Consider the following 72,089-nt stretch of genomic DNA (forward strand, 5'->3'; position numbering starts at 1 on the left):
CGAAAATTTCATTATTTTTGGACTTGTATTTTGAAAGATATGCATGTTTGAAAATCATGAGTCGATCCATGAGTCAACTCATGGCACATGAGCTGTTTGACACGCAGATTTTTTGGCTTGGCACAACCTGTGAGTCGACCCATGAGTCGACCCCCAAGGCATGAGTCGACCCATGAGTCGACCCCTGCAATTTTTAGGCCAAAAATTACAGAACCTTATTTTCTGATATTCTTCCACAGAGGTCGACCCATGAGTCGACCCCCAGGCATGAGTCGACCCATGAGTCGACCCCTGTGATGGGATTTCTCCGCAACGGCTAGTTTTTAACCCATTTTAAGTGCTTTTAATGCTCATTTAATGTGGTCTAATGGCTCTTTTTCAGTCTAGAATATTTTTCTCTATTTCTTAAAGCTATAAAAGGATCCAAAAGGTGGGAAACAAAAAGAAAATTTTGGAAGAGTTAAGAAGAGCATTCAAGAGAGCATTCAAGAGCATTCAAAAGAGAGATTTTGAAAAAGGGTTTTTCAAGCCAACTTTTCAGCCCTAATCAAGAGTTCATTCAAAGCTTTGAAGAAGCCCTTAAACCAAGCTCACCAACTCCTCAAGTGCACATTCAAGTCTCCAACCACTTTGAGAAAATTCAAAAAGGGTCTTCTTCTCTTGAGTAAAGTGTATTTAAAGTTATATTCGCTCATTAAAGGAGCTTTCTCTGTACTTGTTTGTGCTATAAATTATTTTACTCAGTTTGAGTGATTGTTTTTATTTTGGAAGGGTTCCAAAACAAGGGAAGGTTGATCCGAACCTAGAATCGGAGTGTATTGGGTTGGCTTGTACCCGGGAAACAAGTGGTCTAGCTTGGGATAGCTAGAGTCGGAGTTTTCGATGTTTGTATTCGGGTTGAATACAAGATGAGTGGATGTAGGTGCAAGGTTGGCACCGAACCACTATAAATCTTTTTGTTTGTGGTGTGCATATTTGCTTCCCTTTAACTCTTCATTATTTTCTTGCATTCTTGCTTTTAGCCATTAGTCCTGAATTAATTTAACTCTTTATATTCATTTAGCTATTGCCAAATATTTTTCATAAGTCATAAGTTAAGCTTAAAATTTTTAGAAACCCAATTCACCCCCCTCCCTCTTGGGTTGCATAGCTGGGCAACACTATTATTATCGCAGTAAAGAGGGATGGCATCTGATGACATCACTCCAAGCTCTGTGGTAAACTATTTGTACCAGAATACCTCCTTCACAGCTTTCGATGCAACAATATACTCTGCCTCCATGGTGGAATCAGTAATTACTGTCTGCTTGGAACTCTTCCAGCTGACTGCACCATCATTGCAAATGAACAGACTCCCAGATGTTGACTTTCGATCATCTATATCAGATATAAAGTCTGAGTCTGTAAATCTCTGAATCTGGAGTTCTCCATTCTCAAAGACTAGAAACATATCCTTAGTCCTTCTCAAGTACTTAAGGATACATTTCACAAAAGTCCAGTGCTCTTCACCTGGATTCGACTGATATCTGCTTGTGACACTCACAGCATGGGCTATATCAGGTCATGTACATAGCATGACATACATGAGGCTTCCTATTGCCGAAGCATAAGGGATCTTGCTCATGCGTTCAATCTCCTCAGGTGTGCTAGGGCACATTCTTGGAGAGATGAATACCATGTCTAAAAGGTACTAAACCTCTTTTGAAGTTTTTCATGCTAAACCTTTTTGGCACCTCCTCTATGTACATCTTCTGTGAAAGTCCTAGCATCCTATTTGGTCTATCTCTATAGACCTTAATACCCAGTATAAAGGATGCTTCTCCTAGATCTTTCATAGAGAACTCCTTAGACAACCATATTTTGACTGAGGTCAACATAAAAATATCATTTCCAATTAGGAGGATGTCATCAAGGTACAGTACGAGGAAGACAACTGCGCTCCCACTGACCTTCTTGAATACACATGGTTCCCTCATTTTTGATGAAACCAAATATTTTGATCACATCATTGAAACGAGTATTTCAGCTCCGAGATGCTTGCTTAAGTCCATAAATGGACCTTTACAGCTTGTAGACCTTGTGATCATCATCACTGGATGTGAAATCAAATGACTGTTCCATATAGATATCTTCCTCAAGATATCCATTTAAGAACGCCATTTTCACGTCCATCTGCCATAATTCATAATCGAAATAGGCTGCAACAGCAAGCAATATGTGGATGGATTTTAGCATGGCTACGGACAAGAAGGTATCCTGATAGTCAATGCCTTCACACTGACTATAACCTTTCGCTACGAGCCTAGCCTTGAATGTCTCCACATTCCCATTTGCACCTATCTTTCTCTTGAAGATCCATTTACACCGAATAGGTACAATACCTTCAGGTGGATCTACCAAGGTCCAGACTTGGTTTGAGTGTATCGAGTCAATTTCTGATCTCATTGCCTCTAACCATTTCTCAGAGTTGATATCTAATATCGCCTCGTCATAGGTCATGGGGTCATCACCATGAGCCCCATTTCCCGTGAGGAACATTTCCTCTATATCCTCTTGTATGGTACCTAAATACCTTTCAGGAGGACGAAAAACCCTAGTCGATCTACGAGGTGGAAAAGGTTTTGTTAGGACTGGTTCTAATTGAATGGGTTCCTCAGGTTCTTTAGCTCGTTGCTCTTGAGAGACATTCTCCTTGAGCTTAATTATTCTTCCGATGCCACTATCTTGAATAAACTATTTTTCAAGAAAAATAGCATATCGATTCACCATCACATTGTGATCTTCCAGAATATAGAAATAGTATCCTAATGACTCTTTAGGATATCCTATGAACCGAGCTCTAAAAGACTTGAACTCTAACTTGTCCACCTGCTGTCTCTTGACATGAGCCAGATAACTTCAAATTCTGAGATGACTCAGACTTGGCTTCTTACCATGCCATATCTCATACGATGTGGTAGGAATGGTTTTAGAGAGAATCCTATTCAATACATAAATTACTGTCATGAGACAATATCCCCAAAGAAATTCGGAGAGGTCCGTGAAGCTCATCATGGAACGGACCATATCTAATAGGGTCCGGTTTATCCATTCTGAAACCTCGTTGAGTTATGGCATTTCAGGTGGAGTCCATTGAGAGACTATGCCATTATCCTTAAGATAGTCTAGGAACTCCCGACTAAGATATTCACCTCCTCGATCTGATCGAAGAACCTTAATGGGTTTTTCTGTTTGTTTTTCTACCTTATGCCTGAATTCTTTGAACTTTTCAAAGGCTTCAGACTTGTGTTTCATTAAAAACACATATCCGTACCTAGACATATCATCGGTAAAGGTAATGAAGTAGACATAGTTGCCTCTAGCCGGCACATCAAATGGGCCGCACACATCCATATGTACTAGGGTAAGTAGGTCTGTGGCCCTTTTCTTATGTCCCACAAAAGAAAGTTTGGTCATTTTTCCTTGAAGGCATGATTCACAAACTGGATATGACTCAGAAGTCAACGGACTTAATAGTCTGGATTTCTCCAATTTGTTAACCCTGTCTTTCACTATATGACCTAGCCTTAGGTGCCACAAATACCTATCATTTAGACTATCTCTAGGCCTTTTAATTCCTATGGCATTTACATTTTGCTCGATATTAAATACAGATATATCAATATATAGCTGATAGAGACCATGAATAAGAAAATCATTTGCAACTTTATTATTTTCATAAAATATATTACAATGGTCCTTATGAAAGCTAATCACATAGCCTTCTTGTGCTAAACATGAAACAGAAATCAAATTCCTGCTTACTGCAGGCACATAATAACAGTCTCTAAGAACTAAATCTAATCCTAACAGTAATCACAGAGGGTAGGTTCCCACGGCCACAGCAGCAACTCTTGCTCCATTTTCGATGTATAGGATCATATCTCCATCCCTCAGCCTCCTGCTCTCCTCAAGACCCTGCATAGAAGTGCACAAATGAGCACTAGAACCAGAGTCAAGTACCCAACTGAATGCAGAGGAAACCGTAAGATTAGATTCTATAATGAGCATACCTCCAGAAGGACCATCCTTCTTGTTCTTCAGGGTGGCCAGGTACTGAGGACAGTTTCGTTTCTTATGGCCGTCTGAATTACAGTGGAAATATTTTTTCTTTTCAGCAGCCTTCTTCTTCGATTCCGTCTTCTTCTTCTTCCCATCCACCTTCTGCTTCTTCGCAGACTTTTTTTTCTTTTTAAAAGATTTTCTCTTAGAAGAAGTCCACTCTACAGTAAGGACTGAGCCTTTTGAACTCTTCAAAGAAAGCTCAACCATAACCAACAAGTTTATTAACTCAGCCAAGGTACACTGCATCTTATGCATATGAAAGTTCATGATGAACTGACCATATGCATCGGACAAGGACTGAAGGATCACATCAATCTGAAAATTCTTGTCTAAGATGATACCAAGCTTCTCAAGCTCCTCAAGGTCCTTGATCATTGTTAAACAATGATCTTGGACTGACTGCCCATCACGTATTTTAGCCTTAAAAAGTCTTTGGCAGACTTGATACTTGGCTGTGCGATTTTGTTCACCAAACAACTCCTGTAGGTGAGCCAACATTTGGCAGGTAGTCATAATGTTCTCATGCTGGTGCTGCAAGTCATCAGACATGGCACCCAACATATAGTACCTGGCTTTGTTATCGTCATCCATCCAATTTTCCAAAGATGCTCTCTGTTCAGCAGTCGGATGTGCTGGCATGGCAGGTGGGTCCTGGTCCAAGACATGAGTCAGTTTTTTAAAATTCAGAATAATTTTGTAGTTCCTCAACCAGTCCTTAAAATTAGGTCCAATCAATCTGTGGGTGTCTAGTATTTTGGTCAGGGGATTGGACACAGACATATTTCCTGTAGAGAGTTAAAAGTTTCTAATTAGATTTTGTAATCAGACTTAACCAATTTGTTTAAGGATTTTATTTTTAAACAAATTAGGCTCCTACAATTTTCTCAGATCCCTACACTCCCTAGGTAGAGATGTGAAAATTTTCATGATTAGTAATTTTTAGTGGGTGGTGCAATCTCACCGACTGGCTTACCACCTCACCAAACAGTTATTGATGATGGATCAACCGATGAGTGGATAACTCTTGTCCAATGATTCTCTAATCATGGTGCATCCAAAACTTGGTCTCTAATTCATGAAGCTCACCATGTCTAAAATATTGTTCCAATTCTTAGTTAAGTCAGACCCACCATTTGCACGAACTAGATTCCTGATTGAGTCCCTCACCGTATCCAGAATATTGAGCACAACCCATCCTCTAATCTGTAGCATCCAATGCCTAATGGACATGGTTATGTCTTTTTGATGCAACTCAACCACTGTAACCAGCCAAGAACAATCAACCTCGGGAAGGACCTGCACATCCACAATGGTGGAAGACCTTAGACTTAATATTTTTTTAGGAAGATTTAATTTAGGTCTCATTAAACTTGACTTGATATAGTCATAACAATTATGACTAACCTAGTGACATGGGTTAGCTCGAATTGTTAGCCACCTCAAATTAGAATTGGATCAACATATATGGCCAGATAAGTGAGACCGATGGAAAGGATATGCCATTAACTCAACAAGAATGTATTCGAGTTGAGTAGCTTCCAATTAAAAATCATTCGATCGCATCTGTCTAACTTATCTTAGACACCAAATTGTCGAACCAGAATCAATTGGGTTAGCCTACAATCCAGGCTCTAACCACTGAGCCAAATTAGGTCTTAACTTGATCGAGTCACATATGAATGTGATTCGACCTTGATCTAGACTTAATCCTATTAGGCTGGTCAATTATTAGCTTTCATGATCCCACATAACCAACTTTTGATTCAGTTTGATCAACCGCTAGACCTAATTGAGCTATCCAAGCCCGAACCCAATTTTATGAAAATGACTTAGATCTGAAATTCTCAATTTTAGACCTAATTGAATTTCATAAGCTTAATTTATTAATTAAGTCTTGGGTTCATAAATAAAATATGTAAAATAAATCATAGGGTTTCAGGATCTAGGGTTTTGCAGAAAAATAAGTTTGATTTTTGATTAAGGATGAACGCGCAGCACCCCTACATGCGATAAGAACACCCCATTGAATGGGAGAAGTAGGTCTTAAACCCTATTTTGTTCTTATGACCGGACGGCCATGAGGAACACCTTAATCAGAAATATTAATTTAAACTACAAAACTAGTTAGATCTAAGTTACATATCACATATATAATTTCAGATCTAACTTATACATGCTTTACATACATCTCATGTATTAAAATCTGATCTAATTAGCATACTTTCAGATCTGATATATCACATATAATATCTAAAAATAAGATTTAAATTAAACTATTCAATATAAAATCTATTCTAGACAGTTACTAGAACAATTCTACAACTAGTCTAGGCATGCAACAGATCAATCTTATGAATTAATTAAATTTTATTTTTTATTTTTTGATCTGAATATAATATTTATAACATCAAAAAATTAAAAAATAAATTAAATCTAATTTATATTTTAATCACATTAAAACATAAAACTTCAAGACTATTCATAGTTTAAACTATTCCTAGTCTAGTCATGCATCTCATACATGTTAGATCTACTTAGATTTAATTTTAAATTTTTTGATTTTAGATCCAATATATCTGATGTGACATCTAAAATCCATTAATATCAAATAAATAAAAATAAAAATTAGATCTAAATTATATCTGAAATAGAGCCATCAACCTGGCTCTGATACCAGTTGAAGGAAAAACTGCCTTTTTCCTTGTAGGATCTTCCAGATCTAATGAGATCTGGGATGGAATATTTTTTTTTAAAATTATTTTATTTTATTTTAAATCTAAGGTCTATTAGATCTAATTCTTATTATCTAATATTTAATCTAAAATTAAATCTAAAACTTGAGGATTAGAGGAATACCTTTAGGGTAACTAGATTATCCTGTAGATGATCGCAGCAATGCCCGAGGTTCAAAAATAGCCACGCAGTCGTCTGGCCTCTATCAATATCCACTCAAGTAAGATTTGGATCATCTTCTCCTTGTGAATCTCTACTCCAAAAATCAGATCTAGATCTGATCTGGAAGATCTTCAAAAGATCTTCTGAAACTGGAGCAACAGCTTCTTGACAAATCCCTGCAGCCTTCTGTTCAGAGAGCCACCATGCCTTGAACAAGCACCAGATGGATGTCCAACTTTTTGGACATGAAGAGGGGAGAGAGAGGAGTAGAGGGGATATAGAGAAGTGGAGGGAAATCTCATTTTTACTGGGTATTGAGTAGAATCTATAAACCCTAGGCGCAGACAGGGTTTAAATAGACCCTGCTGCGCCATACAGTCCACATCATTCGACCAATCAAAAAATTTTAATTAATTTTAAAAAAATTTTGATTGATGGAGTGATATCATCTGATCATATCAGATAATAACCCCACTAAACCCTCCTATTGTTGGCACCAACACTGGATAAACACAGTGAGATTGGTGCCCAACAGTTTGAGTCGATCAAGGCATAGAGTTCTCATCTCATGGGACTCTATCCTTATCCACTTGGGGTGCACGCCCAATCTGATCTTGGTGCCTACTTTGAGGCCTAATTTAGTAGGTGGACACTCCACAAAAACTCTCCAATGACCTCTTGCCAAGTGGCCTTCAGTTTAAGATCTATAAGTCAACGTCTGATCGATGTCCTAAAATAAAAATGGTAGGTGACAGAAATTGGTAGGTGTTGTCTTAAATTCATCTCATGAATTAAGATAAGACTTTTTTGAGCTGGACTGACTCTAGTCAGACTGAGAAAAACCTTCTCAAGGTTCTCTGGGGGAGTCAAATCATATTTGGCTCAGTCAAGATGAAAAAGATTGCACGAGGAGAAAGTTAGGCTCAATCGTGTGCTAGCACGATTTCCTTGAATCTAATTGGATCTAATCCAAATCAATCGAACTGGACTAGCTTGATTGATGACATCAGACCCTAACTCTTATTTGTGTGACCCAGTTAGGTTCATTTCCTTATGGTAATGAGATATGTCGTGATCTCATCATCGACATCATCAAAACTTCTTTCGATGGACCAGAACTCTTCTGATTCAGATAATTTAGAATGATCGATCATCAATATCATTCTAATTGCTCTCAAAATCCACCAGTGACACCTAGCAGTATATGGTGTTAACCCATCAGAAATAAAGATGAACCTCTCGGTGCAGCTACCTGTGTGATTGAGTTCTTCTATCATGAGTCCCGACTGAATTAGGGTTAAGGTGAACTCGTCAAACCCAACATCAGTCATATGAATCAATTGATTGATCCAAGTCCGATGTGAAACCTTAATAAAAAAACTCTTTTTCATTATTTCACTCTACCATGGCCATAGGCTTAAGGACTCGATCTTTCGATCATCATAGGACTACTCCTCTCATCTACCGAGGTTGATAGATCCCATCTTGGTGCAATCTGGTTCCTACAATGAATATGCTACAGCCAACATACACCTCAGAATTCTGAATGGCTAGGAGATCGAGTTATGATGTAGTCAAACTATAACACACTCAAGGTGAACTGTCGATGTACCTCAGGTCAAAGAACTAGACACACAGCTGCAGCATCGAGCTAGTTATCGACGAGAAGGTAGACTTCCTTATGACTGCTCAAGGTGATCACCCTCAGTACTCTCATTCTTAATGAATACCTGTGCTCTCACTCCGATGTCTCCACACCGTAGACTCAAGAGTCATCTATCCTAAGGAAGCGATCGTACACCAACCTTCCAGATCGATCACCATCCTCGTGATGATCCTATGGTCAGGAGCTGTTTATGAGTTAGTTATGTAAATTCATGCCTTAAATTTTCAACTCTTGAAAATATGAATTAACATTCCTACTAACTCAAAGGATATATCACAGACATAATGTACACAATATGATAGTAGAATAACCCTTTTATTCATTTATAGTCAAAATTATAAATTTGCCCTTACATTTGTACAGAAATGTGTCAGCCAATCTGGCATCTAGGGCACACATCTAACAAACTCCCACTTGACCTAATGCCAATTGGCTACTTATCTAAGTTCCATCTTCTCAAGGTGGGCTTCGATCTTCTACTAGCCCAATGGCTTTGTTAGTGGGTCTGCCACATTGTCTGTGGAGTCGACTCTCTTAACCTCGACATAATCTTTTTTGAGGTAATTACGGATTAGATGGAATCACCACTCGATATGCTTGGACTTCTGGTGAGACCTTGGCTCCTTAGCTAGGGCTATGGCGTCATTATTATCGTAGTAAAGAGGGATGGCATCCGATGATATCACTCCAAGCTCTGCGACAAACTTCTTATACCATAATGCCTCCTTCGCAGCTTCCGATGCAGCAATATACTCTGCCTCCATGGTGGAATCAGCAATTACCGTCTGCTTGAAATTCTTCCAGCTGACTGCACCACCATTGCAAATGATCTAGGTTTAGCAGTGAAATGGTGGTGCAGTCATCCTTACCTGATTAGCAGTGAAATCAGAGATCAAATCTTCAAAAATCTAAAACAAATCTTCACGAAGTTTTGAAAGTACAGACCCTCTACTTTACATGCACGTCAGACAATATAGGAAAGCAGGATGAACTCTGATCAAATCACCTTCACAATCCAACCAAACAAGGAAGGAGAGGTGTTGGTGTGATGCCTCACACCAGCAAGAAAGATGCCCAAGATGGGTCCCACAGCAAGAGAGGAGGGGCGGCGAGGATGGGGAGAAGCTAAGGAAGGAGGGAAAGAGCTCCCCTTCTCACGGCTCTCTCTCTCTCTTTCTCTCTTCTCTCAATCTGATTTATTTCTTATACATCCATAAGTAGAGACCCTCTCTATTCATAGATGATTCTTATGACCCAATAAGTATAGGACTCCTAATTTAAGTATATTTTGAATCAATCTAAAACTCATGAAAGAAGGACTCCTACATGAGATAGAATTGGAACCATATAAGGTGCCCACAATGCACCCATTCCCACACCTATATGGGATGCCCACAACTAGCACATCCCAGGTGCTGGTCGGCCCAAGTGAGAGGAGAATTTTAGTGCAAGTGGGCTTCCTAATTGAAGGAACCAGATCTAGGGTTTCAGGGTTAGATCTTGAAAAAGAGGGTTAGATCTTGAAACTTTTTCAAGATCATACAGCGGAAGACTAAAATAAATCAAAATTTATTTTTTAAGATCAAAAAATCCCTAGATCTAAGATCCTATTACATGATTATTACATGGTATTAAATCAAAAATTAAAATATATAAATATAGCATGAACTACATGTTGATCATATCAACATGTTTCTATACTACATCTAATGTATGTATTAAACAATAGATCAGATCTATTACCTTGAAAGTTAGATGTTCTAACCTTGTTGATCTGGGCTTGAGGATGATGTTGCAAGCCGCACACGCATCCGACCTCTAGGAGTCGTCCACACGAGCCCACGAATCTCGATCAGAAGTCCTGCTTCAGAAAATCAGCACAGTATGCTAGTACTGCGCTGATCCTTCTTTGATGGTTGATCAGGTGCCTCCTTCTTCTTGATTTGGACTCTTCCAAAGATGGAAAGTAAAAGGTGGAGTTTTATATCTGAGACACTCTCAGAAAACTCAAGATGGAGGGAGGAAAGATATGAAAACAAAAACCCAAGAAGAAGACCCTCTTCTTCTTCACATTTTTCTCTCTAGACACCCAAACTTGCATCTTTTATATCTCCACGACCCAAAGGTATTTCTCTCTGATTTTTAGATGGCACAAAGGTCTCTCAAATATCTAATTTGTTCTAAAAGTTTATAAAGAAACTCATCTTATATAGAGAGATATGATAGAGTCCTTGTCTAGGTCAAACACCTAGTCAAGGCTTATCCAAACATGGCAAGTTAAGGGACGCCCAACTCTTGAGCACCTCCTTCATATTTTCGTGTATGGATCTACAGAAAAGGGTGCACAATGTATACCCTAAAATCCACAAAAATTTCAAAAAAAAATTTGGATAAATTCGATGCAAAATTGAAAGAGTTTTGGATTTCTAAAACTCTATCTCATAGAATTCAAAATCCAAACTTGTTCCTTTTAGATTTGATCCAAACCACCTTCCATGTAAGAAAGAAGAGAGGAGACCTTTTGTGAATATGGGAGAGATCTGGGAGAAAGCTTTTGTCACACAAAATAAGTGGAGATTGGCGTTGAATAAGAGAGAGGGCATGGAGAAGGCTTATGTGGCGCAAGGTGGAATCCTAGTCTTACTAGGATTCTGTCTTATGACTTGTTTTAATTTGGTTTTCCAAACCAAATCAAATCAAAATTAGATTAACTAAATTAAAATAGGTCTTAACCCAATTAAGAACTTAATTTAATCAGATTAAATTAGATTTAAATCTGATTTAATTTTCTAATCAAATTAGAAATTAGATTGACCCAAGTCCTAGTTGAACTAGGACTAGTTTTTTCTTGCACTTGGCTTATCCAATAAACCAATTGAACTTGATCCAATCAAGCCCAAAATAAATCTAATTAAATCATATTTAATTAGACTTAATCTTAGCCCATTGGCTTAATCAAATTAAGTCAATTAGCAATCGAATTGCTAATCGATCCTCCTGCAACACTTGCACTGGGTTAAATGTCAATCGTATTGATCATTTAACCCTAGAATGATTCTTAATCGTTGATCAACCATCTGATCGGATCATGAACTCAAATGTGTGTGACCTCATAGGTCCGAACCTAAGCCGGTAGCATAGGAACAAATTCCTATACCAATCGAAGTGACCATCTAGCAATGATACCCGACGACCGGATAGGTCGAATGTGTAGAACAACATCCTTAGAACCCATGCGGATATAGTTTTCATATAATTCATCCCCTTGACCAAAATGATCATAGGACACCCCAGAGTTCTACTGTCAACTCTGATCAGGTTGTCCACATTGTATTTCAAAATATCAAATCCATCTGATGGATTACCCTGGCCAAGGTTTTGCTAAATTGAAATACAGTGACTCATTCTTCTCCAACTCTTGGAGTGGTCAATCCCATCTCGATCACACTCTGACTTCGCAAGTACTTGACTGTGCCCAGAAGCCTTCCGTCCCTGAATTAGAAATTCAGTTAGTCCAGTACCAAAGCACAGTGAGTTGCTTGCAAGTCACTGAGGCGATCTCAGGTCTAAGGGATACTTATACCTATATCCCATCAGAGATATTCTCGACAGTAGAATACTCTGGAGTTGGTCACGTTCAATGATGATGTACCCTTACATCTCACCTGTATGCCATACCAGTGTCTCCACACTCCTTGGTTAAGAGGACAACCAACCCATATGGCCTACAGCGACCTATGCTCGATAGAAGCTGTCGTCCTTATTAACAGCCTATCATTTGGTCGTGAACAGTTTTAAGGACTAATCGATAAATCCTCTCTTTATCGAACTTAAATAGTCCTAAGGACTTCATCATAACAACGGAGTTCATTAGAAGATGAAAGCTTATGATGAAAATACCAAATATATTTTATTTATTAACAAATCAATTACAATACTTGGTTGCTCAATCGTCAACAGCTTGACGATTGGCTTTTTGGGACACATTTCCCAACAACTCCCACTTGTCCTAAAGCCACTCGGCACAGTATCTAATACCCATCTTCGACTTGTGGTTGTCGAACTCCTTTATTGCCAGGGCTTTAGTGAAGGGGTCGGCTAGGTTCTCTTTTCCGTCGATCTTCTGAAGATCGATGTCACCTCAATCCATGATCTCTCGGACCAGGTGGAAGCGGCGTAAGATGTGCTTCGTCCGTTGATGTGCTTTGGGTTCCTTCACCTGAGCTATGGCACCAGTGCTGTCGCAGTAGAGCAGAACTGGACCATCGAGGGAGGGTGCTACTTCGAGCTCAGTGATGGATTTCCTCAGCCACACAGCTTCCTTTGCAGCATCCGATACTGTGATGTACTCTGCTTCACAAACAGAGTCCGCCACAGTATGCTGCTTGGAACTCTTCCAGCAGATAGCTCCATCATTCAGAGTAAAGATATAACCCGACACGCTCCTGCTGTCATCATGGTCAGATTGAAAGCTAGAGTCTGTGAACCCCACAAGTTTCAGATCTGACTTGCCATAAACCAACCATTGGTTCTTAGTATTTCTCAAATACTTAAGGATGGCTTTAAACACTTTTCAGTGATTCTCTCCAGGATCAGATTGGTATCTACTCACTACTCCTAGTGAGTATGCCACATCTGGTCTTGTACATGTCATGGCGTACATGATTGATCCCACGGCTGAAGCATATGGGACTCTACTCATACGCTCTCTCTCTTCGGGAGTTGTCGGACAATCCTTCTTAGAGAGAGAAATTTCTTGGCCTATCCGTAGATAGCCCTTCTTGGAATTCTCCATGCTGAACCTCTTCAGCACAGTGTCTATGTACATGGACTGGGATAACCCAAGCATCCTTTTAGATCTATCCCTATAGATCTTCATCCCTAGGATGTAAGATGCTTCACCCAAGTCCTTCATGGAGAACTGTGATGACAACCAAACTTTTATTCCCTGTAGTGCGGGGATGTCATTCCCGATTAAGAGAATGTCATCCACGTACAAGACAAGGAATACCACAACTGGACCATTTGCCCATTTATAGATGCAGGGCTCTTCTCCATTCTTAATGAAGCCATACGTTTTGATCACCTTATCAAAACGCATGTTCCAACTCCGAGAAGCTTGCTTCAGTCCATAAATGGATCTCTGAAGCTTGCACACCTTGGACTCATCTGTGGATATAAACCCTTCAGGTTGTATCATATACACCTCTTCAGTCAGCTCTCCATTCAGAAAAGCTGTCTTTACATCCATCTGTCAGATCTCATAATCCAGATGGGCAGCTATTGCAAGCAATATCCGAATAGATTTGACCATTGCCACAGGGAAAAACATCTCGTCATAGTCAATACCATAACGTTGACGATACCCCTTGGCAACCAAACGGGCTTTATAGGTCTCCACCTTTCCGTCTGCGCCCCTCTTCCTTTTGAAGACCCATTTACACCCAATGGGTTTAACCCCTTCAGGTGGGTCAACCAATGTCCATACATCGTTGACCTTCATGGACTCCATTTCGAATTTCATGACTTCAAGCCATTTCTCGGAATCAGGTCTCTGCATTGCATCCATATAGGTGATCGGATCCTCATTATTCTCATCAAGTTCGATGGGATCACCGTCCCGGACCAAGAAACCATAGTATCTATCTGGCTGACGCGGTACTCTACCGGATCGCCTTAATGGTGTAGGTATATTGGGCTCCGTATGTGATCTAATCATATCCGACTCAGGTTCAGCTATTGGTGTCGGTCCTTCTACCTGTTGAACTTCATCAAGTTCAACCTTAGGGGCAACGGTTCCTTCACCAAGGAACTCCTTTTCTAAAAAGATTGCCTTAAGGCTGACGAATACCTTTTGTTCATTAGCATGGTAGAAAAAATATTCTTTTGTCTCTTTGGGGTACCCTATGAATGAGCATTTGTCAGACCTAGGTCCAAGTTTGTCTGTGACTAATTGTTTGACATAGGCCGGGCACCCCCAGACCCTAAGGTGTGAAAGTACTGGCTTATGCCCTGTCCATATCTCATATGGAGTCTTAATTACAGACTTACTTGGAATCCTATTTAACAGATAACAGGCCGATTCGAGTGCATATCCCCAGAAGGATATCAGCAAGCTAGCAAAAACCCATCATGGATCGGACCATGTCTAACAAAGTCCGATTCCTCCTTTCAAACACACCATTATGCTGTGGTGTTCCTGGAGGAGTCCATTGGGAGAGAATCCCATTCTCTCCTAGATATGTGAGAAACTCACTAGAAAGGTATTCTCCTCCTCGATCAGATCGAAGAGTTTTAATACTCTTCCCAGTTTATTTTTCTACTTCACTTCAGAATCGTTTGAACATTTCAAATGAATCCGACTTATGTTTCATCAGATAGACATATCCATATCGGGATAGGTCATCCGTGAAAGTTATGAAGTAGAAATATCCACTTCTAGCACTGGTGCTCATGGGCCCACATACATCAGTATGTACTAGGCTCAAGAGCTCAGTAGCTCTCTCACCTTTTTCAGTAAAAGGTGACTTGGTCATTTTACCAAGAAGACAGGACTCACAGGTTGGAAGTGATTCACAATCACTAACTTCGAAGATTTTCTCTTGAGTCAACCTGTTTATTCTGTTCTTGTTTATATGACCTAGCCTACAGTGCCATAAGTAGATTTCTGACACACTATCTAATCTAGGGTGCTTGCCAGTAGAATAGACTCTTATCAGGCTTGACCTTTTTGGTCTGGCTCTGCACTGATGTCCTAGCCTGAACTTGCACCTTCTTTACTTTCTTCTTCTTGTTCTTCTTTCCTTTCTTAAAAGGTCGAGAACCAGAAGACGAACCTCCCACTAAATTCACCGACTCCTTGTGAAGTTGGTGATCCTTCTCAAAGTTCTGAAGCAACCCCAGTAACCCGTGGTAGTTCTCTTCAGGCTTTGTCATTCTATAATGAGTGAGGAATGGGATATAAGACTTGGGCAGTGAGTTCAGTATTGCATCTTTCCCAAGCTGCTCATGCAAAGAGAAGTCGAGCTTGCTCAATCATTCCATCAGCTCGATCATGTACAATACATGATCAGTGACAGAGGCACCATCCCGTATTTTGGCGTTGAAGATGGCACAACTAGTCTTGTGCCTCTCCACGTCATCGGGTGTGCCAAAGGCATCCTCCAACACTTGAAGCTTGTCCTTTGGCTGAGCCGTCTCGAATCTGTGACTGAACTCGTCGCTCATGATAGCCAGCATGATACAGCGCATCGTGGTCCGATCACTGAGCCACTTCTGGTAAGTGTCTCTGATTGTTCCACGTGCATTGATAGCTGGCTCCTCAGGTGCAGGATCTATTATCACATATAGGATCCGTTCATGCTCCAGGACTATCTTCAACTTTCGGTACCAGCTACCGAAGTTGGGTCCCACCAACTTATCATTGTCCAACAATGATCGGAGTGATAGGGAAGTGGCCATATTTGCACAAAGGAGAACCATAACCTAATTAGTAATTAATTCATTAAACCTAAAGATTTGAACTTTAATCAAAAGGTTTCTCCCACTATTTTATTCGAATTGGTAGCCTCTACCTCCAACTCGAGGAATTACCCTAATTCCTTAGCAGGTACTAGAATCCACTTAGACTGCACACAAGCCCAACTTTGGTTGGTCAACCCATGTACATCTAAGGGTAGGTTCATAACCAATTGTTTCTCTAAATAATTTCTAGTAATTTTAATTTTGCCCCAGGAACCTAATCAGTAGGCTTTGGCCTCCACTGTAAGGATCCGGTTAGGTCCAACCATTAACATGATCATACTTGGTGTATCTAACCAACAAATGATTAAGCCCAACTTTGGTTGGCTCACCTAACCACCATTAGAGAGACACTTCCAAGTCATCATATGATGAGTGATAATTCCATTAGTCAACAAGCACCAGGCCTTTGGGTCTGCAATGATTATTGAGTTAATGGACTCATTATCAAACACCTTAATGGGAGGCTATGACTCAGTTATCTCCATAACTTTGTCATTTTAAGGACCTAATAATTTTAGAAGATTTAAATAATTTAGAGGATGAGGTCAGATGAACCAGCTTATCATGATCCTCCCACTGGCTTCACTAAGTCAGCTTAAGGGAGACCAGGGCTGGTCTAGGAGCACCTAAATCAGTCACACTGATTTACCTAGCTGACATGGGTCAGCTCGAATAGTCAAGTGATCCGATCAAAACATAATTTCACCAAGAGGCCAGGTAAGTTCGATCAGTGGGAGGGTCTGCCAAAGCTTGCCTTAGACACCATCAGAAATGGCCAGGTAAGCGGGCTCCCAATTAAAAACCACCGGTCTGGTTTACCTTAGACACCAACTGGTTTAATTAGTTTCGATTAGATCAACCTAACAGTTTGTGCTAGACCGCTTAGCCAAGAATCAAGTCCATTTGGTTCTCGTTAAAGACATGGACTTGACCAACTACAACTATTGTAATTGATCTAGAGAATCCTTGACCTAATCTAAGACAACAATTGATTAGATTTAGTCAATTCTCTAATTAAGTCCATCTTTAATCTAACCATAGGTCTAACCCAATTAATGGACCTAATTCCTACTAACCCATTAACCCAATGTGTTATGATTTGTGTCTTAGGTTCTTCAATTCACAATCCTAGAACCTAATCAAACAACTTCTTAATTCTTAATTAAGTTTTGGGCTGAGGGTTGGGTTCGGCTTTTCAAAAAATAATTTTCATATTTGTAAAATAATTTTATAATATGATTCTACCAACCATATTGCATGTTTGATTCATAATCAAGATGCAAGTAAAATAAATATGAAACTACTTTAGATCTAATCTAAACAAGTTCATGTAATTGAAATAATTTCAACTTTTAACAATTTCTTTGCACAAAAATTATTAACAAAGAGATTTTATTTCAGATTTAAACATCTTTTAAATCTAATAAATCATAAATTTAATCTAGATCATATCTAATAAATTTATGATTAAAGATAGATCTACACAAACTAGGACAACCTTTGCACTGTAAGGGGTAAACCTTACAGCAGGACAACCTTGCAGTTTGTGATTGATCTAAAATTTTAATTTCAGATTTAATAATCAGATTATAAATTAGATCTAATCTAAAAAATAATCTAAGCATGTATAAATAATCATGTAATAAAGAACCTGTGCTCTGATACCAATTGTAGGAACCAGATCTAGGGTTTCAGGGTTAGATCTTGAAAAAGAGGGTTAGATCTTGAAACTTTTTCAAGATCATACAGCGGAAGACTAAAATAAATTAAAATTTATTTTTTAAGATCAAAAAATCCCTAGATATAAGATCCTATTACATGATTATTACATGGTATTAAATCAGAAATTAAAATATATAAATATAGCATGAACTACATGTTGATCATATCAACATGTTTCTATACTATATCTAATGTATGTATTAAACAATAGATCAGATCTATTATCTTGCAAGTTAGACGTTCTAACCTTATTGATCTAGGCTTGAGGATGATGTTGCAAGCTGCACACGCGTCCGACCTCTAGGAGTCGTCCACACGAGCCCACGAATCTCGATCAGAAGTCCTACTTCAGGAAATCAGCACAGTATGCTAGTACTGCGCTGATCCTTCTTTGATGGTTGATCAGGTGCCTCCTTCTTCTTGATTTGGACTCTTCCAAAGATGAAAAGTAAAAAGAGGAGTTTTAGATCTAAGACACTCTCAGGAAACTCAAGATGGAGGGAGGAAAGATATGAAAATAAAAACCCAAGAAGAAGACCCTCTTCTTCTTCACGTTTTTCTCTCTAGACACCCAAACTTACATCTTTTATATCTCCATGACCTAAAGGTATTTCTCTCTGATTTTTAGATGGCACAAAGGTCTCTCAAATCTCTAATTTCTTCTAAAATTTTATGAAGAAACTCATCTTATATAGAGAGATATGATAGAGTCTTTGTCTAGGTCAAACACCTAGTCAAGGCTTATCCAAACATGGCAAGTTAAGGGATGCCCAACTCTTGAGCACCTCCTTCATATTTTCATATATGGATCAATAGAAAAGGGTGCATAATGTATACCCTAAAAGCTATGAAAATTTCAAAAAAAAATTTGGATAAATTCGATGCAAAATTGAAAGAGTTTTGGATTTCTAAAACTCTATCTCATAGAATTCGAAATCCAAACTTATTCCTTTTAGATTTGATCCAAACCACCTTCCATGTAAGAAAGAAGAGAGGAGACCTTTTTTGAACATGGGAGAGATCTGGGAGAGGGCTTTTGTCATACAAAATAAGTGGAGATTGACGTTGAATAAGAGAGAGGGCGTGAAGAAGGCTTATGTGGCGCAAGGTGGAATCCTAGTCTTACTAGGATTCTGTCTTATGACTTGTTTTAATTTGGTTTTCCAAATCAAATCAAATCAAAATTAGATCAACCCAATTAAAATAGGTATTAACCCAATTAAAAACCTAATTTAATCAAATTAAATTAGATTTAAATCTGATTTAATTTTCTAATCAAATTAGAAATTAGATTGACCCAAGTCCTAGTTGAACTAGGACTAGTTTTTCCTTGCACTTGGCTTATCCAATAAACCAATTGGACTTGATCCAATCAAGCCCAAAATAAATCTAATTAAATTATATTTAATTAAACTTAATCTCAGCCTATTGGCTTAATCAAATTAAGCCAATTAGCAATCAAATTGCTAATCGATCCTCTTGTAACACTTGCACTGGGTTAAATGTCAATCGTATTGATCATTTAACCCTAGAATGATTCTTAATCGTTGATCAACCATCTGATTGGATCATGAACTCTAATGTGTATGACCTCATAGGTCTGAATCTAAGCCGGTAGCATAGGAACAAATTCTTATATCAATCGAAGTGACCATCTAGCAATGGTACCCGACGACCGGATAGGTCGAATGTGTAGAACAACATTCTTAGAACCCTTGCGGATATAGTTTTCATATAATTCATCTCCTTGACCAAAATGATCATAGGACACCCCAGAGTTCAACTGTCAACTCTGATCAGGTTGTCCACATTGTATTTCAAAATATCAAATCCATCTGATGGATTACCCTGGCCAAGGTTTTGCTAAATTGAAATACAGCGACTCATTCTTCTCCAACTCTTGGAGTGGTCAATCTCATCTCGATCACACTCTGACTTCGCAAGTACTTGACTGTGCCCAGAAGCCTTCCATCCCTGAATTAGAAATTCAGTTAGTCTAGTACCAAAGCACAGTGAGTTGATTGCAAGTCACTGAGGCGATCTCAGGTCTAAGGGACACTTATACCTATATCCCATCAGAGATATTCTCGACAGTAGAATACTCTGGAGTTGGTCACGTTCAATGATGATGTACCCTTATATCTCACCTGTATGCCATACCAGTGTCTCTACACTCCTTGGTTAAGAGGACAACCAACCCATATGGCCTACAGCGACCTATGCTCGATAGAAGCTGTCGTCCTTATTAACAGCCTATCATTTGGTCGTGAACAGTTTTAAGGACTAATTGATAAATCCTCTCTTTATCGAACTTAAATAGTCCTAAGGACTTCATCATAACAACGGAGTTCATTAGAAGATGAAAGCTTATGATGAAAATGCCAAATATATTTTATTTATTAACAAATCAATTACAATACTTGATTGCTCAATCGTCAACAGCTTGACGATTGGCTTTTTGGGACACATTTTCCAACACTAATATCTCAACAAAATAGGTCTGATTCAAATCCAATTTGAAGCTGGTTCAAAATAATTTTGAAAGGCTGTCAATCTCAAACTCTTTAGGACTTTTGTATCAAATCTAACTTAAAATTTTAAACTCAATTAAGTCTAATTAACTCAGATCTAATCTAAAATTAATTAGCACTTAAATCTAATATCTCATATGCTTTATGGATCATTGATCAAAAACTGTTCATCCTCGGAATCAAATCTAAACCTCATGTGTAGCGCTAGCTAGACATTGTCAACTTTTTAGTCCTGTTTGACCCATAATTTAATTCTTAATCAAATTAATTTATATGTTCAATCAAGTCAAGTACTTCTAAATTAGATATATAAACATACGTCAATACTTTTCTATTGTGTCTGACTTGTATATGTGACTCCATAGGTTCAAGAACTAAGTCGGTAGCATAGGAATCGATTTCTGTACTAATTGAGATACCATCTAGTAATGATTTTTGACATCCAGATAGATCGAATTATCATAAAAAAATATTTTAGAACCTTTGCACATGGTTACTGCATAATTCATCCTTTTGACTCTGAATGCTCTAGGATGGTCTCAGGTTAACTGTCAACCAAGATTGCTTTATCCACATTGTATTTCAACTTTTCAAATCCATCTCATGGATTATCCTGGCCAAGGTTTTACTAAATTAAAATACAGCAATGCATCAACTCCAATAACCTGGAGGGGTCAATTCCATCTTGTCCACATACAGACTTCGTAAGTACTTAACTGTACCCAGTAATCTTCCGTCACCGCATTAGAAATCCAAATAGTCTGGCATCAAAGCATAGTGAGTTGCTTGCAAGTCACTATGGTGATCTTAGATCTGAAGGATACTAATACCCATATGCTTCACGAGCAGCTTTTGATAGCAGAACGCTCAGCAGGTGAATCACTTGTTCAGTGATGATGTACTCCTATATCTCACCTATATGTCATACCAGTATCACCACACTCTTTGGTTAAGAGGACAACCAATCCACATGATACACAATGACCTCCACTCGATAAACGTCATCATTCTATAATGACGTATCATTTGATCACGAATATGTTTAAGAACTATACGATAAATTCTCTCTTTATCATACACTAACATAGTTCTAAGGACTTCATCATAATACAAGAGTTCAAGAAAGATGTAACTTTGTGATGAAAAATGCTAGATTATTTTTTATTCATTTATCAATAATTCATATACAAAGAGAAACTCAATCATCACATAATTAATTTTAGGACATAATTTTCAATAACTCCCACTTGGACTAAAGCCAATCGGGGCAGTATTTTATACCCATCTTTCATTTGTAATCATCGAACTCTTTGATCCTGAGAGCTTTAGTGAAGGGTTCGGCTAGATTTTTCTTTTCATCAATCTTCTGAAGCTCGACATCACCTCAGTTCACGATCTCTTATACCAGATGATAGCAGCACAGAATATTTTGCAGCATCCGATGCAGCATTGTATTCCATTTCGCATACAGAATCAATCACAGTATGTTACTTGAAACTCTTCCAGCAAACTGCTCCTCCATTCATAGTAAATACATAGTCTGACATGCTTCTGCTGTCATCACAATCTGACTGAAAACTAGAGTTAGTATATTTCACATGTTTCAAATTAGTATCTCCATAGATAAACCATTGGTTTTTAGTATTTCTCAAATACTTAAGAATCGCTTTCATAATCTTTCAATGCTTCTCATCCGGATCAGACTGATACCTACTCACTACCCCTAGTGAATAGGCCACATTCGACCTCGTATATGCCATAGCATACATGATAGATCTCACTGTCGAAGGATATGTTATCCTACTCATACGCTCTCTCTCTTTAGGAGTTGTCAGACAATCTTTTTTAGAAAAAGTAATCCCATGATCTATCAGAAGATAGCCTTTCTTGTAATTATCCATGTTGAACCACTTCAACAAGGTATCGATGTATGTGGATTGGGATAATCCAAGTAACCTTCTAGATCTATCCCTATAAATCTTTATCCCTAGGATGTAGGATGCTTCTTCCAAGTCTTTCATGGATAATTATGATGGTAACCACAGCTTCACACTCTGCAAAGCCAGGATGTCATTTTTTAGTAACAATATGTCATCTACATACAGTACAAGGAAGATGACTACAAAATTAGTAGCTCACTTATAGATGCAAGGCTCTTCTCTGTTTCTAACGAAGCCATACATTTTGATCACCTTATCAAAATGCATGTTCCAACTCCTAGACGCCTGCTTAAGTCCATAAATAAACCTATTTAGCTAGCACACTTTCGACTCATTTGTGGATGTGAACCCTTTAGATTGTATCATATACATCTTTTTTCTAGCTCTCTGTTAAGAAAAATAGTTTTGACATCCATTTGCCAGATCTCATAATCTAAGTGTGCAGTGATAGCAAGCATAATCTGGATAGACTTGAGTATTACCACGGGAGGGAACGTCTCATCATAGTCAATATCATAATGCTGATGGTAATCCTTGGCAACTAGATGGACTTTATAGGTCTCTACCTTTCCATTCGCTCCTCTTTTTCTCTTAAAAATCCATTTACATCCTATGGATTTTATCCTTTCTAATGGATCAACTAGTGTCCATACACTATTGATCTTCATGGACTCCATCTCGGACTTCATGGTCTCAAGCCATTTCTGAGAGTCGAGCCTTTGCATGGCCTCCATATAGGTGATCGGATCCTCATCGTTCTCATCAAGTTCGATGAGGTCACCATTCTAGACTAAGAAATCATAGTATCTGTCCAGCTGATGTGGTACTCTACCTGATCTTTTTAATGGTACATCTACTGGCACCGGATTCAATTCTCTAATCAAATCCAATTCTATGTGTGTCGATCCTTCCACCTCTTAAACTTCATCAAGTTAAATTTTACAGGTATTAGCTCCTTCACCAAGAAATTTCTTTTTCAAAAAGACTGCCCTGCTGTTGACAAACACCTTTTATTCTGCAGCGAGGTAGAAGTAGTACCCTTTAGTTTTCTTTAGGTATCCTACGAACAAGTATTTATCGGATTTAGCTCCAAGCTTATCTATCTTTAAATGCTTAATATAAGCTGGATACCTCCAGACCCTAAGGTGTGAGAGCACCAGCTTACGTCCAGTCCATATCTCATATGGAGTTTTATTGAAAGACTTGCTCAGCACCTTATTCAAAATGCAGCAGGTAGTTTTTAGAGCATATCCTCAAAAAGAGATTGGCAGACTCACAAAGCCCATCATGGATCAGACCATGTCTAACAAAATTCGATTTCTCCTTTTAAACACTCTGTTATATTGTGGTGTTTCAGGAAGGGTCTATTGTGAGAGAATTTCATTTTCTTCTAGATATGTCAGAAAGTCACTGGTGAGGTATTCACCTCTTCGGTCTGATTGAAGGATCTTAATACTCTTCTTAGTCTGTTTCTCTACTTTAGCATAGAATCATTTGAATATTTCAAATGATTCTGACTTATGCTTTATAAGATAAACATACCCATACCTCGATAGATCGTCTGTAAATGTAATGAAGTAGTAGTATCCTCCTTTGGCACTTATGTTCATAGGTCTGCATACATCAGTATGTATTAAACTTAGGACATCGCTGGTGTCTTATGTAGGAACCAGATCTAGGGTTTCAGGGTTAGATCTTGAAACTTTTTCAAGATCATACAGCGGAAGACTAAAATAAATCAAAATTTATTTTCTAAAACTAGAGAATCTCTAGATCTAAGATCCTATTACATGATTATTACATAGTATTAAATCAAAAATTAAAATATATAAATATAGCATGAACTACATATTGATCATATCAACATGTTTCTATACCATATCTAATGTATGTATTAAACAATAGATCAGATCTATTACCTTGCAAGTTAGACGCTCTAACCTCGCTGATCCGGGCTTAAGGATGATGTTGCAAGCCACACATGCATCCGAACTCTAGGAGTCATCCACACGAGCCCACGAATCTCGATCAGAAGTCCTGCTTCAGGAAATCAGCACAGTATGCTAGTACTGCGCTGATCCATCTTTGATGGTTGATCAGGTACCTCCTTCTTCTTGATTTGGACTCTTCCAAAGATGGAAAGTAAAAGGAGGAGTTTCAGATCTGAGACGCTCTCAGGAAACTCAAGATGGAGGGAGGAAAGATATGAAAATAAAAAACCCTAGAAGAAGACCCTCTTCTTCTTCACGTTTTTCTCTCTAGACACCCTAACTTGCATCTTTTATATCTCCATGACCCAAATATCTTTCTCTTTGATTTTGGATGGCACAAAGGTCTCTCAAATCTCTATCTTCTTCAAAATTTTTATGAAGAAACTCATTTTATACAGAGAGATATGATAGAGTCCTTGTTTAGGTCAAATACCTAGTCAAGGCTTATCCAAACATGGCAAGTTAAGGGGCGCCCAACTCTTGAGCACCTCCTCCATATTTTCATACATGGATCACTAGCAAAGGGTGCACAATATGTACCCTAAAAGCCATAAAAATTTCAAAAAAAATTTGGATAAATTCGGTGCAAAATTGAAAGAGTTTTGGATTTCTAAAACTCTATCTCATAGAATTCGAAATCCAAACTTATTCCTTTTTTATTTTATCCAAATCACCTTCCATGTAAGAAAAAAGAGAGGAAACCTTTTGTAAATGTGGGAGAAACCTGGGAGAGGGCTTTTGTCGCACAAAATAAGTGAAGATTAGTGTTGAATAAGAGAGAGGGCATGGGGAAGGCTTATGTGGCGCAAGGTGGAATCCTAGTCTTACTAGGATTCTATCTTATGACTTGTTTTAATTTGGTTTCCCAAACCAAATCAAACCAAAATTAGATCAACCTAATTAAAATAGGTCTTAATCCAATTAAAAACTTAATTTAATCAGATTAAATTAAATTTAAATCTGATTTAATTTTTTAATCAAATTAGAAATTAGATTGATCCAAGTCCTAGTTGAACTAGGACTAGTTTTTTCTTGCACTTGGCTTATCCAATAAACCAATTAGACTTGATCCAATCAAGTCCAAAATAAATCTAATTAAATTATATTTAATTAGACTTAATCTCAGCCCATTGGCTTAATCAAATTAAGCCAATTAGCAATCAAATTGCTAATCGATCCTCCTGTAATACTTGCACTGGGTTAAATGTCAATCGTATTGATCATTTAACCCTAGAACGATTCTTAATCATTGATCAACCATCCGATCGGATCATAAACTCTAATGTGTGTGACCTCATAGGTCTGAACCTAAGTCAGTAGCACAGAAATAAATTTCTGTACCAATCGAAGTGACCATCTAGCAATGGTACCCGACGATCGGATAGGTCGAATGTGTAGAACAACATCCTTAGAACCCATGCGGATATAGTTTTCATATAATTCATCCCCTTGACCAAAATGATCATAGGACACCCCAGAGTTCAACTGTCAACTCTGATCAGGTTGTCCACATTGTATTTCAAAATATCAAATCCATCTGATGGATTACCCTGGCCAAGGTTTTGCTAAATTGAAATACAGCGACTCATTCTTCTCTAACTCTTGGAGTGGTCAATCCCATCTCGATCACACTCTGACTTCGTAAGTACTTGACTATGCCCAAAAGCCTTCTGTCTCTGAATTAGAAATTCAGTTAGTCCAGTACCAAAGCACAGTGAGTTGCTTGCAAGTCACTGAGGCGATCTCAAGTCTAAGGGACACTTATACCTATATCCCATCAGAGACATTCTCGACAGCAAAATGCTCTGGAGTTGGTCACATTCAATGATGATGTACCCTTACATCTCGCCTGTATGCCATACCAGTGTCTCCACACTCCTTGGTTAAGAGGACAATCAACCCATATGGCCTACAGCGACTTATGCTCGATAGAAGCTGTCATCCTTATTAACAGTCTATCATTTGGTCGTGAACAGTTTTAAGGACTAATCGATAAATCCTCTCTTTATCGAACTTAAATAGTCCTAAGGACTTCATCATAACAACGGAGTTCATTAGAAGATGAAAGCTTATGATGAAGATGCCAAATATATTTTATTTATTAACAAATCAATTACAATACTTGGTTGCTCAACCGTCAACAGCTTGACGATTGACTTTTTGGGACATATTTTCCAACAACTCTCACTTGTCCTAAGGCCACTCGGCACAGTATCTAATACCCAGCTTCGACTTATGGTTGTCGAACTCCTTTATCGCCAGGGCTTTAGGGAAGGGGTCGGCTAGGTTCTTCTTTCCGTCGATTTTTTGAAGGTCGACGTCACCTCGATCTATGATCTCCCGGACCAGGTGGAAGCGGTGCAAGATGTGCTTCATCCACTGATGTGCTTTGGGTTCCTTCGCCTGAGCTATGGCACCAGTGCTGTCGTAGTAGAGCAGGATCGGACCATCGAGGGAGGGTGCTACTCCAAGCTCATTGATGAATTTCCTCAGCCACACAGCTTCCTTCGTGGCATCCGATGCTGTGATGTACTCCGCTTCACAAACAGAGTCTGCCACAGTATGCTGCTTGAAACTCTTCCAGCAGATGGCTCCATCATTCAGAGTAAAGATATAACCCGACACGCTCCTGTTGTCATCATGGTCAGATTAGAAGCTGGAGTCTGTGAACCCCACAAGTTTCAGATCTGACTCACCATAAACTAACCATTGGTCCTTAGTATTTCTCAAATACTTAAGGATGGCTTTAACCACTTTCCAGTGATTTTTTTTAGGATCATATTGGTATCTACTCACTACTCCTAGTGAGTATGCCACATCTGGTTTTGTACATATCATGGCGTACATGATAGATCCCACGGCTGAAGCATATGGGACTCTACTCATACGCTCTCTCTCTTCAGGAGTTGTCAGACAATTCTTCTTAGAGAGAGAAATTCCATGGCCTATCGGTAGATAGCCCTTCTTGGAATTCTCCATGCTGAACCTCTTCAGCACAGTATCTATGTACATGGACTGGGATAACCCAAGCATCCTTTTAGATTTATCCTTATAGATCTTCATCCCTAGGATGTAGGATGCTTCACCCAAGTCCTTCATGGAGAACTTTGATGACAACCAAACTTTTATTCCCTATAGTGTGGGGATGTCATTTCCGATTAAGAGAATGTCATCCACATACAAGACAAAGAATACCACAACTGGACCATTTGCCCATTTATAGATGCAGGGCTCTTCTCCATTCTTAATAAAGCCATACGTTTTGATCACCTTATCAAAATGCATGTTCCAACTCCGAGAAGCTTGCTTCAATCCATAAATGGATCTCTGAAACTTGCACACCTTAGACTCATCTGTGGATGTAAACCCCTCAAGTTGTATCATATACACCTCTTCGGTCAGCTCTCCATTCAGGAAAGCTGTCTTTACATCCATCTGCCAGATCTCATAATCCAGATGGGCAACTATTGCAAGCATTATCCGAATGAATTTGAGCATTGCCACCGGAGAAAACGTCTCGTCATAGTCAATACCATAACGTTGACGATACCCCTTGGCAACCAGACGGGCTTTATAGGTCTCCACCTTTCCGTCTATGCCCCTCTTCCTTTTGAAGACCCATTTACACCTAATGGGTTTAACCCCTTCAGGTGGGTCAACCAATATCCATACATCATTGACCTTCATGGACTCCATTTCGTATTTCATGGCTTCAAGCCATTTCTCGGAATCAGGTCTCTGCATTGCATCCATATAGGTGATCGGATCCTCATTATTCTCATCAAGTTCGATGGGATCACCATCTCGGACCAAGAAATCGTAGTATCTATCCGACTGACGCGGTACTCTACCGGATCGCCTTAATGGTGTAGGTATATTGGGCTCCGGATTTGATCTAATCATATCCGACTTAGGTTCAGCTATTGGTGTCAGTCCTTCTACCTGTTGAACTTCATCAAGTTCAACCTTAGAGGCAACGGTTCCTTCACCAAGGAACTCCTTTTTTAAAAAGATTGCCTTAAGGCTGACGAACACCTTTTGTTCATCAGCATGGTAGAAAAAATATCCTTTTGTCTCTTTGGGGTACCCTATGAATGAGCATTTGTCAGACCTAGGTCCAAGTTTGTCTGTGACTAATCGTTTGACATAGGTCGGGCACCCCCAGACCCTAAGGTGTGAAAGTACTGGCTTACGCCCTGTCTATATCTCATATGGAGTCTTAATTACAGACTTACTTGGAACCCTATTTAACAGATAACAGGCCGATTCGAGTGCATATCCCCAGAAGGATATCGGCAAGCTAGCAAAACCCATCATGGATCGGACCATGTCTAACAGAGTCCGATTCCTCCTTTCAGACACACCATTATGCTGTGATATTTTTGGAGGAGTCCATTGGGAGGAAATCCTATTCTCTCCTAGATATGTGAGAAAATCACTAGAAAGGTATTCTCCTCCTCGATCAGATCGAAGAGTTTTAATACTCTTCTCAGTTTATTTTTCTACTTCACTTCAGAATCGTTTGAACATTTCAAATGAATCGACTTATGTTTCATCAGATAGACATATCCATATCGGGATAGGTCATCCGTGAAGTTATGAAGTAGAAATATCCACCTCTAGCACTGGTGCTCATGGGCCCACATACATCAGTATGTATTAGGCCCAAGAGCTCAGTAGCTCTCTCACCTTTTCCAGTAAAAGATGACTTGGTCATTTTACCAAGAAGACAGGACTCACAGGTTGGAAGTGGTTCACAATCACTGACTTCGAAGATTTCCTCTTGAGTCAACCTGTTTATTCTGTTCTTGTTTATATGACCTAGCATACAGTGCCATAAGTAGATATCTGACACACTATCTAATCTAGGGTGCTTGCCAGTTGAATAGACTCTTATCGGGCTTGATCTTTTTGGTCTGGCTCTGCACTAATGTCCCAGCCTGAACTTGCACCTTCTTCACTTTCTTCTTCTTGTTCTTCTTCCCTTTCTTAAAAGGTCGAGAACCAGAAGACGAACCTCCCACTAAGTTCACCGACTCCTTGTAAAGTTGGTGATCCTTCTCAAAGTTCTGAAGCAACCCCAGTAACCCGTGGTAGTTCTCTTCAGGCTTTGTCATTCTATAATGAGTGAGGAATGGGAGATAAGACTTGGGCAGCGAGTTCAGTATTGCATCTTTCCCAAGCTGCTCATGCAAGGGAAAGCCGAGCTTGCTCAATCTTTCTATCAGCTCGATCATGTACAATACATGATCAGTGACAGAGGCACCATCCCGTATTTTGGCGTTGAAGATGGCACAACTAGTCTTGTGCCTCTTTACGTCATCGGATGTGCCAAAGGTATCCTCCAACACTTGAAGCATGTCCTTTGGCTGAGCTGTCTCGAATTTGTGACTGAACTCATCGCTCATGATAGTCAGCATGATACAGCGCACCGTGGTCCGATCACTGAGCCACTTCTGGTAAGTGTCTCTGACTGTTCCATGTGCATTGGCAGTTGGCTCCTCAGGTGCAGGATCCATTATCACATATAGGATCCGTTCATGCTCCAGGACTATCTTCAACTTTTGGTAGCAGCTACAGAAGTTGGATCCCACCAACTTATCATTGTCCAACAATGATCGGAGCGATAGGGAAGTGGCCATATTTGCACAAAGGAGAACCATAACCTAATTAGTATTTGATTCATTAAACCTAAAGATTTGGACTTTAATCAAAAGGTTTCTTCCACTATTTTATTCAAATTGGTAGCCTCTACCTCCAATTCGAGAAATTACCCTAATTCCTTAGTGGGTACTAGAATCCACTTAGACTGCACACAAGCCCAACTTTGGTTGGCCAACCCATGTACATCTAAAGGTCGGTTCATAACCAATTATTTCTCTAAACAATTTTTAGTAATTTTAATTTTGCCCCAGAAACCTAATCAGTAGGCTTTGGCCTCCACTGTAAGGATCCGATTAGGTCCAACCATTAACATGATCATACTTGGTGTATCTAACCAACGAATGATTAAGCCCAACTTTGGTTGGCTCACCTAACCACCATTAGAGAGACACTTCCAAGTCGTCATATGATGAGTGATAATTCTATTAGTCAACAAGCACCAGGCCTTTGGGTCTGCAATGATTATTGAGTTAATGGACTCATTATCAAACACCTTAATGGGAGGCTATGACTCAGTTATCTTCATAACTTTATCATTTTAAGGACCTAATAATTTTAGAAGATTTAAATAATTTAGAGGATGAGGTCAGATGAACCAGCTTATCATGATCCTCCCACTGGCTTCACCAAGTCAGCTTAAGGGAGACCATTAAAAGGGCTGGTCTAGGAGCACCTAAATCAGTCACACTAATTTACCTAGCTGACATGGGTCAGCTCGAATAGTCAAGTGATCCGATCAAAACATAATTTCACCAAGAGGCCAGGTAAGTTCGATCAGTGGGAGGATCTGCCAAAGCTTGCCTTAGACACCATCAGAAATGGCCAGGTAAGCGGGCTCCCAATTAAAAACCACCGGTCTGGTTTACCTTAGACACCAACTGGTTTAATTAGTTTCGATTAGATCAACCTAACAGTTCATGCTAGACCGCTTAGCTAAGAATCAAGTCCATTTGGTTCTCGTTAAAGACATGGACTTGACCAACTATAACTATTGTAATTGATCTAGAGAATCCTTGACCTAATCTAAGACAATAATTGATTAGATTTAGTCAATTCTCTAATTAAGTGCATCTTTAATCTAACCATAGGTCTAACCCAATTAATGGACCTAATTCTCACTAACCCATTAACACAATGTGTTATGATTTGTGTCTTAGGTTCTTCAATTCACAATCCTAGAACCTAATCAAACAACTTCTTAATTCTTAATTAAATTTTGGGCTGAGGGTTGGGTTCGGCTTTTCAAAAAATAATTTTTATATTTATAAAATAATTTTACAATATGATTCTACCAACCATATTGCATGTTTGATTCATAATCAAGATACAAGTGAAATAAACATGAAACTACTTTAGATCTAATCTAAACAGGTTCATGTAATTGAAACAACTTCAACTTTAAACAATTTCTTTGCACAAAAAATATTAACAAAGAGATTTTATTTCAGATTTAAATATATTTTAAATCTAATAAATCATAAATTTAATCTAGATCATATCTAACAAATTTATGATTAAAGATAGATCTACACAAACTAGGACAACCTTTGCACTGTAAGGGGTAAACCTTACAGCAGGACAACCTTGCAGTTTGTGATTGATCTAAAATTTTAATTTCAGATTTAATAATCAGATTATAAATTAGATCTAATTTAAAAAATAATCTAATCATGTATAAATAATCATGTAATAAAGAACCTAGGCTCTGATACCAATTATAGGAACCAGATCTAGGGTTTCAGGGTTAGATCTTGAAACTTTTTCAAGATCATACAGCGGAAGACTAAAATAAATCAAAATTTATTTTTTAAAACTAGAGAATCCTTAGATCTAAGATCCTATTACATGATTATTACATAAAATTAAATCAAAAATTAAAATATATAAATATAGCATGAACTACATGTTGATCATATCAACATGTTTCTATACCACATCTAATGTATGTATTAAACAATAGATCAGATCTATTACCTTGCAAGTTAGATGCTCTAACCTCGCTGATCCGGGATTAAGGATGATGTTGCAAGTCGCACACGCATCCAGTCTCTAGGAGTCATCTACACGAGCCCACGAATCTCGATCAGAAGTCCTGCTTCAGGAAATCAGCACAGTATGCTAGTACTGCGCTGATCCTTCTTTGATGGTTGATCAGGTGCCTCCTTCTTCTTGATTTGGACTATTCCAAAAATAAAAAGTAAAAGGAGGAGTTTCAAATCTGAGACGTTCTTAGAAAACTCAAGATGGAGGGAGGAAAGATATGAAAACAAAAAACCCTAGAAGAAGACCCTCTTCTTTTTCACATTTTTCTCTCTAGACACCCTAACTTGCATCTTTTATATCTCCACGACCTAAAGGTCTTTCTCTTTGATTTTTGGATGGCATAAAGGACCCTCAAATATCTATCTTTTCCTAAAATTTCATGAAGAAACTCATTTTATACATAGAGATATAATAGAGTCCTTGTCTAGGTCAAATACCTAGTCAAGGCTTATCCAAACATGGCAAGTTAAGGGGCGCCCAACTCTTGAGCACCTCCTCCATATTTTCATGCATAGATTACCAGCAAAAGGTACACAATGTGTATCCTAAAAGCCACAAAAATTCCAAAAAAAAATTGAATAAATTCGGTGCAAAATTGAAAGAGTTTTGGATTTCTAAAACTCTATCTCATAGAATTCGAAATCCAAACTTATTCCTTTTTGATTTGATCCAAATCACCTTTCATGTAAGAAAGAAGAGAGAAAACCTTTTGTGAATGTGGGAGAGACCTGGGAGAGGGCTTTTGTCACACAAAATAAGTGGAGATTGGCGTTGAATAAGAGAGAGGGCGTGGGGAAGGCTTATGTGGCGCAAGGTGGAATCCTAGTCTTACTAGGATTCTATCTTATGACTTGTTTTAATTTGATTTTCCAAATCAAATCAAATCAAAATTAGATCAACCTAATTAAAATAGGTCTTAATCTAATTAAGAACCTAATTTAATCAGATTAAATTAGATTTAAATCTGATTTAATTTTTTAATCAAATTAGAAATTAGATTAATCCAAGTCCTAGTTGAACTAGGACTAGTTTTTTCTTGCACTTGGCTTATCCAATAAACCAATTGGACTTGATCCAATCAAGCCCAAAATAAATCTAATTAAATCATATTTAATTAGACTTAATCTCAGCCCATTGGCTTAATCAAATTAAGCCAATTAGCAATCAAATTGCTAATCGATCCTCCTGCAATACTTGCACTGGGTTAAATGTCAATTGTATTGATCATTTAACACTAGAACGATTCTTAATCGTTGATCAACCATCCGATCGGATCATGAACTCTAATGTGTGTGACCTCATAGGTCCGAACCTAAGCCGATAGCACAGGAACAAATTCCTGTACCAATCAAAATGACCATCTAGCAATGGTACCTGATGATCGGATAGATCGAATGTGTAGAACAACATCCTTAGAACCCATGCAGATATAGTTTTCATATAATTCATCCCCTTGACCAAAATGATCATAGGACACTCCAGAGTCCAACTGTCAACTCTGATCAGGTTGTCCACATTGTATTTCAAAATATCAAATCCATCTGATGGATTATCCTGGCTAAGGTTTTGCTAAATTGAAATACAGTGACTCATTCTTCTCCAACTCTTGGAGTGGTCAATCCCATCTCGATCACACTCTGACTTCGCAAGTACTTGACTATGCCCAGAAGCCTTCCATCTCTGAATTAAAAATTCAGTTAGTCCAGTACCAAAGCACAGTGAGTTGCTTGCAAGTCACTGAGGCGATCTCAAGTCTAAGGGACACTTATACCTATATCCCATCAGAGACATTCTCGACAGCAAAATACTCTGGAGTTGGTCACGTTCAATGATGATGTACCCTTACATCTTACCTGTATGCCATACCAGTGTCTCCACACTCCTTGATTAAGAGGACAACCAACCCATATGGCCTACAGCGACCTATGCTCGATAGAAGCTGTCGTCCTTATTAACAGCCTATCATTTGGTCGTGAACAGTTTTAAGGACTAATCGATAAATCCTCTCTTTATCAAACTTAAATAGTCCTAAGGACTTCATCATAACAACGGAGTTCATTAGAAGATGAAAGCTTATGATGAAGATGCCAAATATATTTTATTTATTAACAAATCAATTACAATACTTGAAGTAGTAGTATCCTCCTCTGGCACTTATGTTCATAGGTCTGCATACATCAGTATGTATTAAACTTAGGACATCGCTGGTGTCTTAGTCATCTTACCAAATAGATAGGATTCGCAAGTGGGTAATGATTCACAATCATCCATTTCAAGGACACGTTCTTTGATCAACCTATCAATCCTACTCTTTTTCATATGACCAAGCCTACAATGTCAAAGGTAGGATTCACTGACATTATCTAACTTAGGACATTTACTGACAGTATACATTACACTAACAGACCGTGATATTATGTATATACCATATTTTAACTGTCGATGCAAAATTACAGTATCATTCATAATGATATCACAAAAATCATCTTTTATTATAAACTTGAAACAAAATTTGGCCAAAAGACCTACAGAGATGGCATTCATCAAAAAGGAGGGACAATAATAACAATCATCTAACATGACACTACTAGATTCGAAGACAAACTGCAAAGTTTCCATGGTCAAAACTGGAACAAGACTTCCATCTCCAACGTTTAGAAATCGCTCACCCTCTCAAAACTTTCTACTTATCTACAGTCTCTACAATGAATTGCATATATTAATCAAAATTTTGATATCCAATACCCAGATAGTAGTATCACAAACAGAGAAATTACAAAGAGTTATCATATAAGTATCTTGTGAAGCAATCGTTTACTTCTTTCTCTTGTTCTTGGGCTTATTTGGATCAAGGGTGGCTATGTAAGTAGGATAATTTCTCTTTCAATAATTCAACTTCTTACAGAAGAAATATTCTGCCTAGCTCTTGTCAACTATTGACGATTTGCCCTGCTTAGGATCAGCGACACAAGATTTCTGCATCTTTTTCTTCTTTCCTCTCCTAGAGGATCGATGTCCTGTAGATGAACCTCCCATTAAATTCATCGGCTCTTTCTGGAGCTGGTGGTCCTTGTCAAAAGTCTGCAGTAACTCTAGCAAATCATGATAGTTCACTGTAGGCTTCATCATTTTGTAATGGCTGAAAAAGGATAGGTAAGATTTTGGTAGCGAATTGGGGATAGCATCCTTGCCTAACTGTTCATGCAATAGAAAGCCAAGTTTGCTAAGGTATTTAATCTGCTCAATCATGTACAATATATGATCGATGACTGAAGCCCCCTCTCGCATATGAGCATTGAATACTGTGCAGAAAGTTTTGTGTCTCTTCGTATCCCTAACGGTCTCTTCGCATCCTTGCCTAGTTGCGCATCCTCGAACTTACGGTTAAGTTTGTCATTCATAGCTGTCCTCATCATGCAATGCACAGTCATTCGATCATTGAGCCACTTCATGTAAGTGTCTCTCGTGACATGAGGAGCATTGACAGCAGGTTCTTCAGGTGCCTCATCTGTAAGGATATATAAAATCCTCTCGTACTCTAAGACGATCTTCAACTTTTGATACCAGCTATCAAAGTTGGGTCTGCTGAGCTTGTCGCTGTGCAACAGCGAACGAAAAGATAGTGTGTTGGCCATAACTGAAAAAAAATATAAGTATATTAGTATATGAATTATTTTTAATCCTAAAGATACAGACTTTAGTCTAAATATTCTCTCATTATTTTTTATGAATTGATAGCCTCTATCTCTAATTCGAAAAATTATATTAATTTTTTAGTGGGTACTAGAATCCACATAGACTACTTTTAGATCCAAATATGGCTCGATCAATCCTAGTACATCCATGGATAGATTCATAACCAATTATTCTTCCAAACAACTTCTAGCAATTAAGTTTTGCCCCAGACATCCCTTCAACAGGCGTGTGATGCCTCCATTAAAAATCCTAGTTAGGTCCAACTATTAACATGACAACATCAAGTGCATCCAACAAACGGATGTTCAGGCCCGAGTGTGGTTCGATCAATCTAAGTATTGATATGAAGGTATATCATGATAGTCATATGATGAATGACAATTTTAATACGTAATAGACACTAGGCGTGTGGTGCTTTCAATGCCTATTTAGAATATTAGACTCATTATCACGCACCTTAATAGGAGGCTATGATCAAGTTATCCCATAACTTTATCATTTTATGGATATAATAATTTAGAGAATTTGATTTCATTGACTTGAGAATAAGAGAAGAAGTTAACTTGCTAGCTACAAATACTCCCACTAACTTCATCAAGTCATGTAGAGGATTAGACACAAGATAGTCTAAAGACACCTAAATTAGACACACTAATTAACCTAATGGCATAGGTCTACACGAATCGACTAGTGACCTAATCAGGCTCGATTTTGGCTGGCTAACCTAACTATTTGACAGAGAGACTTGACTAAGTCATCATATTATGAATGATAATTTCAATGATAGATGAGCATCAGGCTTTTGGGCCTCCAATTATCATCATACTAATGGATCCATTATCATCCAACTTAATGAGAGGCTATGATCTAGTTATCCCCATAACTAGCTTATTTTAAGAACCTAATAATTTAGAAGATTTAATTTATGAGTCAAGAGAAGAGAAGAAATCAACTAGTAAACCACAATCCTCCCACTGACTTCACTAAGTCATTGAACTGGATTAGGGTCATGTTGGTTAAAATGGCACCTTGATCAATCACACTGATCAACCTTAATGGCATGGGTTAACTCGAATCACTTAGCGATCTAATCAAGATATAATTCATCAAATTAGTCATGTAAGTGAGATTGGTGGGAGGGTCTGCTAAGCTTGCCTTAGACACCATCAAAATAGTCAGATAAGCCGCTCCCAATTAAAAACCACCGATCGAAATACCGAACTTATCTTAGACATCAATTGATTAATTAGTTTTAATTTAACCAACCTAATGATTTAGGTGCAACCACTGAGCCATAATCAAAGTCCATTGGGTCTAATCAAAGACATAAATTTCATCGTCTATAACTATTGTATTGGTTTTAGAGAAATTCTGATTTAATCTAATTCAATATTTAGTTAGATTTAATCAATTTCTCTAGTTAGTTCATTAACTCTTTGATTCTAACCTTAGATCTAACCTAATTAAGAGGACCTGATTTAAGCTAAGCCATATCTCCATATTTTATGCAATGTCATTAGATCTTAAATCACAATTCTAGATCTAATCGATCCTTCACTTAATTCTCAATTAAGTTCAGCATCAACATGGGTTTAGGTTATGGTTTGAAATAATTTCAACCTTTTTATTTTATAAATAATTTACAATAAGTTTTATGCAAAAATTTTATATTCTGAAATTGGATCGACTTAATCAGTATTGAGCCAACTATACAAGGGGACTGAGTCAACTTAGTTTAAAACTGGATCAGCTCAGTAATTGTTTAAGCATGATTCAAGGAGTTTCAGTTCTGAAAATTCTTGCATAACACTAAAATAAAATCAATCATAACACTTTTAGATCATATCTAAAATTTTTATGATTCAAAATTTTATTTTTTTATAATTAAAATAATTTTAATCATATAGATTAGATATTTTATTTTTTATATAACTTTGTATCACATACAACAAACCTAGGATTTCAAGATCTAAGATTTTGCAAAAAAATAAGTTCTTCCTTTTGCGTTCTTCTTCATGGGATCTAATCACATGACATCTCTACATGCCATAAGAGCATCCCATCAAATGGGAAGAGAAGATCTTTAAACCCTTCTTGCTTCTATGATCGGACGGTCTGGTGATCAGTCCAATCCAAGTACTTGCTAATCGGATCATCTAATCTAATCACATATCTCATATGCATGAATTTAGATCTAATCTAAATTATATCAGATCTGATTATAACTGTTGCTCCTAGATTGATTTTGATGATTACAAAGCAGATTGAAGGGATACAAATAATTTTAAAATGAAAAAGTCCTTATGCTCTTCAAGGGCAAAATCATAATTTTACTAAAATTCTGATTTGATAGTATCATTTGATAGAACAAATGATTTGTAAACTATTGGTGAAAATTTCATTATATTTGGACTTATATTTTTGAAGTTATGAAGGTTTGAAGTGCATGAGTCGACTCATGAGTCAACTCATGGCACTGTGAGCTGATTGGCACGCAAAAAATTTCCATGGCACGCTGGATTTTTGACTTGGCACGACCTGTGAGTCGACTCATGAGTCGACCCACAAGGCATGAGTCGACTCATGAGTCGACCTCTGCTGATTTGAGCCGAAAAATCCAGAAATCAGACCTTCTGGTCTGTGCAACAGAAGTCGACTCATGAGTCGACTCCTGATGCATGAGTCGACTCATGAGTCGACCCCTGCGATGGAAAATATCAGCAACGGCTATTTTTTTGCTCGTTTTAATTGCCATTTATGCTTCTTAAAATTGCTCTAACGGCTCTTTATCTACCTAAATTGTTTTCTCTTGCTTCTAATGCTACAAAATGCTTGAAATGGTGAAAGAAATTGCAGTTTAAATAGCAGATCAAATTGGAGAGAAACATAAGTGAAGAAGAAGATCAATCGGCAGATCAAAGAGAGAAGAACAGAAGAGAGGATCCAAAATTTGCAAGAAAAAGCCTGAGATCAACGAAAAATCCAAAAAGAAAAAGAGAGAGGATCCACAATATACCAGAGAGAGTGTGAAAGAGAAAAGCAAGAGCTTTCAAGGAGAGAATTCTTCACGCCTATTGTTTCAACCTTGATCTAGAGATCGTTCAAAGCTTTCAAGAGATCTTCAATCAACAATCAACCTCTTCTCAAGCATTCAAGCGTTCATCCACTTTGAGAAAATTCGAAAAAGGGGTTCTTCATTTGAGTAAAGCTTTTATTGTTATATTCGCTCATTTAAGGAGCTGTTATTGTATTAATCTGTACTCAAAATTTTCTAACTCTTTGTGAGTTTTTGTTCTTATTTTTGGAGGATTTCCAAAACAAGGAAAGGTTGATCCGAACCTGAAATCGGAGTATTTTGGGTTTACTTGTACCCAGAAAATAAGTGATCTAGCTTGGGATAGCTAGTGTCGGAGTTTTCGACGTTTTGTATTCGGGTTGAATACAAAGGATAGTGGATTGAAATTCCCAAGTAGGATCTTGGGGAGTGGATGTAGGTGCAAGGTTAGCACCGAACCACTATAAATCCTTGTGTTTGTGGTGTGCTTTATCGCTTTATCTTATTTCTTTATTATATCCGCTTTAGGTAATTAATATTGATTTAAAGTCTTTGTTTTGTTCTTCATAAATAATCTGTTGGGCTTAAAATTTTTAGAAACCCAATTCACCCCCCCCTCTTGGGTTGCATAGCTGGGCAACAAGTGGTATCAGAGCCGGTGCTCTAGCCCTTCTTTGATCTAACAATCAAAGAGCCAAAGATCTATGGCAACCCATGTTGGAACTTCTCTAGCCGAGGGGCAATCAACAAACCGACCTCCACTTTTCAATGGGTCTAATTACACCTATTGGAAAGCTCGGATGAAGATTTTCATACAAGCACTCGACTATGATATGTGGAGTATCATAGTGAATGGTCCTCACACACCCACCAAGATTATAGATGGTGAGGAGTCAACCAAATCCGAGAAAGAATGGGATGAGGTTGACAAAAAATTGGCACAATTAAATGCCAAAGCCATGAATGTTCTTTATTGTGCACTAGATGCTAGTGAATTTAATCGCATTTCTACTTGTGCATTTGCTAAAGAAATATGGAATAGGTTAGAAGTAACCCATGAGGGAACAAATCAAGTAAAAGAGTCTAAAATAAACATGCTTATACATAAATATGAATTGTTCAAAATAGAGCATGATGAGTCCATAACTGCTATGTTTACTCGTTTTACTGATATAATCAATGGTTTAAAGAGTCTTGACAAATCTTATACTAACAGTGAACTTGTAAGGAAGATTCTCAGGTCACTGCCAAGAACTTGGGAAGCAAAGGTGACTGCCATCCAAGAAGCAAAGGACTTGAACACTCTACCTCTAGAAGAGCTTCTTGGATCCTTGATGACTCATGAACTTAGCATGAAGCAACATCAAGAGGATGAAATCAAAAAGAAAAGAACCATTGCCCTCAAATCCACAACTTCACCTGATTATGAAATGGATGAATCTGAAGATGAAGAACAGGATGAAGAGATGGCTCTCATCACCCGGAAATTTAAGAAGTTTCTAAGAAAAAGGAAACAGGGGATGAGAAAGAAATTCACAAAAGGGGATCAAAGCAAAGAAAAGGAGAAAGATCAACTCCCTATATGCTACGAGTGCAAGAAGCCAGGACATTTCAGATCCGAATGTCCACAATTGAAGAAAGGTCCAAAGAAGTTCAAAAAGAAGGCAATGATGGCGACCTGGAGTGCGAGTGATGACTCAAGCTCCGACGAGGAAACCTCAACAGAACAAGCCAATCTGTGCCTGATGGCACATGAAAATGAGGTAACTTCTGAATCCACTAGTGAATTTACTTTTGAAGAATTGCATGAAGCATTCTATGATTCAATTGATGAATTAAAGAAACTAGGGAAGAAAAACAAAGAGCTGAAATTGGAAAATCAGTCCTTAGTGAAACAAGCTGAAAATCTTTCAATTGAAAAATTCACCTTGATTCAAGAAAATCAAAACTTAAAGGATGAAATGAACAAGCTGAAATCTATAGTAGATAAGTTCACCTTAAGTTCAAACAAACTAAATATGATCCTTGAAAATCAGAAAGCTATATATGATAAGGCTGGACTTGGTTATAAACCCCTGAAGAAATAAAAATTTCTGAAGGATATTTATGTAAATTATTCAAGTAACAAGTCTACAAATATTATTTGTTTTAAATGTGGAAGAATAGGACATAAATCATACACATGTCTTATTAACAAATATGCAAACACAAAGAAAATATGGGTTCCAAAAGGAACCATTCTGACTAACCTGAAAGGACCCAAGAAAGCTTGGGTACCTAAGACAGAAACGTGACCTTTGCTTGCAGGTGTGTCTAGCATCCCAAGAAGGAAACAGGAAATGGTATCTTGACAGCGGATGCTCGAGACACATGACTGGTGATGAATCACAATTCATCATGCTTGATGCTAAGGATGGAGGGATGGTCACCTTTGGAGATAATGGCAAAGAAAAGATCATCGGGATAGGTAACATTGGTATCACTCCCTCCAAATACATTGAGAATGTTTTATTAGTTAAAGGTTTAAAGCATAACTTACTTAGCATTAGTCAATTCTGTGATAAAGGGTATAAAGTAAGTTTTGAATCATCTGTTTGCATTGTGACGAGTCCTATTAACGATGGCATTAAATTTATAGGACATAGGCATGGCAATGTTTATATGGTAGACTTGAATGATTTAACTAAATTAGACATGCAATGCCTAGTTTCCTTAAATGCTAAAATAAATGAGACTAGTTGGCTGTGGCATCGTAGACTTGCACACATTAGCATGCATTCTCTCTCAAAATTAATTAAAAAGGATTTAGTTCTCAGTTTGCCAAAACTGAATTTTGAAAAGGATAGAATTTGTGATGCTTGCCAATTAGGTAAACAAACTAGAGTATCATTTAAACCCAAAAACATTGTTTCAACTTCTAGACCTTTAGAGCTCTTACATATGGATTTATTTGGACCAACAAGAACCACCAGTCTAGGAGGAAAATGATATGGCTTTGTAATTATAGATGATTATTCTCGTTTTACTTGGGTTTTCTTTTTAGCTCACAAAAATGAAACTTATCAAATTTTCACGAAATTTCATCGAAAAGTCACTAATGAAAAAGGGTTTTCAATTCAAAATATTAGAAGTGATCATGGAACAGAATTTGAAAATCATGACTTTGAAAATTTTTGTGATGAAAATGGAATTGGCCATAACTTCTCTGCTCCTAGGACACCCCAACAGAATGGGGTAGTTGAAAGAAAAAATAGAACATTAGAAGAAATGGCCCGTACCATGCTTTGTGAAAGCAACCTTCCAAGATATTTTTGGGCAGAAGCTATTAACATAGCATGTTACATTTTAAATCGTGCTTTAATTAGACAATTTTTAAAGAAAATCCCCTATGAACTTTGGAAAGGAAGAAAACCAAATATTGCATATTTTCATGTTTTTGGTTGCCGATGTTTTGTATTAAATAATGGCAAAGAAAAACTTGATAAATTTGATGCAAAATCAGATGAAGCAATCTTTCTAGGTTACTCCTCCACTAGTAAAACATTTAGAGTGTTCAACAAAAGAACTTTAGTAGTTGAGGAGTCCATACATGTTGTCTTTGATGAATCTAACGATCTTCCTTCAAGGAAGAATGAGGGTGTTGATGATGCAGATCCACTAATAGAAGGTATAAAGGAGATCACTCTGAAAGATTCAGCAACTCCAGAAGACAAGGATCAAGAAGACGAACAAAATGAGAAAGGTGAAGAAATTCAAGAACAACCTCAAGGTACAAATGACCTACCCAAGGAATGGAGGTATGTTCACAACCACCCTAAGGAGTTAATAATTGGTGATCCTATGCATGGGGTAAAAACCCGTTCTTCACTTAGAGATGTACTTAATCATTGTGCATTTGTATCTCAACTTGAACCTAAAATTTTTGAAGAAGCTAAAAATGATCATAACTAGATTAATGCTATGCAAGAAGAACTTAATCAATTTGAAAGAAATAATGTTTGGACCTTAGTAACAAGACCTAAAGATTATTCAATAATTGGCACAAAATGGGTCTTTAGAAACAAATTAGATGAGCATGGAAATGTAATTAGAAATAAAGCAAGACTGGTTGCTAAGGGATATAATCAAGAAGAAGGAATTGATTTTGATGAAACCTTTGCACCTGTTGCTAGATTAGAAGCCATTAGACTTCTACTTGCTTATGCTTGCTTTATGAAATTCAAACTATTTCAAATGGATGTTAAAAGTGCATTTTTAAATGGATATATTTCTGAAGAAGTATATGTAGAACAACCCCCTGGATTTGAAAATCATGCTTTTCCCAATCATGTCTTTAGATTAAATAAAGCTTTATATGGTCTAAAACAAGCACCTAGAGCATGGTATGAAAGGCTAAGCAAATTTCTACTAAATAATGGTTTCTCAAGAGGCAATGTAGATACAACCCTATTTATTAAAAGAAACCAAAATGATATGCTAATTGTACAAATTTATGTTGATGACATAATTTTTGGGTCTACTAATGAATCCCTTTGTCAAGACTTTGCTAAGCTTATGCAGGGGGAGTTCGAGATGAGCATGATGGGAGAACTCACCTTCTTCCTCGGACTCCAAATCAAACAATCAAAAGAGGGAATCTCCATCACCCAAAGCAAGTACACCAAGGAACTACTCAAAAGATTTGAAATGGAGAACTGCAAACCAATTGACACACCAATGAGTCCCTCAAGTAAGCTTGACAAGGATGATGAAGGTAAAAGCGTAGACTTAAAATACTATAGAGGTATGATTGGCTCATTATTATATCTAACTGCAAGTAGGCCTGATATCATGTTTAGTGTTTGCTTATGTGCTAGATATCAATCTAATCCTAAGGAATCTCATTTGAATGCTGTTAAAAGAATCCTTAGATACTTAAATGGTACACAAACTATAGGGTTATGGTACTCTAAGGACTCACAAATTAATTTGTTAGGATATTCAGATGCTGATTTTGGTGGATGTAAATTAGATAGAAAAAGCACAAGTGGAACTTGCCAATTTCTTGGAGTTAACCTAATCTCATGGTTTAGCAAGAAACAAAATTCGGTGGCACTGTCTACGGCTGAGGCCGAATACATTGCAGCCGGAAGTTGTTGTGCTCAAATCTTGTGGGTTAAGCAACAACTCGAAGATTTTGGAATCAAACTTAATGAAACACCAATAAGATGTGACAACACAAGTGCCATAAATCTATCTAAAAATCCAATACAACACTCAAGATCCAAACATATTGAAATAAGGCATCATTTTATAAGAGAACATGTTCAAAACAAAAATGTAATTCTTGAATATGTTTGCACTGAAAATCAATTAGCCGATATCTTTACAAAGGCCCTTAGTGAGGATAGATTCTGTGAAATTAGGAGAAATCTAGGAATTCTAGATCCATTTGCCTAAAATTTCTCAATTTCCAAGAATTGATTCTTAGAGCTCAATTTCCAACAACTATCATGGTCCCAAAAGCTCAGATTTATCACTCTAAAAACTTATCATTGAGCAAAATTCCTTCTCCCAAAATTTCGAATTTTTCTGGAATTTATTTGTATTTTTCCTGAATTTCTGAACTTCATGAGTCGACCTCCATGAGTCGACTCAATGGCAAACTTGTAAATCCCACAAACTTCCCACGGGCTCATTGTTTTTAAATGGGAACCCTGTTTGTGAGACGACTCATCTTCTCATCGTCTTCCTTCCGAAAGCCGTTCTTTCCAACTCTTTCTTGCTCCAAAACCAAGGATTTATCTCGAGGCAATTCTCCCTCCTTCTCTCCATCAAAAATTGCCTCCTTGGAAAAGAGATTTCTCGTGCTTTCTCGCATTGCTTGGCGCGGTTGGAACGTGCCCTAGCACTTCACCGAACTTCCAAAATCCACTTCTTTTCTCTACTAAAATTCCTCTTTACTCTCTTGTGATTCCTCCTCCTCTAAATTCAAGTCTTCTTGACTGCTACTTTATTAGATATGGCTCCAAAGATGAAGCTTCCCCAAAGAAGGAAATCAATCCGTGAGCCTGAAGATATTGTCCGAAAGAAAAGGCATGCTCAGTCTTCAACTGCTCCCACTTCAGTTTCAGTACCTGCTCAAGGTCTCTCTCAATCCTCCATAAGCCCCAGTGTAAATCCTCTTTCTGATAGAAAAGTAGAAACCGGGAAAAATATAGATTTTTGGTTCTTTGAGAAAGAAGGCTTTACTTTTGCTACCAAGATCAAAAATCAAGGATGGGAACTCTATTGCTCTCTTAAGGAAGTCACCTATGTTGATCTAGTTAGAGAGTTCTACCAGAACCTACATTATGGAAACGGGTCAGTAACTTCAACTGTCAAGGGGATTGACATATGCTTGGATTCTAGGATATTGGGAGATATACTTCAGTTGCCTAGTGAAGGATATTCATATATGGAACTCCCAATTAAAGAAGAGGGGATCATAATCATCTTAGGAGAAGCTTTTTCAGGAAGTTTAAACAAATTGGAAGCAAAGCTATTATCCATTGAGATGAGGGTCCTGCATCAGATTGTAACAAAACTCTTCTTTCCTAGGAGTGGTAGACATGACCTACTTTCCGACAGAGATGTATGTGTCATGTTTCATATCATCACTCAGATCCCCCTAAACCTCCCTGCACTTATGATAGAGGCCATGAGAGAAACTTTGAACAGATCCAAGGCACACTTGCCTTATGGTATGGCCCTTACTAGAGTATTTAGGAGGTTTGGAGTTAGCTGTGAGGGGGAGACACCTACCAAGCTCTCACATGTGGACACTTTCAACCAACACAGCCTGCACCGAATGAGAATTACAAAGACTGATGGTGGTTGGATCAAGGGCTCTGAAGAAAGAACTGAGGAGAGAGCTGAGGAAAGAGCTGAAGACAGAACTGAAGGCAGAGTAGAAGAAGAAGGTCCATCTTCTCCTGTACATGACTTCAGGGCAGCTTCACCAGATACCCAGTTCATTCCTGATACTGAGGCTGGCCCTTCTGAGTTTACTAGGATGCCCACACCAGTGTATCAGCCAGAGAGCAGAGCACCTCATTCAGAGTTCAGACTGGCTGACGATCAGATCGAGCATATATCTCAGCGTGTGGCTTCTTTGCTGTCTAGCCAGTGGGTAGTACTTCTTTTGCACCTGGAGCTACCTCTTCTGATCAGACCATTACTCCCCACATCTCCACTGTGTTTCAGATGATATCAGATCAGTCCATCAGGATACAGCAGCTTGAGGACACAGTTTGGAGACTGACTGGCAGAGTTCTTGACTTGCAGGGGCAAGTCCTTGCATTGGCCCATCCCCAGCCACAGGAGTCTACTATTGAGGTCACAGACCTCACTGCAGAGGCTGGCAGGCTCAGAGGAGCACTAGAAGGTGGATATGAATTACTGAGGAAAGAAATCCGAGGATCGAGTGAGCATGCTACCACCCAGTTCACTGCTCTACTTCAATCTGTTTCCAGAGCACTGAACGTACTTGATTCTATCAGACTCATGGTATCAGCCCTAGCATCTCAACATTCTTAGCCACCCAGTTCATCTCACTCTCCTGTTCGTGGCAGAGGCAGATGGGGTAGAGGATGCACTTCTGATCCATCATCTCCTCATCCTATATCTGATGACTCCGATCATTGACTTATCTTGATCTTTACTAGATCCTAGGTGTTAGTGTCTTGTTCTAGGATCTATACCTTGGGGCCATGTATTGATATTTAGCTGGTTGAATTTTATGTATTGAAACAATTATGATATTAATGGAATCATCTTTTACCTATATTTCTACCTCTTTGTAATGATATCGATCATATTTTGGTTATATATTTTCTTCTTGTGGAAATATTGTCTTCTCCTTGTTATTGTTTGCTGTTGATAATTGCTATATTAAGGGGGAGCAAACATCTGTGAAAAACTCTAAAGGGGAAGAAATTAAAGAATGTTTCAGAAAAAAGAAGAGTTAACTATGTTTGATGATGTCAAAAAGGGGGAGAAATTAAACAAAAAAAAAAAAATTGAAATTAAAAAAAAGGCAAAACCCTAAATTATGAGAAAAAGGGGGAGAAATTAAAGAAAAACAAAGATTGAAAGATTAAACCAAACTGGAGAAATTAAACAAAAACAAGAATTGAAAGATTAAACCAAACTTGAGAAATTAAACAAAAATTGGAAGATTAAAAAAATATATTGGGAAACAAATATTGGCGAAATTAAACAAAACTTTGAGAAATTTGGTATCGAAATTTGGTATCAGACAGAACTTAAACAAAAAGCCATCCATCAAAAGCAAAATCATAAGTACAATGCAAATAAGTATTTTTTTTTATACTCTGATATATTTCAAAATTCAAATTTGCTCTGATACATCTTTTGAAACTTTATTTACCTTGATACAACTTAAGAAATTTGATTTACTCTGATACACCCTAAAATTTCTTTTAACTTGCTCTGATACATGATAAAATTTGATCTGATATAGTGAGAAGGTTTCTCTGATATATTATAACATTTGCTCTGATACAGTGTAAAATTTTCTCTGACATTTACTCTAATACAGTGTAAAATTTTCTCTGATATATTATAAAATTTTCTTGCTCTGATACATTGTAAAATCTTTTCTGATATCATTGTAAAAATTATTTTTCTTGCTCTGATATATTGCAAAAGTTATTTATCTTCTCTTGCTCCGATATATCTTAAACTCAAAATGATCTAATACCCTTTTCAAATCTTTAAGAAAATGGACAAACTATTTTTGCATTTATATTACATGCCAAAAGAATCATACTCTTTTCAAGCATATACACCTATAATGGATTCTTTTGAAATTAATGCATTAACATAAATATTTTTGTTCAAATATTTTGTCATCATCAAAAAGGGGGAGATTGTTGATCCTAGATTGATTTTGATGATTACAAAGCAGATTGAAGGGATACAAATAATTTTAAAATGAAAAAGTCCTTATGCTCTTCAAGGGCAAAATCATAATTTCACTAAAATTCTGATTTGATAGTATCATTTGATAGAACAAATGATTTGTAAACTATTGATAAAAATTTCATTATATTTGGACTTATATTTTTGAAGTTATGAAGGTTTGAAGTGCATGAGTCGACTCATGAGTCAACTCATGGCACTGTGAGCTGATTGGCACGCAAAAAATTTCCATGGCACGCTGGATTTTTGACTTGGCACGACCTGTGAGTCGACTCATGAGTCGACCCACAAGGCATGAGTCGACTCATGAGTCGACCTCTGCTGATTTGAGTCGAAAAATCCAGAAATCAGACCTTCTGGTCTGTGCAACAGAAGTCGACTCATGAGTCGACTCCTGATGCATGAGTCGACTCATGAGTCGACCCCTGCGACGGGAAATATCAGCAACGACTATTTTTTTGCCCATTTTAATTGCCATTTATGCTTCCTAAAATTGCTCTAACTGCTCTTTATCTATCTAAATTGTTTTCTCTTGCTTCTAATGCTACAAAATGCTTGAAATGGTGAAAGAAATTGCAGTTTAAATAGCAGATCAAATTGGAGAGAAACATAAGTGAAGAAGAAGATCAATCGGCAGATCAAAGAGAGAAGAACAGAAGAGAGGATCCAAAATTTGCAAGAAAAAGCCTGAGATCAACGAAAAATCCAAAAAGAAAAAGAGAGAGGATCCACAATATACCAGAGAGAGTGTGAAAGAGAAAAGCAAGAGCTTTCAAGGAGAGAATTCTTCACGCCTATTGTTTCAACCTTGATCTAGAGATCGTTCAAAGCTTTCAAGAGATCTTCAATCAACAATCAACCTCTTCTCAAGCATTCAAGCGTTCATCCACTTTGAGAAAATCCGAAAAAGGGGTTCTTCATTTGAGTAAAGCTTTTATTGTTATATTCGCTCATTTAAGGAGCTGTTATTGTATTAATCTGTGCTCAAAATTTTCTAACTCTTTGTGAGTTTTTGTTCTTGTTTTTGGAGAATTTTCAAAATAAGAAAAGGTTGATCCAAACCTGAAATCGGAGTATTTTGGATTTACTTGTACCCGGGAAACAAGTGATCTAGCTTGGGATAGCTAGTGTCGGAGTTTCCGACGTTTTGTATTCGGGTTGAATACAAAGGATAGTGGATTGAAATTCCCAAGTAGGATCTTGGGGAGTGGATGTAGGTGCAAGGTTAGCACCAAACCACTATAAATCCTTGTGTTTGTGGTGTGCTTTATCGCTTTATCTTATTTCTTTATTATATCCGCTTTAGGTAATTAATATTGATTTAAAGTCTTTGTTTTGTTCTTCATAAGTAATCTGTTGGGCTTAAAATTTTTAGAAACCCAATTCACCCCCTCCCCTCTTGGGTTGCATAGCTGGGCAACAATAACTTTAGATCATATCTAAATCAGATCATAAACATCACATGTAATACATAAAATTAGATTTTATCAACAATCAGTACAAACTAGGACAACCTTTTCACTATAAGGGATAAACCCTACAGCAGGACAACTTTATGTCAGTTTGTGTGATCAACTATTAATTAAATTTAGATTAAAATATTATATATTAGATCTAAATAAAATTTAAATTTAAATTTAATATGTACATAAATCATGTCATAATGAACCTAGGCTCTGATACCACTGTCGGTGAACATAGGTGATTTCATGCATGTATTTTGAATTTTTTTTGAATAAATTATAGCGAAAGATAATTAGATTAATCAAATTAATCTAATATATATATGATCTAATCATTAAATTAATCTACTCTAAAATCTATGATATGATATGTTGCATATAAAATCTGAAAAATACTGAAGATAAAATCAGCATGTATGTATGTGAGCAGTAGATCACATCTTCGTCTAATCTGAGTTCAGAACTCGATACCTTTGCATGGGTTGATGATCACTGCTTCTGAGAGATATGATGAAGGAGATCTTTGCTGGTTGCTCATAGTCACACATGCATCTGACCTCTACGAAAAGTCTACTCGAAGCTCCGATCTGATCGATCTTCTCGGGAGTGCTAGCTCGCGCAAAGATCTTCTTCTTGGCTGATCTGGATCTTTTCTTCAAATCTATAAAATCTTTTTAAGGGTTGAAGATGAACTTATAGAGGATGTGAGGATGTAGAGGAAGAAAGAAGAAGAAATAATTTTTTTTTCATATTTTTTTCTCTTCCCAAACCTTGAGGACCAAAACCTAGAATTCAGCTTTTGTGCTAACCCAAAGAGAGAGGACTCTCCTCCTCTTTTTCATGCATGAACCAACACCCCAAGTCCCTTCACGTGAAGAACTCTTCTTCTGCTATCTTACATGCACAAAAAAAATCACAAAAGTCCCTTTTATAGGTGTGTAAGGAGGTGGGGTAAAGAGTCCAGGAGATCACGGACTCATGATGTGTTGTCGCCCCTACTCAAAAATTTATGCCAAAATATACTAAAAAAATATGGGACACCCCTTCCTATATTTTTTATGGTAAATCAATTTTTCAACTAATTTTTTATAAAAATTCTCCTCAAAATATCATATATATAAGGAGATAAAAATAATTTGGTGGCAAGATCTTAGAGATAATGTCAAATATTATCTATATGGTATCCTATTTCAAATCAGATTTGAACATATGATTTAAAACTTGATCCTACCCAAATTTGGATGTGAGATAGAGAAGGGAAAGAACTCTTTGGCATAAAAAAATCTCATGCAAAAACTATTTGTGTGTGAGGATATATGGCATCAAAGTGGGAGGCATATGGGAGAAGAGTCCTATTCGAATAAGGACTCTTAATTTTCTTATTTGAATTCAAACCAAATCATATCTGATTTAGTCCAAATAAAATATATAAAATTTAATATAATTAGGTTTATAAATTTTTAATCAAATTCTAATCAAATTATGAATTGATTGAACCACAATCCTGATCAAATCAAAGATAATTCTCTCTTAGCGATTAGGTCATCTCATAACTTAATCAGATCAAGCCTAATTGAACCTAATTCAATTAGATTTTATTTAATCCTCTTTACTCAATTAAATTAAGCTAATCAGTAATCTAATTACTAATTAATTCTTTATTAATTCACTAACACTTGATGAATTAATTTATTATAACTTTTGCCTAAGGTTAATCATCAATCGAATTGATGATTAAGCCCTTGAATGATCTCAATCATTGATCAGCCTCATGATCAGTCAAAAACTTCTTTTGAGTATGACCCCATAGGTTCGAACCTAAGTTGATAGCACAGGAATAACTTTCTGAACTAATCGATGTAACCATCTAGCAATAGTGATCTGATGTCCGAATAGGTTGAATGAAGGTGATGCAACATTCAAGAATCTATTGGCATATGGTTACCGTATAATTCATCTCTTTGATCCTAATGCTTGAGAATGATCTAAGATTTAACTATCAATTCTAGATAAGTCATCCACATTATATTTTAATCTTTTTCAAATCCATCATATAGATTATCCGGACCCATGTTTTGCTAAATTGAAATACATTGATACATTAACTTCTACTAATTCAGAGGGATCAATCCTATCTTGACTCACGCACCGACTTAACAATTACTTGACTGCACCCAGAAATCATTTATTACTGAATTAGAAACTTAGTTAGTCTGACATCAAAGTATAGTGAGTTGCTTGTAAGTTACCATGGTAATCTCAGATCGGAGGGACACTTATACCTATACCCTTTGCTTGCTACCCTTGACAGCAGAGTGCTTCGTAGTTGATCACGTTTAGTGACGATATACTCCTATATCTCACCTGCATGCCATACCAATGTCTCCACACCATTTGGTTATGAGGATAATCAATACATATAGCACACAATGACCTACACTTGATATCACTATCGTCCTAGTCATAGCATATCGTTTGATCGCGAACCAATTTAAGGACTATGCGATAAATTTTTTTTTATCGATCAAAGTAATCTTAAGAACTTTATCACAATATAGGAGTTCATTAGAAGATGTAATCTTATGATGAATAAGAAAAAAATAACTTTTATTATTTATCAATTCATATACAATTATAATTAGCATAATCGTCAAACGATTGACTTTAGGATACATTTTCCAATAATAATTTTCAATAACTCTCACTTGGACTAAAGTCAATTAGGGCAGTATCTTATATCCATCTTTCATTTGAAGTCATCGAACTCTTTGATCCCGAGAGCTTTAGTGAAGGGGTCGGCTAGGTTCTCATTTAAAGAGAAGAAAAATTATTTCTCTTCGGATAGCTCGGGTTGCATCTAAATTTTTTTTATTAATCTATATATATAAGGATCAAATCCTTACCTGATTAACAGCAGAACCAGAGATCAAATCTCTAAAAATCTAAAACAAACCTTCATGGAGATCTGAAAGTGCAGACCCTCTACTTTGCATACACGCCAGATAACGCAGGAAAATAGGATGAACTTTGATCGAATCACCTTCACAATGCAACCAAACAAGGGTGGAGATGTGCTTGTGTGACACCTCACGCCAGCAAGGAGGATGCCTAAGATAGGTCCCACGACAATACTGGAGAGAGAAATTGATTAAGAGATTGAATTGATAATAGTGACATCAAAGTTGAATTTTGATGACTGTTTAAAATAGAATGAGCTGATATTTTGAAAGACATCTAGGTATATATATATATATATTGATGGCAGTGTGGTGGTGAGTTGACTCAAGATTCAAATGAGTCGACTCATCAGCAGGAAAACAATGAGACTGGGAGGGTCCCAAATATTCTAAAGTTCTAGTTTAAAAAGGATTTTTAAGAAAATAACTCAGCAACTTTGTTACATAAAGAAAGGGTTGAAATTCCCCTTAGCACCACCTCAGCATGTTTATTAATTGTTGGTCTTTCAGGTGGTTGACAAGTGACATGTTGCTTTCTTATTGTATTTTATATTCCAAGCTCTAGCCACATGTCCCTCTTTATAGTCATTTTAATTTTTTAATTAAACAGAAAGAATAGAGAGAGAAAGAGGCTGGAGAAGGTAATATTTTCACCTAAAAATCAAAAAGAATTCAGTTGAAAATGAAAATTTTGATTTAAAAGAGAAAAGGTTGCTGAAATTATTGATTGTGGGACAAGAAAGAAGACTGTGTTGATTTCAGCAGGATTTTAATCACTTAAGATAAGGATTTTAATCCCTAAACTAAATTAACACTAAACTTTGAATAATTGCTATCAGATTTGGTATTTTGATAAATTAAATTATAAATTTAAACTTAAAATTGGAGAATTAAGTTGCTGCTGTCAATTTTTACAGAATCAGTCTGAATTATTTCAGTAAATAGGTTGGAATTTGTGTTGGTTGAATTTGGGGATAAATTATGAAAATAAAATACAGTTGAATTGCTGGAATTCTTGAGTTATGTTGAGATTTAGTTAGCCCTAATTAGAGCAAAGCAGAATAGAACAAAAGTAAGAGTTAAAAGGGTTAAAGAATATGCACAAAAAGCAAAGCATGCATTCTTATATTCATGTATCATGTAAATATCGCATTAATAAGTGTGTGTGCCAATTTTATAGGAGAGAAATAATACCCAAGGGGTACGTTGGGTGAGTCAAGCACCAAGGTAGTGCCCTAGCTCTCAAGAGGTGAGTGGATTTTTCTATCTAATCTTGATATTTTTCTTACTATACTTTACTATGAAAGAGATTGATTTTGAAAAAGGAAGTTAGGTTTCTGTTATTCTACAGCTTATATATATACATTTACAAGCTTGAAACTAGGAAATGATTCTTATTTGGAATGTTATTCAAATATATATATGTACATGTGTACCGATTTAAATATCATAGTATTTTTGGGGTGAAAATATTTTTCAAATCAGCTTAGTAGCATTTGAAAAATTTATTGAGCATTATTTCGAAAATACTACGTATAGGAGTGATCAACTTATGGGATGTGCTGTAGCATCAGCAATACATATAGCAGAAAAATAGCCGGCACCACAAACAGCAGAAAAACAGCATAAATTTAGCAAGTCCCGTGGGGCTCAGCAGTATCATGCTATGTATCGACTTTTCATAGGAGTGGTGCCCTATGGTATAGTCAGCAATAGCCCAGGTATGTTTTATTTCAGCAAATTAGTTTATTATATGGTTTTTATGCTTGTTTCAGCATGTAAAAGTTTTGAAAGTATATCAGCATGATGAGTTATCTGCTATATTAGGTATCAAAGCTAAATTTTTCTATTTTTTCATTATTAGATAGATTATCCATTTATTGGGACTTAGGTCTCATTCTCCCTCACTTCTTTTGTTACAAACATGGAGCATTTTAGCCAAGTATAAAAGTAAAGCATCAGCATCAGCATCTTCATCAGCATCTATTTTAGAGGGGGGTTGGTCATGTCAGCTAGAGAGCTCAAGACACAGTTGCAAGAGTTGTTGGATAAGAAGTTTATCAAGTCGAGTGTTTCACCATAGGAAGCTCCAGTGTTATTTATTAAGAAGAAGGATGGCACCATGAGATTGTGTTTTGATTATCGATAGCTTAATAAGATAACCATCCAGAATAATTATCTGTTGCAATGTATTGATGATCTGTTTGATCAGCTTCAAAGGGCTAAAGTATTTTCAAAAAATAGATCTTAGATCAAGATACCATCAACTTAAGATCAGAGAAGATGGTATATTAAAGACAACTTTCTGAACCAGGTATGGCTACTATAAATTTCTGATAATGTAGTTTGGTTTGACAAATGCACCGACAATTTTTATGGGTCTGATGAATTGGATATTTCAGTAGTATTTGGATAGATTTGTGGTTGTCTTTATTGATGATATACTGATATACTCTAGAGATGAAGCAGAACATAGAGAACACTTGAGGATTGTTTTACAGATACTTCGAGAGAAATAGTTATATGCTAAATTGAGCAAGAGTGAATTCTGATTGGACAAAGTAATTTTTTTTGACCATGTGATTTCGATGGAGGATATATTGGTAGATCCATAGAAAATTGGTGCCATTGTGAATTAGGAGCCACCCACCAGTTTAACAGAGATGAGAAGTTTTCTGGATTTGGTAGGTTATTACTGAAGGTTTGTTGAGAAGTTCTCAACCATTGCATCCCCAATGATAAAATTGCTTAGAAAGAATGTTAAGTTTGAATGGACTGATGAATGTTAGACAAGTTTTGATGAATTAAAGAAACGGTTGACCACAGCTCTAATACTTACTTTTCCTTCTCGTGGTGTAGGTTATGTGATATATAGTGATGCCTCTCACAAAGATTTGGTTTGTGTGTTGATGCAACTTGGAAAGGTAATTGCTTATACTTCTCAGCAGCTTAGACCATATGAGTTGAATTATCTTACTCATGATTTAGAGCTTGCTGCAGTTGTATTTGCTCTTAAAATATGGAGATATTATCTATATGGGAAGAAGTGTCAGATATTTATAGATCATATAAGTTTAAAATATGTGCTAACCTAGAAGGAGATGAATCTTAAACAATGAAGGTGGATTGAGCTTATCAAAGGTTATGACTGCATAATTGAGTATCATCCCGAAAAAGCTAATGTGGTAGCAAATGCATTGAGCTGGAAGTCCAAGCCACTTTATCTCATATTAGGGCTGTATATTTGCCATTGATGGTAGAGTTGAGAATGCTGGATGCTGAATTGTCAGTGGGAGATTCCAAAGCTTTGTTAGCTAATTTTCGGATCAGGCCTATCTTGATTGAGGAGGTATATAAAGCTCAAACTCAAGATCCTCAATTAGTGAAAATTATAGATGCTCTTCATAACAGATTTTATAGTTGGGAGGGATAATACTCTAATGTATAGGAATCGTGTATGTGTTCCAGAGGCAGAGGATTTTAGGAAGTACATAATGGAAGAAGCTCACTATTTTGCTTATGCCATGCATCCAGAAAGCACCAAGATGTATCGAACTATCAAGCAAAGTTATTGGTGGAATGGTATGAAGAGAAAAATAGCTGAATATGTATCCAGATATTTGATATGTCAATAGATAAAGGCAGAATATCAGGGGCTAGCTAAAAAATTGTAGCCACTTTCTATTCCTGAGTGGAAGTGGGAATACATCACAATGGATTTTGTTTCGAGTCTTCCAAAAACAAAGAAAGGCAATGATGCAGTATGGGTGATTATCGACAGATTAACCCAGACAGCTCACTTTCTCCCTATTGAGATGACTCTTTTATTGGACAGACTGGCAAAACTATATGTTGATGAGGTTATTAGTAGACATAGGGTTCCTATTTCTATTGTATCTGACAAGGATCCTAGATTCACATCATAGTTTTGGCCGGGTTTGCAAAAAGCTTTGGATATTAAATTTAATTTTAGTACTATTTTTTATCTGCAAACTGATGGATAGTCAGAAAGGACTATTCAAACTTTGAAAGATATGCTATGGGCATGTGTTATAGAGTTTTTAGGTAGTTGGAATGAATATTTGCCACTAATGGAGTTTGTATACAATAACAGCTATCACTCCAGCATAGGTATGGTATCATATGAAGCTTTATATGATAGAAAATACAGAACTCTAGTGTGTTAGGATGAAGAAAGAGAAAGAAAACTCCTCATCCAGAGATAGTGCAGATTACAGCTGATCAGGTCAAAATAATCAGAGAAAGATTGAAGGCAGCACAAGATAGGTAAAAAAGCTATGTAGATCCAAAACACAGAGATGTTGTTTTCAGTGTGGATGATAAGGTAGTCCGTAAAGTCTTCCCTTGGAGAGGTATATTATGATTTAAAAAATGAAGAAAGTTGAGTCCAAGATATATTAGGCCATATGAGATAATAGAATGTATTGGACCAGTGGCGTATTTTTTGACACTACCCCCAAAATTTTCTTAGATTCACAATGTGTTCCACATCTCTATGCTGTGCAAGTATATTTCAGATCCATCATATATTCTGCAGTTCAGATTAGTTGAATTAAAAGAAAACTTATCTTATCCAGAAGAACCAATCCAGATCTTAAGGAAGAGAAACAGTTGTGTTTTTTAGTTATACCATTAGTTAAAGTTTTATGGCAGAACCACAGTATGGAAGAAGCTATATAGGAAAGAGAAGATGAAATGAAAAGCAAATATCTACATCTGTTCCAAACTAAAGGTAATAGAATTTCGGGATGAGAATATGGTGGACAAGGGGGGAGAATTATGACATCCCGAATCGAGAATGTGGTGGCTTAAGGAACATACATTCGCATTTAACATTGATTCATATACATATAGCATAGCATTTTATTCATGATATACTTGAGCATTTAAATTTCAATTGATTAGTATTAATGAAGTATAAATTTGTTTGATACTGGAGGAAGAAATTGATTAAGAGATTGAAGTGATAATAGTAACATCGAAGTTGAATTTTGATGACTGTTTAAAATAGAATAAGCTGATATTTTGAAAGACATCTAGGTATATATATATATATATATATATTAATGGTAGTGTGATGGCGAGTTGACTCAAGTTTCAAGTAAGTCAACTCATCTGCAGGAAAATAGTAAGATTGGATGGGTCTCAAATGTTCTAAAGTTCTAGTTTAAAAAGGATTTTTAAGGAAAAAACTCAACAGCTTTGTTACATAAAGAAAGGGTTGAAATTCCTCTTAGCACCACCTCAGCATGTTCACTAATTGTTGGTCTTCTAGATAGTTGACAAGTGGCAAGTTGCTTCCTTATTGTATTTTATATTCCAAGCTCTAGCCACATGTCTCTCTTTGCAATCATTTTAATTCTTTAATTAAAATAGAAATAATAGAGAGAGAAAGGGACTGGAGAAGGTAATATTTTCAGCTAGAAATCAAAGAGAATTCAGTTGGAAATGGAGATTTTGATTTAAAAGAGGAAGGATTACTGAAATTGTTGATTATAGGAAAAGAAAGAAGACTGTATTGATCTCAACAGGATTTTAATCACTAAGAATAAGGATTTTAATCTCTAAACTAAATTAACACTGAACTTTGAATAATTACTATCAGATTTAGTATTTTGATAAATTAAATTATAAATTTAAACTTGAATTTAGAGGATTAAGTTCCTACTATCAATTTTTACTGAATTAGTTTGAATTATTTCATTAAATAGATTAGAATTTGTGTTGATTGAATTTAGGGGTAAATTATGAAAATGAAATATAGTTGAATTGCTAGAATTATTAAGTTATGTTGAGGTTTAGTTGACCCTAATCAGAATAGAACAAAAGTAAGAGTTAAAAGGGCTAAAGAATATGCATAAAAAGCAAAACATACATTCTTATATTCATGTATCATGTACATATCACATTAATAAGTGTGTGTACTAATTTTATAGGAGAGGAAGAGAACCCAAGGGATGCTTTGGTTGAGTCAAGCACCAAGGTAGTGCCCTAGCTCTCAAGAGGTGAGTGGATTTTTCTATCTAACCTTGGTATTTTTTTTACTATACTTTGCTATGAAAGAAATTAATTTTGAAGAAGGAAGTTAGGTTTCTGCTATTCTACAGCTTATATTTACACATCTACAAGCTTAGAAATAGGAAGTGATTCTTATTTGGAATATTATTCAAATATATATATGTAAATGTGTATCGATTTAAACATCATAGTATTTTTGGTGTGAAAATATTTTTCAAATCAGCTTAGCAGCATTTGAAAAATCTATTAAGTATTGTTTCGAAAAGGCTAGCTATAGGAGTGATCAACCTATAGGATGTGCCACAGCATCAGCGATACATACAGTAAAAAAATAGTGCCACCACAAATAGTAGAAAAACAACATAAATTCAGTATGTCCAGTGGGACTCAGCAGTATCAGTGCTATGTATCGACTTTCCATGGGAGTGGTGCCCTGTGATGTAGTCAGCAGTTGTCTAGCTATGTTTTATCTCAACAAATTAGTTTATTATATGGTTTTTATTCTTGTTTCAGTATGTAAAATTTTTGAAAGTATATCAGCATGATGAGTTATCTGCTATATTAAGTATCAAAGGTAAACTTTCCTGTTTTTCCACTATTAGATGGATTATCCATTCATTAAGACTTAGGTCTTGTTGGGTATAAAATACCCCCCGGCCAAAGTTTGTAAAGGACCGGCCCTTCCAGGACTTTTTCAGCTTCCGACCTTGTGTGGCGTCTCTCTGAATCCCCTCGATCGTCTGAGCTTCCAGACTTCTCCGATAAGGAGCCTCTCCATCCATCTACCGGGCCACTCCACAGGCTCTCTAGGCCTCACTATCAGCCGACCTTCTACAGTGATCAACTATTCTCCGAACTTCTTTCGGACTTCGTCAATATCCGAGCTTCTCCAACGGTGAGATTTCTACAGTAATCAGACTCTGTCCAAGTTTCTACGACGGTCGACTGCCTTCAGGATTCCAACCGAGCTCCGACGAGAGCCGAACTTCTACTGCGAGTGGTCTACTCCGAACTCCTACAGTGGACGGTCTACCCCGGATCTCTACTGTAAGCAAATTCCATTCGAGCCTCTACTGTAAACATATTTCTTTCAAACTTCTATTACAGGTAGACTTCAGCCGAGCTTCTTCGTAGCCGGATCCCAGACGAGCTTCTACAATGGGGCAGGACCCACCGGCCAGGTCGCTACTCTGAGCTCCCACGACAACCGATCTTCGATCGAGCTTCTACAATAAGTGGTCTCCCTTCAACCTTCTACAAGAATCAGACTCCATCCGAACTTCCATAGCGGATGGATATCGGATGAGCTCCTACGATGGATGGACTCCGACAGCTGGATTTTTACAATGATCGATCACCTCCGATGTCTGTCGAACCTCCCCAACACCATCCAAGGTCCACCGTCGGCCGACCCTCCACCAGATTCCTCATGAAATCAAACTTCTTCGATGGATAATCTTCAGACGAGCTTCCACATCAGGCAAATCCCAGACGGCCTTCCCTAGCCACCGGACTTCACCAACAGAAAGTCTCCATCCAAGCTTCTACAGCAAATGACTCCTGCCTGCAACATCAGCGCCAAAGGCATTCAACAATAGTAGACTCATCAGCAGCCTCAAAAACATCCGAGCTTCTCCTAGATCGACAGGATAGAGAGCCATTCCGCTCCATCGGATATCCCAGCTGAGCTCCAGCTGACAGATCCGAACTCTCTGGCAAGTCACGACAGTGGCCACTATCCTGCTTTACTCTCTGCAATGGATTCCGCATGGCTCCACCACTCTCTGGCAAGTCGTGATAACAGACACCACTCCACTCTCCGTAACAAACTCTACGTGGCCCTGAACGACCCCTGATGCCACTACTCTCCGTAACAAACTCTGGGTGGCTGTGAACAGCCCACTACCAGGCGGTTACAGACGTCGCTGTCAATCAGTTATGCTCTCTATCTATAAAAAGGGATCCCCAGATATGTTCTTCTCTAAGCTCAAAACTTTATCTCAAAACTCTGCTAAAATTTCCACTCAAGCACTCCATTTCTGTTGAAGCAGAGTACTGACTTGAGCGTCGGAGGGTCTTGGCGGAGCACCCCCAACTCTGGTTTAGACTTTCCTTGCAGGTTCCGGTGGCAGCTGCGGTCATCTCGACTCCAGCAACTCCAGCTTCGGTGGAATTCTGCACCAACAGAATTAGCGCTAGAGGAAGGGTCCTGTGTCTTCGCAGTACCCTTGTTCTTGAAAGAGTGCTCAACGGAACTGCCTCCAGTCATCTCCTCCAACGTCCTCCTCTCCTTCTCCTACTAGATCTGCACCTGATGCCTCCCCGAAAGGCATCCACCAGATGATCCATGACCTCCGCGGCCAGATCTCAGGCTCCAGCCTCGCCTCCAGCTTCCCAGGCTCCTCCTCCTCCAGCAACGACAGTCGACGGATTCATTCGACGCCAATCTGGAAGTAGGAAAGATCGGCCAAAGGCCCCACTACGATCGGAGCCGCGAAGGAGGGAAGAACAGCCTGGGGATCGGCCTCCAGTCAGAATCATCAACACCATCTCGAAGGGTCCCGGAGGGGAGCGACCAGTAGATCGACCGGACCGCTCAAGCGGCAAAGAACTGAAGGACCTATAACCTTTACTGAAGAAGATATCCGGGAGATCCAATTCCCCCATAATGATGCGGTTGTAGTTTCTTTAAATATTGCTAATTATGATGTACATCGTATTCTTGTTGATAGTGAAAGCTCGATCGATATTTTGTTTTACGATGTATTTTCAAAAATGTCCATCCCTGATGGTCGGTTAGGGCCGATTATCTCCCCGTTGGTAGGGTTTACTGACGATGTAGTGCCAGTGAAAGGGGTAATAACCTTGACTGTAGTTGCAGGTCGGTATCCAAAATAATCTAGAGCACTGGTGGATTTTCTAGTAGTGAGGGCGCCATCTGCCTACAACGCAATCTTCGACCGACCTGGCCTCAACGCCCTCCGAGCTGTAGTATCGACCTACCATTTGAAGTTGAAATTTCTTACTAGCAAGGGGGTCGAAGAAGTCAGAGGAGATTAAGCCCTAGCAAGACATTGCTACAACATAGCCCTTTAGAGAAAGGGACAGTCCGACCTCTGTTCGGTTGATGGATTGGACACTTGCGACGGTCTTGCTGAAGAAAGGGGTGAGCCAATTGAAGATCTCATCACAATTCTTCAGAACGATGGGAATGAAGAGCACATGGTGAAGATTGGCTCCAACTTGGGGGAAGAGGTGCGGACACAGCTTATCAACTTTTTACAAAAGAATACGGATATTTTTGCTTGGGCTCCGGCGGACATGTCGAGGATCGATGCTGAAGTTATGGAACACCATCTGGCTGTTGATCCCGAACACTGGCCGATGAAGGAAAAAGTTTGAAGTCATGCGCTAGATAGGCAGATGGCAATAGCCAAGGAAGTTGATAAACTCCTGAAAGCCAGGTTCATCAGAGAGGTCAACTATCCGAGCTGGATTTCCAATGTGGTCCTGGTTAAGAAGGCGAACAGTAAATGGAGGATGTGCATAGACTTCAAAAAGCTAAATAAAGCCTACCCAAAGGACAGTTACTCTCTGTCCAGAATTGATCAATTGATGGATGCAACCTCGGGCCACGAGCTTCTGACTTTCATGGATGCATTCTCTGGCTACAATCAAATTCGGATGGTGCCAGAGGACGAAGAAAAAATTATTTTTATTACTAACCGTGGCCTTTATTGTTACAGGGTCATGCCTTTTGGCCTCAAAAATGCAGGGGTGACCTATCAACGATTGGTAAACAAGATCTTCAGAGAGCAGATTGACCACAACATGGAGGTCTACGTGGATGATATGCTCATAAAAAGCAAATCCTCGAGGAACCACGTCGCCGACCTTGAGGAGACCTTCAGCGCCCTTCGAAAATACAAGATGAAGCTGAACCCGGCCAAGTGCACTTTTGGAGTAACCTCAGGAAAATTCTTGGGCTTTATGGTATCGGGGTGCGGGATCGAAGCAAATCCGAAAAAGATTTGTGCCATCCAGAAAATGACTGCCCCGAAGTCAATAAAGGAAGTTCAGCGCCTTACTGGGAGAGTAGCGGCCCTAAACCACTTCGTCTCAAGATCGGTCGAGCGGTGCCTGCCTTTCTTTCAGACTCTCAAGCAGCCGAAGAACTTCTGTTGGACCCCTGGACGTCAGCAAGCATTCGAGGAGCTGAAGAACTACCTCGGTTCATCTCCACTATTGGTAAAGCCCGAGCCTGGAGAGAAGTTGTTCCTATACCTGACGGTCTCTCCTGTGGCCCTTGCAGCAGTTCTGATTAAGGAAGAAGCAAAAATTCAACGGCCGATCTATTACATAAGCCGAGTATTGAGAGATGTCGAAACCAGGTATACTAAGTTAGAGAAACTAACTTACGCCTTGTTGGTTGCAGCTCGGAGGCTCCGACCTTACTTTCAGGGACACACCATAATGCTGCTCACCGACCAGCCTATCAAGGTGGTTTTGTATCGAGCGGATGCCTCTGAGAGGATAGCAAAGTGGGCAGTCGAGCTCACAGAGTTTGACATCGACTATCGACCTCAGCCGGTAATAAAAGCCCAGATACTAGCAGACTTCGTGGTGGAATGCACTATCCCGGAAGAGGCCGAACTTGGATGAGATGAAGCCAACAACCTAGGGCTCCAGCCGAACTCTCTGGAAGAAAGAACAGATCTCTCTGATGGTTTTTGGGCCCTCTACATGGATGGTTCTTCCAACATGTCAGGCATAGGCGTGGGCCTGATCTTGGTCAATCCAGATGGAGTTATCGCGGAGTATGCACTGCGCTTCGAATTCCCTACAACAAACAATGGAGCAGAATACGAAGCTTTGATTGTGGGACTAAGGATCGCCAAAGAGTTAGAAGTAGATCGGCTTCAAGCCTACAGTGACTCCCAATTAGTAGTGGGACAGGTCAGCAAAAATTATGAAGCTCGGGAGGACAGTATGGCCAAGTATCTAGAAAAGGTAAGGGAGATCATCCCTACCTTCGGCAGCTTTAATATCAGGCAGATCCCAAGAGCAGAAAATACCAGGGCCGACCTTCTCTCCAAGTTGGCTACACTGGCCCCGACCGAACTTCCTAGAGAAGTCTTCTTCGAAGTTCTGAAGCACCCAAGTATGGAAGAATCACAGCTTGTGATGGAGATCAGCCATGAACCCAGTTAGATCGACCCCCTGATTGCATACCTCAAGGATGGGGTTCTTCTTCCTGATGCAAAAGAAGCTCGGAAGCTTAGGAACCAGACCTCCCAATATATCCTTTATGAAGACAAGCTATACAAAAGGTCATACTCTTTGCCCCTCTTGAAATGCCTTCGGCCTTCTGAAGCCAAATTCGCCTTGAGGGAGGTACATGAGGGAGTCTGTAGAAGTCACCTAGGGGCCAGATTTTTATCCCACAAACTGCTCTGACAAGGTTATTACTGGCCTACCATGTACCACGACTCTGTCGAATATGTCAGAAGGTGTAATCGATGTCAGAGATATACAAATATCCAGAGGCAACCTGCCTCCGAGCTTACACCATTGAGTGCCCCATGGTCGTTTGTGCAATGGGGAATGGATATCTTCAGACCTTTTCCTATGGCATCCGGGCAGCGGAAGTTCCTCCTGGTGGCAATAGACTATTTCATCAAGTGGGTCGAGGCTAAGCCTTTGGCAAAAATTACAGAAGCTAAAGTGCAGGACTTCATCTGGAAGTCAATTGTCTGTAGGTTCGGCCTACCCAGAACCCTCATTACTGATAATGGGCGATAATTTACTGGAGTAGGATTTGCTGAATTTTGTGAGGACCTAAACATCTCCCATAACTTCACTTCGGTAGCCCATCTGTAGGCAAACGACAAGGCCGAGGTGACTAACAGGACTCTGTTGCAAGGAATCAAGGCGAGACTTGAAAAAGCAAAGGAAACTTGGGCAGATGAGCTTTATCATATGCTGTGGGCATACCGAACTACCCAGAGATTGCCCACGGGGGAGACCCCCTTTGCCTTGACCTTCGGAACAGAGGCCGTGATCTCGATTGAACTCAAACTCCCATCGACACGAGTCATGACATTCGACAAGTAGTGCAACCCATAGGATCTCAAGGCCAACCTCAACTTGTTAGAAGAAAAGCGGGAGACAGCTCAAGTTCGGATGGCAGCTTACAAGCAGAAAGTAGCTCGCTACTATAATTTCCGGGTCAAAAGCAAAGCTTTCAGAGCGGGGGACCTGGTACTTCGGCGAGCCACTGTCTCACAATCTCAGAATCAAGAAAAACTTGCCCTAAACTGGGAAGGCCCGTATGAAGTTAAGGAGGTAGTTCGGCTCGGAACATACTATCTGAAAGAGCTTGGGGGAGTGGAGCTTCCGCGACCATAGAATTTGAAAAATCTACGGATGTATTACCAATAACATTACCTTCAATAAAAGTTTTATATTTGCATATTTATCCTTTTAGCATGAGCTTATAACGATAGAAAGTAACTCCCTCATTCAGTCGAAATTAAGCATGTTAGGAATAGGAGGAGAACCTCATCCTAACACGAGCAAAGTCGAAGGCCCGATTACTTAAAGATCGGATGGGGGGAGAGGTCCTTGCAACGGCCCTTATGTGCCCCCACAGCCTTGTTAGGAACAGGAGGAGAACCTTGTCCTAACATGAGCAAAGTCAAAGGCCCGGTTACTTAAAGACCAGATGGGGGGAGAGGCCCTTGCAACGGCCCTTATGTGCCCCCACAGCCTTGTTAGGAACAGGAGGAGAACCTCATCCTAACATGAGCAAAGTCGAAGGCCCGGTTACTTAAAGACTGGATGGGGGGAGAGGCCCTTGCAACGGCCCTTATGTGCCCCCACAGCCTTGTTAGGAACAGGAGGAGAACCTCATCCTAACATGAGCAAAGTCAAAGGTCCGGTTACTTAAAGATCGGATAGGGGGAGAGGCCTTTGCAATGGCCCTTATGTGCCCCCACAGCCTTGTTAGAAATAGGAGAAGAACCTCATCCTAACATGAGCAAAGTCGAAGGTCCGGTTACTTAAAGACCGGATGGGAGAAGAGGCCCTTGCAATGGCCCTTACGTGCCCCCACAACCTTGTTAGGAACAGGAGGAGAACCTCATCCTAACATGAGCAAAGTTGAAGGTCCGATTACGTAAAGACCAGATGGGGGAAGAGGCCCTTGCAACGGCCCTTATGTGCCCCCACAGTCTTGTTAGGAACAGAAGGAGAATCTCATCCTAACATGAGCTGAAACTGACTGTCGAAAATGAGAGGAGAATCTCGTCCTGACGTAAATAAAGACTCGATCGATCAAGACTGGACAAGGAGGAAAGCCTCCTCAACGACTGCTCTGCACTCTCACGACCCCATCAAGAGCAGAGGAAAGATCCTCACTCGAACATAAAAGAAGAGGGGAGATGAAAAGAGAAAGCGACGAACTACCCCAGCGATAAGTGAAAAACAAACTATATCGAAGACCCGAGGGACCTCGTCTCAACAAAGAAGGATACTCCTATCAAAAAACCCTCAGCCACTAAAAGAAAACTCAGCACAGGCCGAGGAGAAATCGACTTTCTCAAAGTAACGAGAAGTTCAGATCCCCAAGCTCGAGTACTGGGAGGAAGCGTCAAACTCAAATGGCCTCGAAGAGACCTACGATCACGAACGATCGACACGATGACGATCGAAAACCTTCAAACAACGTCGACATCGAACAAGATAAAAGATAAAAGAAGTTCGGTAAACAACAACTCAAAGTAAGAATAGACGAGGAATCACAAACAACACCGATGCCAAGCAAGATGGAAGACAAAAGAAGTTTGGCAAACAATAATTTAATACAAGAATAGACAAGGTAATGGAAAACTTTCTTTTCATTTCATTAGTGAAGTGTACATTACAAAGCCTTGAAGGCCAAAGAGAGAAACAACAAGAAAGGAAAGAAATACAAGGCGAAAGAGCTCCAAGGAAGCTCGGTACCATCAGACTTCGAACTCTCAATTTCAACCACCGTCGAGGATTGCTTTAAGTACCCGACTTCTTCTTCTAACCCCCCTTTGGATTGACAATTACTCCAGCATTATCTTCAAAGTATATGTAGACACCGTCCTTTTTGCACCATGGCTTCCACTGCCTCACGATGACGGCGGGCATGACCTTCTTCTTGAGATTGGGTTTCCCCTTCTTTCTGACTTTTCCTTCCAGTCCCCCTTTGGCTTCCCCCCTCCACAGGATCGGAAAGTACTCGCGCTCGAGGATGTGTCGCAAATGCGGGCTCTGGGCGATCAAGGCAAAATGCGGTCGGATCTATCTCTTCTACCCTCACCTTCTTCGCCAATCCAGAAGCTGTAGCGCCTTCCCTCTTATGGGCTTTGAGACTCTTGGCTGACATCCAAACCGCATCCGCGTCCATATCGACAACGAAGAAGGGACCGAAGGAACTCCTGTACAAAGTGAGATCCCCGGAGGGGGGAGGCGGGTTTAAATAGATGATGGGGTCTGGTGCAATAATGACTACAGGACTCCTCTGACCAGTCTATAACCGTCGCGTGGCCCACTCACTGTGACAAGTAGCTGGAGGTGGCCGACAGTTGGTAAAACTATTATTACTCCGTACCTAGGGCAGTGCTCCAGCGAGAATTTCAAAAAGAAAAAAATATTTTCTGAAGGGGCTCCAGTACCAGCATGCCGAATGTCAAAATATCTGACAACCATCGAGTGCAAAAATCAAGAGGGGCAACTTCAGCTGTGAAAATTTCTCTGTACTTCCTTTATTCGGAACCCGAACTCGGAAGTAGGGGGACTGGTGTTGGGTATAAAATACCCTCCGATCGAAGTTTGTAAAGGACCGACCCTTCCAGGACTTTTCTGGCTTCCGACCTTGTGTGGCGTCTCTCTGAACCTCCTCGACCGTTCGAGCTTTCGGACTTCTCCGACAAGGAGCCTCTCCATCCATCTATCGGGTCGCTCCACAGGCTCTCTAGGCCTTACTATCAGCCGACCTTCTACAGTGATCAACTATTCTCCGAACTTCTTTCGAACTTCATTAATATCCGAGCTTCTCCAACGATGAGATTTTTACAGTAATCAGACTCCGTCCAAGTTTCTACGACGGTCGACTGCCTTCAGGATTCCAACCGAGCTCCGACGAGAGCCGAACTTCTACTGCGAGCGGTCTACTCCGAACTCCTACAGCAGGCGGTCTACCCCGGATCTCTACTGTAAGTAAATTTCATTCGAGCTTCTACTGTAAACACATTTCTTCCAAACTTCTATTACAGGTAGACTTCAGTCGAGCTTCTTCGTAGCCGGATCCCAGACGAGCTTCTACAATGGGGCAGGACCCACCGGCCAGGTCGCTACTCCGAGCTCCCACGACAACCGATCTTCGACCGAGCTTCTACAATAAGCGATCTCCCTTCAACCTTCTACAAGAATCAGACTCCATCCAAACTTTCATAGCGGATGGATATCAGACGAGCTCCTACGACGGACGGACTCCGACAGCTGGATTTCTACAATGATTGATCACCTCCGATGTCTGCCGAACCTCCCCAATGCCATCCGAGGTCCACCACCGGCCGATCCTCCTCCAGATTCCTCATGAAATCGAACTTCTCCGACGGATAATCTTCAGACGAGCTTCCACATCAGGCAAATTTCAGACGGCCTTTCCTAGCCACCGGACTCCTACCGAACTTCACCAATAGAAAGTCTCCATCCGAGCTTCTACAGCAGATGACTCCCGCCTGCAACATCAGCGCCAAAGGCATCTGACAATAGTAGACTCGTCAATAGCCTCGAAAACATCCGAGCTTCTCTTAGATCGATAGGATAGAGAGCCATTCCGCTCCATCGGATATCCCAGCTGAGCTCCAGCCGACAGATCCGAACTCTCTGGCAAGTCACGACAGTGGCCACTATCCTGCTTTACTCTCTGCAATGGATTCCGCATGGCTCCACCACTCTCTGGCAAGTCGTGATAACAGACACCACTCCACTCTCCGTAACAAACTCCACGTGGCCACTACCCTGCTCCACTCTCTGCAATGAATTTTGCATGGCTCCATCACTCTCTGGTAAGTCACGACAATGGACACCACTCTACTCTCCGTAACAAACTCCACGTGGCCCTGAACGACTCCTGATACCACTACTCTCCATAATAAACTCTGGGCGGCTCTGAACAGCCCACTACCAGGCAGTTATAGACGTCGCTGTCAATCAGTTACGCTCTCCATCTATAAAAAGGAATCCCTAGATACGTTCTTCTCTAAGCTCAAAATTCTATCTCAAAATTCTGCTAAAATTTCCACTCAAGCACTCCATTTCTGTTGAAGCAGAGTACTGACTTGAGCATCAGAGGGTCTTGTCAGAGTACCCCCAACTCCAGTTTAGACTTCTCTTGCAGGTCCCCGATGGCGGCCGTGGTCATCTCGACTCCAGCAACTTTGGCTTCGATGAAATTCTGCACCAACAGGTCTCATTCTCCCTCACTTCTTTTGTTGCAGACATGGAGTAGTTTAGTCAAGTATAAAAGTAAAGCATCAGCATCTTCATCAGCATCCATACTAGAAGGGGGTTGGTCCTGTCAGCTAGAGAGAGAGAAGCTCATTTTTGGTCTTATCAGCTAGTACGAGACACATTTTGTCATGTTAGTTAATGAAAGGAGCATTTTGGGATCTAATGTATATTTTGGATTTGTTCAAATCCAAGAATGTTAATATATTATACGTTAAAGCCATATGTATAAAGTTATACAATGATGAATAAAAGCTTAATTTTTTTTTTAATTTGAGTCATATTGTGTTGACTTAAGAATTATTCTTGGTTTGAACTGTCACAGGATATGGTAGATGAACCAAATTTACTAGCAGCTTATGAACCGTGGCATAAGATGTTAGCAGAACTCTGCTCAACTATTATACTCTTGCTTGGCTTAGGGAGTGGGGTGTGATAATGGGACTTGTTCTGAATTTTCTTAGTTTCTGTCCTTCTCTTAGACTAAGATTGGATCAGCTAAGCTTCATGCTTCATTGACTCAGTGACGTATCAAGCATGCCATAAAGTATTTTAGATAGCTTTCTTTGATTAATCTTGTTCTAGGCTAGACTTGAAAGAAAATTAGCAGTTCAAAGCATGCATTTTTTAAAATTTTACACAATGAAAGACAGTAGATTAAATATTTTAATCTCCTACATATGTTTTAGATCAGATCTAAACTATCTTTTAAGGATCTATGATATAAAATTTGTATATAAAAAATCTAATATAAAGAAAAAAATACATCGATCACATTGATATCCTAGATCAGATCTAACCGTTAGATCTAATCGGATGAGTTCAGAACTCATTACCTTTGCACAGGTTAATGATCACCACTACTGATAGGTGTGGTACGATGTTCTTTCTAATATCAAGTGATGCATGTCGTAGTACACCAAAATTAATCCTACTCACTACTATGTAGATAGGGTGAGTCGAGATCGTATCCACAGAGATCTTAGGTCGATCATTTTGAAAATACCAATGAAAAGAATAGTAGATTGCAAGAAACTAAGAATGAAACATGGAGATTGTAATAAAAATATTTTTCACTGATCAAATAAAGAAGCATACATAATGAAAAAGAAATAAAAGTTCGATACAAGACAACTAAACCAAGTTGATATTCTCGCTACACCCAATAGTGGATGTGCCTCCTTGAATCCTTCGTCTTCCTCCGTGCAGACAGCGGCAGGATGGCTGGAAGGCTTGATCTAGGAACTCCAAAAAAGAAAAATAGATGGAAGAGGGTATGAAAATATGAAAAGAATAGCGATACTAGGATTAGGACCTCTCCTAGATTTGATAGTACACTAAAATTAATCATACTCATTACTATGTAGATAGGGTGAGTCGGGATCATATCCACAAAAAATCTTAGGTCAATTATTTCAAAAATACAAATGAAAAGAATAGTATATTGCAAGAACTAAGAATGAAATATGGAGATTGTAATAAAAATATTTTTCATTGATCAAATAAAGAAGCATACATAATAAAAAAAAATAAAAATTCGATACAAGATAACTAAACCTAGTTGATCTTCTCACTGCACTCGATAGTAGATGTGCCTCCTTGAATCCTTCGCCTTTGTAGACAGTGGCAGGATGGCTAGAAGGCTTGGTTTAGAAACTCCAAGGAAGAAAGGTAGATGGAAGAGGGTATGGGAATATAGAAAGAATAGCGGTATTAGGATTAGGATCTCTCCTAAATTTGATGGAAAGCGTGCTAAGGTTAGTACCTCCCTTAGACTTCTTAGGATGTGGAGAATAGATCAATAGAAGAATATGATGTCGTGTCAGGGTTAGTACCTTTTCTAGACTTATGAAGAAGAAAGAAAAAGAGATGGGGGCAGCAGCTTGGAGAGAAACTTAGGTATTGACTTGATGGGAAGAGAGAAAGGGAAGAGCTTTGATGGAGGAGAGGAGGAAGAGAGAGGAAAGAAGATGAAGAACCCCACAAGGGAGCTGATGGACTAAGAAAGAAGGGTGGGGTGTATTTATAGAGAGGAGGCTAGGATTTTATGAAAAGAAAGATCCGAGCATGAATAAAGACCCTTGGATCTTCATATTGCTTCTCCTCCGTTGATCAATAAGTTGCATTCACTCTTGGATCTTCATGAAGAGTAATCTTTGAATCTAAGCACTTGAGATTTAAGTCGTATTCACACTTGATTTTATTTATCTTCTAATCTAGATCCTTGATTGAAGAGGTTGCCTCTTGACCCTTGATCTTTACGTCGCGTTCACTAGAATGGAAGCTGGTTGCTTGGTTCACTCAATTCTAATCTAATTTGAGTTCAATTTGAATCATATGAATCCAAACTCATAATTATCAGTAAAATAGACTAGAAAGTATCAAATTCTTAATAAACAAAGTGTAATTAAATAGAATTATGTGTCTCTAGTGACTTAATTCAAGTATTCATTATACCTCCCAACTTGAACTTTACTCGTCCTCAAGTAAAATAGATACATTAGTATTGTGCACTAAATTATCCTTGAATTGAAAGTTATCCTAGGCATTCCTAGTTGTAGCTGATACTCGAGTAGACCATTAAAGAGGTACTTCATTGAATTATTAATTCGACCCAATTAGTGATTGAGTATTAGTCATAGAAACTTTTAGAGATCTTCTTTCACCAACTTTCCACTTTACTCTTTAAGTCGTCTAACTTTATGTAAGCAGGATTTATTGTCTTCTTATAATTTAGTTCCCTTATTATCTATTTTTTTTATTTTTTTTAAAAAAAGAGTCTAATACAATGTCTTAGCCTCTTTAGCCTTCTAGCTGACCCTTGTAGCAAGTTTTCAGTCAATGACTCCTAAACCAGTTGGCTTTAGGGCATTAGGTATAGAATACCCCTCAGGCTTACTGACTCGAGTCTAAAAAAAGCTATGAGATGAGACAGACTCTATAACATTCTTTTAGCATCCCCACCTTTTGATGCGAAATACAATGCTTACTTAGGTGAAAGGACCCGGTTACTTAGTGAGACAATATTTTTTTTTCTTTTTCTTGAATTTAGATTCTAAGGAGAACTTTTTGTATACTTCAATCTTTCCACCCATACCCGTATGAAGCAGATTTTTCATTGAGATAGGTAAAAAGAGGGTTCTAGAATTACTTCAAAATTTATTCTGATCTAAATCTTACCATTTATTGGGTGTCCTTAACAATTTTCTCTTCGATATCTCTAAAATTATCTAGACCGTTAATCATTTATTGATTAGGATGCCTAATTAACTTCAAATTGAGATAAAATT

This window comes from Elaeis guineensis, chromosome 6 (assembly GCF_000442705.2).
Source record: "Elaeis guineensis isolate ETL-2024a chromosome 6, EG11, whole genome shotgun sequence".
NCBI lineage: Eukaryota > Viridiplantae > Streptophyta > Magnoliopsida > Arecales > Arecaceae > Elaeis > Elaeis guineensis.